The 71,900-nt window shown below is 39.1% G+C and overlaps 5 protein-coding genes and 1 long non-coding RNA gene across 6 annotated transcripts; 4 read left to right on the plus strand and 2 right to left on the minus strand.

Annotated features, from left to right (window-relative positions):
• Positions 1–1,671: 1,671 nt before the first annotated feature.
• LOC121779099 (zinc finger MYM-type protein 1-like) lies at positions 1,672–6,353 on the plus strand. Its single transcript, XM_042176441.1, has 4 exons — positions 1,672–2,203; positions 2,282–2,533; positions 5,626–5,776; positions 5,861–6,353. The coding sequence occupies exons 1-4, from the start codon at positions 1,672–1,674 to the stop codon at positions 6,351–6,353; spliced, it is 1,428 nt and encodes a 475-aa protein (XP_042032375.1).
• A 33-nt stretch (positions 6,354–6,386) lies between these two features.
• Positions 6,387–7,116, plus strand: LOC121779100. Its single transcript, XM_042176442.1, has 2 exons — positions 6,387–6,476; positions 6,556–7,116. The coding sequence occupies exons 1-2, from the start codon at positions 6,387–6,389 to the stop codon at positions 7,114–7,116; spliced, it is 651 nt and encodes a 216-aa protein (XP_042032376.1).
• A 127-nt stretch (positions 7,117–7,243) lies between these two features.
• Positions 7,244–10,361, plus strand: LOC121778227 (proteinaceous RNase P 1, chloroplastic/mitochondrial-like). Its single transcript, XM_042175540.1, has 6 exons — positions 7,244–8,696; positions 8,798–8,887; positions 9,007–9,188; positions 9,675–9,795; positions 9,924–9,995; positions 10,087–10,361. Exons 1-6 carry the CDS (start codon positions 7,542–7,544, stop codon positions 10,186–10,188), a joined length of 1,722 nt encoding a protein of 573 aa, XP_042031474.1. The 5' UTR covers positions 7,244–7,541; the 3' UTR covers positions 10,189–10,361.
• Positions 10,329–11,866, minus strand: LOC121778228 (thioredoxin F2, chloroplastic-like). Its single transcript, XM_042175541.1, has 3 exons — positions 11,524–11,866; positions 10,649–10,748; positions 10,329–10,548 (listed from the first exon to the last, which is right to left on the minus strand). The coding sequence occupies exons 1-3, from the start codon at positions 11,814–11,816 to the stop codon at positions 10,414–10,416; spliced, it is 528 nt and encodes a 175-aa protein (XP_042031475.1). The 5' UTR covers positions 11,817–11,866; the 3' UTR covers positions 10,329–10,413.
• A 21,788-nt stretch (positions 11,867–33,654) lies between these two features.
• Positions 33,655–36,632, plus strand: LOC121780048 (biotin carboxyl carrier protein of acetyl-CoA carboxylase 1, chloroplastic-like). The gene is made up of 7 exons (XM_042177572.1): positions 33,655–33,945; positions 34,535–34,585; positions 34,662–34,825; positions 34,907–35,222; positions 35,473–35,544; positions 36,177–36,242; positions 36,327–36,632. The coding sequence occupies exons 1-7, from the start codon at positions 33,778–33,780 to the stop codon at positions 36,348–36,350; spliced, it is 861 nt and encodes a 286-aa protein (XP_042033506.1). The 5' UTR covers positions 33,655–33,777; the 3' UTR covers positions 36,351–36,632.
• Positions 36,633–51,475: 14,843 nt separating this feature from the next.
• LOC121778731 lies at positions 51,476–55,185 on the minus strand. Its single transcript, XR_006045713.1, has 3 exons — positions 55,128–55,185; positions 54,385–54,574; positions 51,476–53,896 (listed from the first exon to the last, which is right to left on the minus strand). It is a non-coding gene; the product is annotated as an uncharacterized LOC121778731 (long non-coding RNA).
• Positions 55,186–71,900: the final 16,715 nt, after the last annotated feature.

Here is a 71,900-nt window from a genome sequence, read left to right on the forward strand (position 1 = left end):
CTCCTACGATGTCCCAACAGTGCTGGAAGAAAAGAGACGAGAAGCCATCCGGTCCCGAGGCGCTATCCCCACTGATGCCAAAGACCGCCGCCCTCACCTCATCGTAGCCGGGGACTGCACAGAGGCCCTCGCGGTCTACGTCCTCTGGGAGACCGCGCAAGAGATCAAGGTCCGGCTGCTCCAAGTGCTCAACGTCTGACGTGAGAAGCCGCTGGAAGTAGTCAACCGCCGACTGTCTGATGTCCTCCTCCGACGTGAGAGTCTGTCCTCCTGCCTGAATGGCGTGAATCCGGGACTTCACCCGCTTCTGTTGCACCCACCCGTGGAAGAATTTGGAATTCCTTTCGCCTTCTGCCGCCCACCGAATGGCAGCCTTCTGCTTCCAGAAATCCTCCTCCATCCTAGTGCGGAGTACGTAGAGAGCTGTGCAACGGCTAAGCTCACTCCTATGGGCTCCCGTGGGGTCCCCGTCGTAAGCCGCCTGGGCAGCGGCAACCGCCTCCTCTGCCTCCCTCAACTTGTCAAAGATGTTCCCAAAGACCTCCCTGTTCCATCCCTTGAGAAAACCCTTAACTCTGCTGAGTTTGAACTGAAGATTAAGCATGCCGAAGAAGCCCGTCTCCGCCGTCCACACTCTGGCAATCTCATCCCTGAAAGTGTGATGCCGAACCCACATGTTCTGAAACCTAAACGAAGGCCTCGGAATCTGAGTCGTGAGCTGGCACCGCACTAGCAAAGGGGCATGATCTGAGGAGATCCTAGGCAAATGAGTCACCCTAGTAGCCGCAAAGGCGGTCGTTATCCGCCCCCTCCATGCGACTAATTTTCCCTTATCTCGGATGTATATTTTCCATATCCGCCCCATCCGTTGTCTCCGACGTCGCCCCGTTGACCGAAAAAAAATAACCATTATCTCCCAAGCTCAATTGAAATAAAATTTTAAAACTCAACTCAAGCCCAATTAAAAAAGAACTAAAAGCCCAATAGTATCTACCTTTTCAATAAAATTAAACTCTAATAAATAAAAAATAATAATGAATAAACTTCAGCCCTAAAGAAATCCCCAAATTCCATACGCTCTGGCGGAGGGAGTGACGAGTCTGCTCCCAGCGAAGCTCTGATTTCCTCCCTGCCGTCCACCCTCCGGACTCCACAACCACAAGTCCACAACTCCACAAGTCCGCCCCTGCTGGCTGCTGCCTCTCCAATTTCCATCTCAAGAAGAAGCCCAACCATTCTCAAATTCCAGAAGCATAATTTCATAAATTTGAAGGTGTGTTGTGTTTTAAAATTCAAATTCATGTCTTTGAATTTGTAGATTTAGGCATTTAGCCATTGAGGAAAGATTAAATATTTTCCTTTTGGAATTGGGAAAAAAAATAGCTTAGAAGATTAAAGAGGCAGCAGCAACTCATAGTTGAAACTTGGAATAGGGAAAAAAAATACAACAACTGCATTTGAATTTTAAAGAGATTGGAAATTTGGAATGACTATAAAATTAGAAGTGCCGAAGTGGTTAGTGGTGTATATATAAAACATTGGGTGGGTTCCATGTGGCATGTGGTAAATGCTAATGACAAAGTGTGGTCCCATAGATAGTATAAAGTGAGTAAATGATAGTTACTTTGTTCTAATATTTTATAATTATACCTTTTTTTTGTTTCATTAGGTATGGAGAATTTTTTTAGAAAAAGACCAAGAATTTTGGATTCTTGTCTAGAACTAGAAGCACAGAATGCTGAAGAAAATTTGATGGAGAATGATGATATAAATGGAAGTGAAATCAAGGCTGATCCTGGTTTGCGAAAACCAATTGCAGAATATGGTGTGAATATCCGGGATCGTATTCGTAGAGAATATGTAGCAAAAGGCCCTTGTCAACCAAAGGGTAATATTTTTCAAAAAACGCATCAAGGAAAAGATAATAGGAGTTTTAGAGATGCTTGGTACAAAGATTATGATTGGCTAGAATATAGTGAAGCGAAACATGCCGCATATTGCTTTTACTGTTTTCTTTTCAAGCGTGGTTATGTGGCACCGGGAGATGAAGCCTTCACTAGTTGTGGTTTTTCTAATTGGAAAAAAGCACTAGAAAAATTCAAGGCGCATGTTGGGGATAAAAGTAGTGCACACAAAAAAGCAAGGATAGAATATGAAAATTTTGTCAATCAAAGGCAAAGTGTGACTTATGTTGTAAGTAGAGGTATGACAACCAAAAAAAAGGAATATCGAATTCGATTGACTGCAACTGTTGATGTAGTTCGTTTTCTTTTGATTCAAGGTTTTCCTTTTAGGGGACATGACAAGTCATCTACGTCTTTGAACAAAGGTAATTTTCTTGAGTTATTAGAATGGTATGGTTTGAGGAATGATGAAGTTGGTAAATTGATTTTGAAAAATGCCCCTGAAAATAACCAAATAACTTCTCCATCAGTCCAAAAAGATATGGCTAATGCTTGTGCGGTGGAAACCACACTTGATATATTGGGAGAACTTGGAGACAAACACTTTTCAATCCTAGTTGATGAGTCACGTGATTGCTCAACAAAGGAGCAAATGGCAATTGTCATAAGATTTGTGAACAAGGATGACCAAATTGTTAGAAAATATAATGAAAGATTATTGCGGAAAGTAAAAGACGGAGAGAACTTTAAAGACTACATTGTGAATGACTTGAATTCTATTCTCTCCATGGTTACACAACTATATATAGACTCTAATTCTAGCTAAACATGGAAAATATATTCTAATTATACTAATATCCTTTTTATTTGATTTTCCATAATCTTCATTGATTTTCTTCTTTATTCTTGCCATATCTTCATCACTTGCCTTATTGTTCTCCAATTAATTAATTTCCTTATTCCAACATTCCCCCTCAAGTTAAGTATCGAGTTTTTCGACACTTAACTTGCACGATCTTTAATTTGATAATAGTTTATACTCGTATTTAAGAGTTCTTCAATTCTCATTGATAGTTTATGCTCGTATCATAGAGCTTCTTCAATTCATCATTGATAGTTTAAACTCGTTTCAAGGAGTTCTTCAATTTTTTGTTGACGGTTTTAACTCGTGTCAAGGAGCTAATCTAAACAGTTTTAACTCGTGTCAAGGAGCCAATCTAGACAGTTTTAACTCGTGTCAAGAAGCAAATTTAGATCGTTTTAACTCGTGTCCGGGAGCTTGTCTAAACAGTTTTTACTCATATTTAGGAGCTATCTTAGATAGTTTTAGCTCGTATCCAGGAGCCATCTTAGATAGTTTAAACTCATATCTAGGAGCCATTTTAGACACTTTTGATTCTTGTCGAGGAGCTAATTCTGACAGTTTTGACTCTTGTCGAGGAGCTAATCTGACAGTTTTGACTCTTGTCGAGGAGCTTATCTGACAGTTTTTGCTCGTATCTAGGAGCCATTTTAGACCATTCTCGGTCCATTCCAAACTCAAACTATGAGTCCATTATTTTCATTTCTTTTCTTTCTTGAGCCTAATAACCACATGGCCCAAATTTACTTCTCTAAAAATGAAGACGTGAAACCATCAGTCTCCTTTATGTTTCTTCATGGGTTTTTTCCCCCGGTGACATACTCTCAAACCATGCCACCTCTTCGGAAGTAGCTTCTCCTCTATAGTTCGGCTTCTGCTCGTTTCTCCTTCACAAACCGTGAACTCCTTATCTTGACTACTGTTATTTTCTCTTCGGCTGCAGTCAGCCTTCTTCTCCGGGGATGGCGACTCCTCCTTCTGATGAGCCGCCTCCTTCTGGTTTCTCGATACTGTGGGTGGAACTCTCTGGCAGTGGTACTACTCTCCCCCTTTCCGGTGGTCGATCACGTATTCGCCTTCCTTCTCGTCTTCCCCAGTACCCATAATTTTAGTAGCAATTCTATTTGGCTCCTAATTCTTGTGGATCAACTGCACCAGATGCACTACTAATTTTAGTAGCAATTTTGTTTGGGTCAACCAGCCACGATGGCTGCTTTCTCGGTTGATTCTTCTTCTCCGCACCATTTCTGCCTGAAGCTATCTTCTCTTCTATGGCATAGGCACTACTCCAATCATCTCGAATAATTATTCGGTTGGGGATAACCTCTCCCCCTCTGCCGGATAATTCTTCGACTGCTTTACCTTTCCGGGGTTATCTTGCTACCAATCTTTCCTGGCTCCACCGACATATGGGCTGCTCCTTTGGGTCATCTTTGGCCTTCACTACCATTATAGATTTGGAGAGGAGTTGTTCGGCCGCATTCTTCCTCTCCCCCTCGGCCGGACAAACCGTGAACTTCTTCTTTCTTTTCTTAACTTGATCGAGGAGAGGTGTCGAGCATGCATTCTTCCTTCTCCAACAAGGCCGATTTGGCCTCTTTGGCCTCACCTTCTTTCCAACTCCAACTACATGCCTGTTCATCGGCATTCTCTCTCCTGAGCTTCAACTGTGGTCTTTAGTTCTCTTTGCATCTCTTTAGCTGACAGCTTCTCTTTCTCGACTCTCATCGCTTGTTCCTTTTTTTTCCTACGATGAAGTCACAAGCCGTAGTCCGTGGTGTCTCAACAGATGTCCTGGCTTAATTTGGGATATTGAATAAGCCAAACTCCCCAAATAAGAAATCTGCGAATAAAATCTAGCTTCAAACACTCTCGCAGTCGCAGAGTCCCTAAACTTCTGTTTGTAGACGGCGAGCAGCCTTGCAATCAAGAAACAAGTGCGTTTCTCCAGCTAGCCTTTCCTCAGCAGGCTGGAGGATTCAGCAAGGATCTCCTTTAGTTTCTGCGGTTATGCGCAGTATTGAACTGCAGTCGGCTCTTTTGACGAGCAGGTATCCGACTTGGGGAAGTTCAGAGTTGATTAATGCGACCAGCGCGGCGTAGATGTTGGACGACTCACGGGATTCGGACTGCGTTTTGATTACGGTCTGACGGAAGAGGCCTCTTCCGGTGATGAGGATGTTCTCGCTGAGGATTCAACCTGCCACGGACTCGAAGTTGGAAGCGTTGGCCTTTTCGACGGGGTTACCGATTCTTTTCTTCATGGAGAGCCACTCTGATTATGTGAGCGCTATGTTCTCGTCGAGAGTAACTGCAGACTGCATCGAATCCATGGATGGAGCTTCGTTGTCGCTCTCTGTCTCGCCCCCTCTTTCTTTCTGTAGAGTGGAGATGGTGAGGCGAAGGCTGATGGATTTTTTTTTTATATTTTTCTATAGAGGACTTGTTTAGGGTATTTTGGATTTTTTTTTTTTGCTATAGAGGCAACGATCGATCTTTAGTGATCGAACCTGCTCTGATACCATGTTAGAAAATATAATGCGGAAAATAAAAGATTATTGCGGAAAGTAAAAGACGGAGAGAACTTTAAAGACTACATTGTGAATGACTTGAATTCTATTCTCTCCATGGTTACACAACTATATATAGACTCTAATTCTAGCTAAACATGGAAAATATATTCTAATTATACTAATATCCTTTTTATTTGATTTTCCATAATCTTCATTGATTTCCTTCTTTATTCTTGTCATATCTTCATCACTTGCCTTATTGTTCTCCAATTAATTAATTTCCTTATTCCAACACAAATAATTGAAAGGTTTTTAGCTTTGGTTCATGTCAAAAAAACTACATCAGTTTGTTTGAAAGAGGCAATTGACTCCGTATTTGCTAAGTTTAAGTTATTTTTGTCAAGATTGAGAGGCCAAGGATACGATGGAGCATCAAACATGCGAGGTGAATGCAATGGATTGAAAGCACTAATTTTAAAGGAAAATCCATCAGCTTGGTATGTCCATTGTTTTGCCCACCAACTTCAATTGGTATGTGTGGCCGTGTGCAAGACAAATCAATATGTTTGTGATTTTTTCAGTTATCTTATCTCGATTGTCACAACATGTGGTTCTTCTTGCAAAATGGCTGATATGATTCGACAAATTGAGCACGATAGACTAGTTGAAATGATAGAGAATGGGGAAATCGGTACTGGTAGAGGCCAAAATCAAGAAACTTCTTTGAAGAGACCAGGTGATACTCGATGGGGATCTCATTATGCCACCGTGATTCGTCTTGCAAATATGTGGCAGTCAGTAACCGAAGTACTTGAAAACGTACTTGTTGATGGAGAAGAATATGAAACAAGGGGCAAAGCTGTAGGTCTCGTACAGAAAATGGAGACTTTTGAATTTGTATTCATCCTTATGTTGATGAAACATTTGTTGGGGGTTATTCAACCATTGTCTTGTGCCTTGCAACAAAGAGATCAAGATATTTTTAAATGCGATTTTCTTGATAGAGAATGTGAAAAAAAACTTGAGATCATTTCAAGAATTTGGATGGGATACTTTCTTGCAAGAAGTAAATGATTTTGTGGGGCAAATGACATTTCAATAACAAACATGGATGATGATGCTCCAAAGCGTATTAGTAAGAGGAATGGTTCAAACATCAAGGACTACCATCATTATCGCGTTGAAATATTTTGTCAGGTAATTTGAAATTTAATATCTTATTCATTTACTAAATTAGAATCATCTTGATATTTAATCTTTCTTGTGCGTCAATTAGGTCGTCGACTTACTTACACAAGAGATGGAAAATCGTTTCTCTGAGGCATCCACAGACTTGCTAAGTTGTATGGCATGCCTCGATCCAAAAAATGATTTCGCTGCTTTTAATGTTCATAAGCTTGTTCATCTTGCTACTCTTTACCCAAAGGACTTCACATCGACTCAACATACTGAATTGTTTAAACAAATTGAAACTTTTGTTGATGTTGTGAGAAGAGATGCACGATTGAATGGTATTGAAGATTTGACTAGCCTATCTCAGAAGATTGTTGAAACCAAGAAAGATAAAGTTTTTCCGTTGGTTTATCGTCTGATTGTGTTGGTATTGATCTTACCTGTAGCGACTGCATCTGTTGAAAGAGTATTTTCAGCAATGAAATTTGTCAAGACTGACTTGCGGAATAGGATGAGAGATGAGTGGTTGAATGACAGTTTGGTAGTATACAATGAAAGATCCATCTTTGCTAGTGTTTCTAATGAAAGAATCTTGAAACGTTTTCAAGATATGGATACCCGTAGTAATCAGTTGTCTCGATTAACAGATGCTAGAGCTACTTGAATTGTAATAGACTTTCATTTTGCTAAAAAAACATATTGAAGTATTATATTTAATATTTTATTATTTATTATTTTATTATTTTATTCCGCCCCTCCGTTTTTAATCCTGGATCCGCCGCTGCTTGCAAATTTACAGTGGATGAACGAAACATCTTTTGACAATTGATTTATGGAGTATTTATAATTATCCATAGACAGTTCGGATTCTGGTCGCCGTCATTCATTTTCTCAGTCACCCGCTGCACTCTGGAGGTCGTCGGAAAAAGGCAATGAAAGTCGGCGCTTTTTTCCGGCGCCGTTTCTTGCTGAAGTTCACTGAGTAAATCCATCGAGCATTTGGCGGGCGTACCGCGCATCTGAGCCTTTGTAGCGCAATTGCACTTTCTTGAATTCGAGGGCGAATTTTGGTGAATTTTTTTAGCAGCGATGCTACTGCGTGTGGCGTCGGTCTCACCCAAAACCTCTCTTCTTCTTCTCTCCCACTTACGCAAGAGCTCCAATTCCCTTCTTCAGCATTCAAAATGCTTCAATTATTTACGGCAGCGGCATACTTCTTCACTGAAGACTAAAATTAACGCGAGAAACCAACCTAAAAACCCCATTTCGATGGAAAGAAAAGCAACACATTTTTCCTCCGATTCCGCTGAGGCTCTCCTCAGAAACAAATCGACGGATTTGAGTAACCGAATATCCAAAAAGGCGCGTAGAGAGGCCCCGGATATGGTTCTACGCGTGAAACTCGATCAATGCTCGAAAAACGGAGACTTGGCTGAGGCCCTTCGCCTCTACGAGGAGGCGAAGGCCAATGGCGTGGAGCTCAATCAGCATCATTACAATGTGTTGCTTTACTTGTGCTCATTAAATCCTGAGGAGGTTGGAGAGAATCTTGAGAGATTTGATAAAGGATTTGAGATTTTTAAGCAAATGGGAGCTGATAATGTGGCTCCAAATGAGGCAACATTCACAAACATCTCTAGGTTGGCTGCTTCAAAAGAGGATCCTGAATTGGCTTTTAGTTTAGTTAAAAAGATGAAGGACCATGGAAATGCCCCCAAATTGAGGTCATATGGGCCGGCGTTGTTTGGATTCTGCAAGAAGGGGATGGCAGATAAGGCTTATGAGGTGGATTCTCATATGTTGGAGAGTGGCGTAGCTGCTGAGGAGGCTGAGCTCTCTGCCCTCCTCAGGGTTAGCTCTGAAGCCGAGAGGGAGGGGAAGGTGTATGAAATGATGCATAGGTTGAGGGCGGCAGTAAGGCAGGTGTCTGAGGAGACTGCAGCTATGGTGGAGGACTGGTTTAGTTCAGGAAGGGCTGCTGAGGTTGGAGCTGGGAAATGGGATGTTGGGAGCGTGAAGAGAGGGGTTTTGGAGGGAGGGGGCGGATGGCACGGCCAAGGATGGTTGGGGAAGGGTGAGTGGAGAGTGGTGAGGACTAGGATGAATGAGGCTGGGGTATGCCAATCGTGCGGAGAGAAGCTGGTTTGCATTGATATTGATCCACAGGAGACGGAGAATTTTGCCAAGTCGCTTGCTAAATTAGCCGCTGAGAAGGAAGTTAAGAGCAACTTTGCACAATTTCAGGTGGTTTTCTGTTTTTGCTTTCGAGATCCCTTGCATTTATGTTATCTTGTTTATGTAGTTTTAAATATGAATACTTTGTGATGCTATAAGTGCTGATTCAGGAGTGGCTTCAACGGCACGGTCCATTTGATGCTGTGGTTGATGGTGCAAACTTGGGTCTTGCTAATCAACGCACATTCAATTTTGGTCAGGTAAATACTGCCTCTGTAGCTTTCCTCTCAATGAGAATGCAATAAACTGAGAAAAAGAAACTGGCTATGGGTATTGTTGAATCATACAATTACTCATGTTGGTGCGTTCCTGTTTGAAGATTAAGAGAGTTGTGCATCGGTTGCGCCAAATGAGTCCGTCAAAGAAATTACCCCTAGTTGTTCTACACCAAGCACGAGTCAGAGGTGGTCCTGCTCAGCAACCGAACAACAAGAAATTGTTGGAAAGCTGGAAAAACGCTGGTGCACTTTATGCAACACCTCAGGGTTCAAATGATGATTGGTACTTATCATATTTTTCTATATACAATAGCATTCATGTGTAGGTGTGTTCAATATTGAAATTATATTATGTTGGTATAAAGTGAATTGGTAATTTGTTATACGGTTATACCTAAGAAACACATACCTAATGACATCTTCTTCTACTAATCTTGCAATTATGTTGTCCTTCTGTGCACCGTTTGATGCTTTGGATCAACCATCTGTGGCTAGTTTAGTTTCTTCAGTTTCTATGAAGGGTCATGACACTTGCTGCCAACTGAATGTTTATTTGTGTCGAATAATTGTGCTCGTTGAACCTAGTCTTTGAGATTCATCAAGCATTTAATGCTGTTCGGTGTACACAGCTAGAGCAAATCCTATAGCTTCAATTTGTTCATGCTTTATTGTTACTTCAAAAAGATCAATAAAATGTAGTACAGTATATGTATCCTGCCGTTCTGGAAGCTATGCCGTTTTTTATACTAAATTTTCTTGCTTTCCTTAGGTATTGGCTGTATGCTGCTGTGAGTTCAAGGTGTTTGCTTGTGACAAATGATGAGATGAGAGATCACTTGTTCAACCTTTTAGGCAATAGCTTCTTCCCTAGATGGAAAGAAAAGCACCAGGTACTTTCTCTTCCATGCTTTTCTGGTTTATTTTTGTCAATAATTCTTTGTTACAAGTTGAGGTTCTGTTCTTGGTGATCTCAGATAATGCAAATTTGCACTGTTTTTATTTTCTAAATTATTATCAGGTCCGTTTAAGATATGCCACTGAAGACGGGCTTACATTGCACATGCCACCACCATATTCAATCGTTATCCAGGTTGGTTAGTTTAGTTCGGACTCATCTTTAATGAAAACATCCTCGTGTTACTATCTCGGGTTTCACTCAAATTCCTCAAACATGATATCAGGAGTCGGAACGAGGCCAATGGCACATACCAACTGTGACTGGAGATGATCTTGAGGCCCCTAGACAATGGATTTGTGCGACAAGGACAAGACCGGACGCATAGCTAGGTTCCATTGCCAACATCCTTAATTTTTTCAGCAATAAAACTACGCTCTGTCCTTTTAGATATACAAAGTTTTTCGATATTGTAATTGCGTATACATTGTGTTAGTATTTCTTATAGTTAATTTCACACTAAACTAATAGTAGCATAATGGCAGATTCATTTATGAATGAGCACAGTTGTCTTTGATCTATTAACATTATATTACAATCTAATGACAATAATCTAAATGGATCTTACAGCATCAATTGCAACGATTAAATTGTCAATTTTGGCTCCAGTTACTTCTTTAACGATCTTGCTATCCTTCAAAATCTTGAAGGTAGGAACCACCTTGATCCCTAGCTCTTTTGCAAGTGGCTGCAAATGAAATATATACACATGAGATCAAACGCCACACACCCACACATATATAGCGAAAGAGAATAATAAAAGTGTATAAAGTTGTTATTTCACAAACCCTGTTTTCATCGTTGCAGTCGAGCTTCAAGAACACAACATCGTTGTATTTTTCAGACAGCTCCTGATATCTTGGCGCGATTACCTTACAAGGTCCGCACCTGCACAAATCATATGTGAATTATTATTTAACAACTGCATACACAAAGTTCTTGCATTGAATTAAATGTTTCTCTCTGATATTTACATCAAGTTGATATCCACAACATCTTATGACACCAAAACCATGAACGCCCTCCCTCAAACACATTATGTGTAAAGTTCCCTTATAAAACTAGGTACTTTCTTGGTTGTTGATTTAATAGCTTAATAAAATTAAAAAAAAAATACTCCAGGCTAATCTGTTCTTGACTAAGATGGGTTGGAACTATGAATTTTAGCCAACGGTGTTTGACTCATTAAACTGGTAGGATTGGAGAAATTGTAGTGACTAGGATTAAAATATTCAATCACAAATCTTATGAAAAATGAAAAGTAATTGCCCACAAAAATGTGACAACTTTCCCTACTCAAGAATATGGTGGTGTGAGCTAGCTTATAGAAAACCATTAGTTTCACTTCATTGAATCCATTTCCTTTTTGTTCATCATTCATATCGAAGTTGAAGAATTAAAACCAGCAAATCTGCTAAAAAATTGCAGCACAAGGCCCCAACTCAACAATTTGCAATATAAAAAATACTACTCCGTCCACCAATAATACACATAGTTGAGTATAACAGAATTTTAATGTAAAGTAGTGAAATCCATATTATTAGTACTTATTTTGATTCTTAAAACTTTACCTATTTAGAATTGGTCTAATTTTAGTAGATGACCTAAAACGGTAAAATTGGTCTATTTTTTGTGATAAAAAATATGGATATGATAAGCTCACCACTGAGTGTACATATCAACAACAACAGTCTTATCACCGGCGGCTTTGACGATAGGCCAAAAGGTATCTTTAGTAACAGCCGTCACCTTCCCTACCTCCGCCACCACCTCAACCTCCGCTGGCTCCACAGCCGCGTCCAAGCTGCATCTCACCCCCACGCTCAAGCTCAGCCTCCTCTTCATCAGCTGGGGGCAATCTCCCCGTACAAATAGCTGCTTCGCCGCAACTCCATGCACCCATGAGTTCTGCACCATTGAAGTTCTAGGAACTGCACTGTATAATTGCAACGCCATTATAAGAAAAAGTGTGTGCAAAGGGGGAGAGACACAGAGTGATAAAGAGTGAGAATTGAAGAGAGGAATATATTTGGAGAGCAACGAAACTGGGCCGTTAATTTCTCGAATGACCAAACTGCCCTCAGGATCTTTTTATTTTTCCGAATATGCCCTAATTTTTGTGGCAATAATGTCTGCAGATTTAAATTCTTAAATCAGGAATTTGTGAGAGTAGATTTGCTGCCATAGAATTGGAGTCGAAAAATCAAAGATTTGATGTGGGAACCATTGCCATCTCGCCTTACCACTTGTGTTTTAGTTTACTCCCTAGCCCCCTCCTACTGAGAAATACCACCTCCGTCTCTTTAAAGTATGAATATTCGGTTCGCCACGAGTTATAATGTATAATTGGTAATGTAAGAGAAGAATAAAAAAATAGTGTAAGTAGTGTAAGCAGAGAAGACTTCACATTATTAATAGGGTATTGCAGTGATATAAGTTGTAAATAAAATAATGTGTATGGGTAATGTACTGAACTAATAAGGAAATAGTTCATACTTTTAAAGGGCGGAGGGAGTATTAAAAATGTGAATTGAAAAGGATTATAACTCTCATTTTTATATAATTTCATATATACACTTTTGGTTGGGCACGAGTTCTGCACAATTGGTAAAGTAAGAGAGAAGTAGAAAGAAAAAGTAATTAAAGTATTGTAATTGGAGAATGAGTTGTACTTCATTAGAGAGAAAAAACTTTCAAATTTAGAAAGTGTATATTCTTGTAGGATGGATTAAAAAGAAAATAATGCATATTCTTGTGGGACATATAGAGTAATAAATATGAGTAGAGATGCCCACGGTTCGAAAACCGGCGGTTCCGGTTCGGAACCGCCGGTTCCGGTTTTGGCGGAAGCGGAACCGGAACCGGACCGTGAGGCTATTTCACGGTTCCGGTTCCGGTTCGAAAACCGGGCGGTTCCGGTTCCGGTTCGGAACCGCCGGTTTTCCGGCGGTTTTGGCGGTTCCGGTTATTGAACCGGCGGTTTCGCCGGTTCAATAATTTTTTTTTTTTTTTTTTTTTTTTTTAAATTTGAAATTTGGCTTTATACAACAAATCGGAACAAGACAATGCATAATTCAAGCACAAATAAGACGAATAAGGAGAAAATGAAATAAATTTTATTGATTTTGAGTTGTAAGTTGTAACGGACAACGATACATTACAATTTACAATACATAAGTATACAATACAACAACATACAACAATGTAATATAATTTACAAGTGTCGTCGGGCGTCGGCTCGTCGCCTCGTCGGACTCGGAAGGTAAATTTAAAAAAAAATGAAATGGGGGGGAAAAAGGAAAAATTGAAAAGGGCTTGAGATCAACTTAAACTTTCAAAGTTAAACTTTTCAAATTTAAGTTGAGTTGCCTACGTATCCACAATTTTATTGAGGAATCAAAGCCCACGTAGTTCTCTTACCTTGGGATCAACCCTTTTTTCTTGCAAAATGTTGCCCATTTTCTAAGCAAACACATATCAACACGCTATATACACATTGCTACATTTCTAATAGGGGCAATTTGATCTTCCAAAGCAATCAATGCAGCAATGTGTATATAGCGTGCTGATATGTGTTTGCTTAGAAAATGGGCAACATTTTGCAAGAAAAAAAGGTTGATTCCAAGGTAAGATTTCATAGATCATTCAGGATGCGGCTAAGTTGTACTTGAAGATCATTAAAATATATTCCGCATTTGATATTTATCAAATGGGGAATATATTTTAATGATCTTCAAGTACAACATAGCCGCATCCTGAATGATCTATGAAATAGGGGGAAAAAAAAAAAATTGAAAAGGGCTTGAGCTCAACTTAAACTTTCGAAGTTAAACTTTTCAAATTTAAGTTGAGGTGCCTACGTATCCACAATTTTATTGAGGAATCAAAGCCCACGTAGTTCTCTTACCTTGCTTACCTTTTTGGTCGGCAGTGCTCGCCGTTCACCGCCCCCGTCGACTCATTGCTAATGTTGAGTGCTATCGCTTCTGACCTCGTCATCGCCATCGGAAGAAAATTCTTCACCATCACTCTCTACACGGAAGTCGAAATCCGGCTCTTGTGCTCTCATGTCCGCCTTTGCCCAATCGTCAAGTAACATAGTGGCTTCCATGTTCTTGGCGGAGAGATTGCTCCTTTTGTCGTCTAGGACACAACCGCCGACACTAAAAGCTTGTTCAACGGCGACGGTGGAAGCGGGAACGGCGAATATCTCCTTAGCCATGATGGAGAGTATCGGAAACTCTTTGTCATGTGTTCCCCACCAATTAAGGACGTCAATTTGTTGAGTAGGAGGACCTGCATCTTGAAAAATAGAGCGCGATTCCAAATATATATCTAATTCACTAGTCGCTCTAGTCCTATTGGTTGTAGTACCGTATAGATCTTGCAATTGTGATACTACGTCGGGATCGATCATGACATTGGAAAAATCCCCTCCACCAAAATCAAATGTAGAAGGACTAGGAGGAGCACGTACCTGGTGAGCGGTGTTATACCGCATTTCATATTCCGCGTAGAGAGAACGAAGTGCACTATCTAACCTATGTTTGATTTCATCAACATCCGGAATACTTAGTTCGAAGCATTCTCCTCTTGTCAAGCCCATTTCGCGGAGTTGAGAAAAATCCAAAGCGTGCAAACAACCATAGTACATGTCTAAAATTTTATAAACACCATGCAACTTCCACTTTGGATCCAAGCATTTTGCAATCAAAAACACATTTGGAATACGTGAAAAATATTTTAACCATTTTTCAACCATGTAAAACAAAATAGCCTTCAACTCAACGAATTGAGTATTTTTCACACAAGTTTTAAAACCAATTGCCACATACATGCAATGCTCCAAAACGCGCACAGAAGTAGGATAATAAACACCGGATAACTCAACAGTGGCATTTTTGAAAGCGCGGAATAATCGAAATAAATCCATGCTGTGGTCCCAACAAGCGGGTATCAAAATCAAATCAGAAGGAACATGAGGACAACTTCTAAAAAAATCACATAAATACTCAATGTGGTTCAAAGTCGACTCCAACATATCATATGTCGAGTTCCACCGAGTTGAAACATCCAAACGAAAGTTGGTGTACCTGCATTGCTTACCATGACAATATCTCTTCCAAGCTCTACCAATAGGAGCTTTGTTATGAATCAACTTCACAGCAGTTCTAATAGGATCAACATACTTTTGCCACAAATCGATGGCATCTTGAACACACAAATTCAAAATATGGGCAATACATCGCACATGGAAATATTTACCATCAATAACAGGAGAACATGCACTGATTAAATCATCTATGCTAGCAGTGTTAGCGCTAGCATTGTCAAAACCAATAGAAAAAATTTTATTGATCAATTGAAATTCATTCAAAACTTGAATGATCAATTGAGCAATTGCTTGTGCAGTGTGTGGTGCGGGAAATTCCCGAAATGCAATCAAACGTTTGTTTAAAGTCCAACTGTGATCAACGAAATGCACCGTGATGCCCATATACGAATTTTTACAAAAACAATCAGTCCACACATCAGAACAAATAGAAACTTTATGCCCTAAGTTAATAATAAACGTACCTAATTGCGCCTTCTTTTCCATGCATTGTCGAACAACGGCTCGCGTCATTGAAGTTCGACTCAATTTTCTTGCAGCGGCATTATATACTTGCCGCATACTCGACTCAAAAGCATCGTTATCAAAAGCATTGAATGGAAAATGTTTCATAACGGCAAATCTAGACATCACATTAAGAGCATTTTTGTGATCATATTTCAAAAGAGTATTGCTACACATACCTGATGTTTGGGATGAACCCGTCGTCCCACTTCCGACTCCATGTTGAAAGTTGAGTTGAGTTTGGGTTGGAGCGATACCAAACTCGACCGGATGCGCTTTCTCCAGGTGACGGGTAAATGTACCGTACCCTCCACCCTTTCGGAATGTGTATACGTTTTCGCAATAGTTGCAATACACATTATAAGTGTTTGGATCGTTACTATCTTGTACCCTCTTGAAATGTTTCACGAAGATGTTTGAGGTTAAAGACCTTTCAGCTGGTCTAGGAGGTTGAGGAGGTTGTCCACGTCCACGACCACCACGACCACGCCGACTCCTTGGTGGTGGTGGGGGTGGCATTTCTTGAACCTCTTCTACCTCCTCCCCCTCCTCCTCGTCGTCATCATCATCATCATCATCGTCTTCATCAACATTCACGGGGGTTGGACTTTGTTGGGAATAGGCACCGCGACCGGGAGCACCACTACCGGTACCAACATAAGCATCGCCTTGGTATTGAGAGCGAGAGAGAGCAATAGCATGTGCCACATCTTGCTCTTCTCGAGCCTACAAAATAATATTTGTATTGTAAATACAAAATAAAATTATGAACAATAATGAAATGTAATTCAAAATTAATGAAATTAGTAGATAATAAATATTAACCTGCCACTCATCCATGTTCATTTGAGAAATTTCATCAATAACGGATCTCCGAGATGGCCTCTTGGCCTTTCCCTTTCCCTTATCAACACGACCTTCTCGGGATGAAGACATATTGGAATGGTATGTAGAAATGTAGAAATATGGAATAATATATTTTTTTTTGTTTTAGTAATTGAGAAAGAAAGACAACTTATAGAACTACGGGAACAAGTATAACTGTATAAGTGTATAACAATGCGTAATAAGAGTAGCAATTGCGTAATTAAATGGAAGCACAATAGCACAAATGAGAAATTGGAGACAAAGAGAGAGAATTGAGAGATTGAAGAGAGAAACTCTTATTAACACAAGAGTGGGGTGAATGTAAATGAGGATAGAGGGGGGTATTTATAGAAAAAAATGAGGGGGAAAATGGAAGAATTCGAATTTGAAATTTAAAAAAAAAAAAAAAAAATTTGAATTTTCACAAAACCGGCGGTTTTGGCGGAAAACCGCCGGAACCGGCGGAACCGCCGGTTTCCGGGCCAAAACCGCCGGTTTCCGAAATAAAACCGCCGGTTCGGTCAACGAACCGTCTGCAAAAGCTGCTCCATTGTCGCCTCGTGATCCGCGCCGCCTCGAAAGTCACTAAACCGGCGGTTAACCGCCGGTTTTTTCCGGTTAACCGCCGGTTAACCGCCGAAAAACCGGCGGTTTCGACCGTTTTTCAGCGCCGGAACCGGCCCTCATCCACCTGCCTCGATTTCAGCGTCGGAACCGGCGGTTCCACGGTTAACCGCCGGTTCCGAACCGTCCCGAACCGCCGGTTCGGTGACGGTTCCGGTTCGAAATATCTTGAACCTGAACCGGACCGCGAACCGAATTGCGCCGGTTCCGGTTCGGGAATATTGCGCCGGTTCCGGTTCCGGTTCCGGAACCGCCGGTTCCGGTTCGGCGGTTAACCGCCGGAACCGGAACCGGTGGGCATGTCTAAATATGAGTAGAATCAATTAATGAAAACTGAGGCACACTTATCATTAGTAGTAAACTAAAATGGAACCTTTACTGACGGATGACCCAGAAATGATAAAAACAGGTCTCCTATTGTTGGATGAAGGGAGTATTATGAGACACGCTCTTGTGCACAGTGAACTTGAGTCAAACAAGACCTAGCTCTCAGTTTGACCCGACCCGAACCAACATATTTTCATTTTATTTAAATAATAAAAAGTACTGAACCCAAATCTCAAACAGATGTAGTTTCCGTTTGGAACATTTTTCACCAAATTATTATAGGTGGAGGAAGGTGGGAACAGTATAGGAAAAAGAGATGAGACGACGACGTAGAGTAGGAAAAGACGATGGGGATGGAGGTGTGGACGAGGCGGTGGTAGGGGACGAATGGGAGGAGGCGATAGTGTTAGGAGGGGGACGACATTGGTACAAGAGGAAAGCAGAGATAACGACAGTAAGGCCCTACTTGGTATGGTGGAATGGAATGACATTCCTACCTCCATTCTATTCCTTTGTTTGGTAATTTTTTTTCTTAGGAATCATCATTCCATTCCAAATGGGTATAGTCATTCCATCCATTTAGCAAAGGAACGGCCATTTCATTCCATTTCATTCTCCTTTATTCTTATTTTAAATTTTAGCAAAATTATATAAATATTATTTAATATTATATTAAAATTTAATATAATCTCAATTTTATAATAAAAATAAAAATTTTAATATTTGAAAATAAAATCCACACACACCCCCACACTAACACATGCGCGCGCGCACACACACCACCACCACCACCCCACACACCCACCCACACGTAGGGATGTCAGTGTAGCCCGCAACCCGTGGGCTGTCCCGAATAGCCCGCCAAATTTATAGAGTTAGGACTGGAAATTTCTAGCCCGATAAAATTAAAACCCGATTAACCCGCAACTCGTTAGGGTCATACCCGAAAACCCGATAAAATTTCTATTATTCTATTTTTTCACTCTTAATTCGACATTTCATTGATTAATTTTATAATATAGATAACTAAAAAATATCTTCCAATTTTATATTAAATATACAAATTACATATTGAATTTTTATTAATATAATAATTGATAAATAAATTATAAACTTCAAATTCACTAAAAAAATATTTAAATTTCTAATATATGCATTAAAATTTCACGAAATATCTCGAATATTAGTATTTGATCATGTTTATGATTGAGTTTAAGCATATATCCCAAATTTATCGTAATTAAATATTCTACATTTTATGAATATAACTAATTTTCATCATTATTTATTGGATTGATCGCATGTTAATCTTATCGGTAGCAACTCGATTAACTTGTTTGGCTAGCCCGAAACCTGAGCTTTTAGGTTTATGGTTGAACTTTTATAACCCGAAAGAAATCACAACCCAGCTAACCTGCACCCGATTGACCCGTAACCTGAATAGGGTTGGCCCGAAACCCGACGGGCCGACCCGATTGACATCCCTACACACACGCATACTAACACATATGCACACACACACCACCACCATAGTACACACACACTAACACCACCATAGTACACACACACGAACGCACACTAACACATATGCACAAACACACTACCACCACACCACATATGCACACACACAACACCACATACACACACACACCGCCACACGTACACACACAACACCACATATACGCACACAAGAAAAATATTAGGCAAAAATATTTTTGATTAAATATATTTTTTGGTATAATCAATATATTAATTATTCATATTTCATTCCATTCCGTTTCTATATTATTTGTAGTTATCAAACATAGGAATGAAATCAATCAAGGAATAACAATTCTATTCTCTTTATGTTCCTTATGCTTATCAAACACAAGAATGGAATGGAATGGAATGGAATTGTCATTCCATTCCCATCTTCATTCCATTCCCATCTCCATTTTCATTCGCTCCTCATTCCATTCCATTATACCAAGAATCAAAAGAGATGAGGAGGGATAAGAGAACTTGAGAAGAAGATGTGTACTCGCACACACAAGTGTTTGTTAGTTATTTTATTTTTGGGAAGCATTATTGAACAAACTTGTCAAATATGACTAATCCGGATCCTAAACATAATATATTTATTCGAATGTTGCCAAGAATTGACAGAACTGCTAAATTTTTACAATATTATAGTTCCATTCACAATGTGTATTGCGATGATACCAACCCAAATTTTAGTCAATATCAACCGTTAAGGGCAACGAAACATTAGGGGTTTTAAGGTTCAATATACAAATTTCAGATGTATTTTAACTTTTTTTAATAAAAAAGATTAAAGTCTAATTTTGGTCCCTTACATTTGCTCTAAAATTCTTTTTGGTCTCATACATTAAGTTTATGACCTTTTGGTTCATAACATATTGTTTTGGTCCAAAATAACCATTTTCTGTTAAAATTAACAGTCAAAATGTTTGATCAATTTAATAACTTAATTATAATCTAGGACAAAAGTCCAATTTTAGTCTCGTACATTTTCCATAAAATTCTTTTCAGTCCCATACATTAAGTTTGTGATCTTGTTTTGGACCAAAATGTATCAAAACAATATGTTAGGATCAAAAGGTCACTAACTTAATTTATGAGACCAAAAAGAACTTTAGGACAAATGTAAGGGACCAAAATTGAACTTTAGTCAATAATGTAAGTGTTTATTAATAATGTCCTAAGAGCATCCACAATGGCTCAAAACTCATTCGGACGATCAGTCGTCCGCCCTCGTTCGGCCACTGCAGGCCGACGGACGAGCGTGCGGGCAAAGGATCACATTTGCCTCGTCCGACCTATTGTACGCCCACTGCAGGGGCCAGAACGATAGGTCCAGACAATAAAAAGTCAATTTTTAAATATTAAAAAAAAATCAATTTTTAGTAAAAAAAATAATTTTTAAATTTAAATTAAAAAACTATAATTTCATAACAATCCATACTAAAAGATGGATCCGATTAGTAAAAGACTATATTTTGTAGAATATAATCCTTCATTTTAGATACACAAGTTTTGCATAGCTTAAGTAAACCTTTTATAGACAGGTTTTTCAACTCTAACTTTCATTGTGACTTCAATGTGGGATAAATGGTTGTTTTATAGATAGGTTCTTAACTCCATGTTTCTTTGTGATTTCGATGTGGGACATTTAGTTTACACTTAAAAGAGAGTTTTTGATGCTTTATGTATAAGTTTGTTTGATTTCAATACAAAATCTATGTTTAGTCTAGTGGTGAATGTGTCTTGAAAAATTATGGAGTTTGTAGGTTCAAACCCCAATTTCAAAATTTAATTTTTAATTTTAACTTTTATTATACTTTCTCATTTTATTCGATTCTTTTTTATATTTTTTTTCTATAAACATGTTTATGTTTATTTGATAATATAAATTTAAGATAAAAAATAGACTAATTTATAACGTTAATGTTCTGAAGCTAAAATATAATATTAAAGACTCAAAGCTATCAAATTAATATTATGAACCAATCAAAAAATGATCACATACACCAAAAATAAACGTTAATCATAATATTAATAGCAAAGTTTGTGGAAACTGAAAATATGATCCTACGTACCCATATACCAATTTTAACTGCGACAACAAATACCGAGATTTAGTACTCCGATATTATTTGCTTCTTTCAGTTTCTATTTAGTAATAGTACTTTTTAAGATAGAAATATAGATCTACTATATTCCGACTTAAATTTGTTTCTCATATTTTAGAATTGTGCTTGGGCAAAAAATTGTGCTTGCTGCACAGTATATTGTTATTTTCCTCAAGTATATTTCCAGAATAAAAAAATTGAGTGATTGTATAAAATAGTTTTCTATGTAATCCATATCATGTGGAGACAATTAGAACTTCAGATTTGCAGTAGGGCCAAACATATAAGGTGCTTCACTTTCTCTCATTTAGTCAAGTTGCCTCTTTTATTTGGCGCTATGTGATCTTGTAATTTAATTCTATTTATAATATTACTCCCTCCGTTCCGGATAATTCGTCTCACTTTGACCGGGCACGAGTTTTAAGAAATGTAATGAAAAGTGAGTTGAAAAAGTTAGTGGAATGTGAGTCATACTTTTATATAATAGTTTTATAATAAAATGTGAGTACGAATGAGTTAGTGGAAAATGTTAAAAAGTGAAATGTGACAAATTATGTGGGACGGACTGAAATGGAAAAATGAGACAAATTATTCGGGACGGAGGGAGTATTATCTTGTGATTCAAATGTATTTGTGTTATATATTCCTAAACAAAATTTATGTTAAATATACAACTACTATTATTTAAATATAAATATTAAATAAGATATACTATTATGTATCACCATTGATATATACATATATCACCGTTGAAGATTACGATTCCCTATGTCCAAAAAAATAGTCTAATTTATAGACAACTAGAATTTTAATAAGAAATTAGTAAAGTAAGAGGAAGTAAAAAAAGTAAGTAAAGTAAGAGAACTATGAGTAATGGTAAGTAAAATATGGGAGGGATGAGCAAAAGAGGATAAAGTGTAAGAGATAAACTTTCTATTTTTAGAAATGAGACTATTTTGTTTGGATTTTATTTTTTTTTTGGATTTCCAATTTCATTTTATAGGAAAATTCAATTTGATTTAGATAAAAAATTGAAACGAAAACTGGATGCTCACCCCCTAGAGAGGCAATGACTTTGGTCTCTTCGAACCACTACTAGAATCCTCAAAACCCCCACATCAGGGTTGGCATGGAGAATTGTCTAAACCTTCTCAAACTTGAACATTTTTTAGTTCATAACCGAAGAAAGTCTCATTCGCCTGTTTGGCGAATATGATGACAACTATGGTCGTTCGGCCACATCTAATAATTAGTAGTAGTGCTGACAAATATAGAGCTTGTGTAGAAGATTAACATCATTTTATACTTTGTGTCGTAGCAGTGGGGTGCCCTAAGGGACGCCCTAAAGCCCGCCCTATGCACCGCCACGTCAGCATTTTATCCTCCTACCATTCCAGCTGCAGTGGGGCGCCCTATAAGCCGCCCTAAAGGCCGCCCTATAAGTTTCACTATTGTTTTGTTAATTAATTTAAATGTTTTCAAATATGTCAATGCAAAATAATTAAAAACGGCAAATCTTACATTGATTAAAAAAAAAGTTTTACACGAGTTAGAAATGAAAAAAAAATTGACTACTCTACAAAAGTCCCAACTTGCGGCGCAGCTCATCGATCATCCCTTGGAGGTATTCGGCTTTGGCCGGGTCCTGACATTGCATGAGGGCGTTGTGCATGTCCAACTATGTCCTCCGGTTGGCGGCCGTTGCCAACTCCGCGTAGGCAAGTGCCGCCAGGGTCAGGGTCGGGGTCGGGATCGGGATCGGTGATGGGGGGTGGCCGCGGCTTACGAGGAGGATGTCGCCTTCGCCTTCCCCTTTCCCTTGTTCTTCGCAGCCTTGACGCCAATTGGACATCGGGAAGACATCGGTGTGCCGGAACTCTCCTCCTCCTCGTACATCATTCGGTTGAGGTCCACCGGATATGCGCTGCTTTCGCTGCTTGTGTAAGCACCGGCTTCGGTGGTCCTCGTCCTCTTTGGCGCAGCCGATGGCAGAATCCCGCCATGGAACTTCTGTTTATCCTTCAAGAGCGCCCAGATGTTGAAATGCTTGAAGTCGTCGTACATTGACTGGTACGACAACAACGCTCTATCGTGCACATTGCTCAAGCTCTCGCCGCTTCCCTGCTCCCACGAGCACTTCTCGTACTCCACCGAGAACAGGTTGACTTGCTTATTCACCTGATCCCAGTGCTTACGGAGCTGCTCCCTATGGCACTTGTACGCGCTCGGCGGCTTCGCCTCATTGTAGCACTCGACGATGCGCTTCGAGTACGCAAACTGCTTTTGGTTGTTCGCGAATACTGGGTCCTCCGAAATATCCACCCAACACCTCGCCAAGACGAGGGTTTCATTCGGTTGGTAGTTCGTCCTTCCGGGGGTGTACTCTTCATTCGTTTCCAGAGGTGGCACCTTGTACGCCTGGTGCCGGTTCCGCTTCTTTCTGGCGGGGGCGGGGGCGGCGCGACGGGAAGGGGCGACGGGGCAAGTTGGAGACGGCTCCATGTCAGACAGACCGTACGAATACGTACTGAATTCAGGATCGTACTGCGTGTTAGAGTCGAACGACCGATATTCGTCAGGGTCTGTACCCAGCCAACGTGCGCCACCCCCAAACATCGGACTATTCAGACTTGGGTATTCACCGGAATCCATTTTATAGTATAATTTGAGTGTGGAAAAGTGAATGGAAAGGTTACTAATGAAGGTGGGGTAGGGGGTATTTATATAAATAAATTTTTCAGAATTAAAAAATAAAAATAAAAATAAAAACGCGTTGCATCGTCCGCGTCGCCCACAGTAGGCGGACGATTCATCCGCGGACGATCTATAGGGAGCGGACAATGCATCGGGCATCGTCCGCGCACCCACAGTGGGCAGACGATGGTGCGCCCGAAGCATCAGGCGGCCTATCATCCGCCCCATTGTTTTTGGCGGATCGGGTCCTCCGAGACGATGACGAAGATGAGCGCCAACATCTTCGTCTCCTAAATCAAGTACTTTTTGCTACATCCCTCTGCAGTAGTGGAAACCATCTTTTTCCCCTTTCTTTTTGCTACAGTGACCAAAGGTTCCATGTCATACTTCGTTGTCTTCTACATTCACCCTGACTCTTGAAGGGGCTATCATTTTACCCCATCAACAAATAAGACAAAATATTATGTCTCAACGTTCTAACTCCCTGGTCTAGTAAGATCCCAATTCCTTTAACGGACATAATTGTTGGCATGTAATTGTGTATTTGGGTCGAGATTGATTTAAGATAATAGGCCTTGAATAATGAAGTCAAATATGTTTGAGATGAAATTGAAAATAAATATTTATGTATTTACTATAAGTGTAAATTAAAATTAAAAATCAATAAATTCACATCCCACCCCAACCCACTTTCAGTGTGGTCTAGCGGACTGCAATGCAGCCACTGATTGCTCTAGACTACCACCAAGGAGCGGTCTAGATCTCCATCGCGACTCTACATCCGGTTCTATCCCCCACCCACTTACACGGGGACTGGAGCGTAGCACCACTTTGCGTTCAATCACATTTGAGTTATCAATAATGAATGTTGAATCTAAAAAATTGACTAGTACACTTAACTCAATCGAGTTTTTATTGAAGCCTTCCGTAGTGTATCAAGAGAATTCTAATACTCCATCGTCCGTAGAGGTCCCCAAACCGAACTGAACCGGCCCGGAACCGTCACCGGCGGTTCCGAACCGGAACCGGAACCGTCGGCGACGGTTCGAACCGTGATCGGAACCGCCGGTTCCACCGGGCCGGTTCAGGTTTCAATTTCATGCGAACCGTAACCGGTGGTTTTGAACCGTCGGTTTCGTCGAAACCGCCGGTTCTGAACCGGCGGTTCGATGGTTCCCGACAACTTTTCAAGCCTATTTCCGACCTATCCCTAGCCTTTTCAGAAACTGGATCAGAAACCGCCGATTTTCGTCAGAAACCGTTGACGAAACCGGTTTTAAAAATTTTGAAATTTTGATTTTTTTTTTATTTAATCACATTTTTCCCCTGTAAATACCCCCCTCCTCTTCATTTCTACTCACCCCATTCTTGTGTTAACAAGTCTTTCTCTTCTCAATCTCAATTTCTCTATTCTCCATCTTCATTCTCTCTAATTGCTCAAGTTGTTTACATTATTTGCGCTCATAATTTACTCACGTTGTTCACGTTATCATATTAACACAATCACACTATTCTCTATTCTCCACTTTCAATTTCCATAAATATCATGTCTGCATCTCGTCATGGTGGTGATCGGGGCAAGGGAATTGCCCAAGATCAAAGTGATACTCGTCGTCGACGTGCCCCTACTAGAGCACAAGTTGCGGAGGAGGTGGGAAGGCGAGCCGCTCTTCGAGCGCAAGTAAGTTCTAATATGTTTTTGTTTTTTGTTAATTCATTTTTATTAAATTCATAATTTCATTTTTTAACATCTATGTGTCTATGTGTTTTATTTTTGTGTTAGTATTTTTACTTAATTGTATAATTTTCGTAGGAGGAAGAAGATCGAAATGCAGCCTTTTTACTTGCCCTCGCCGACGACCAACAAGGGGGCCATTCACATTTGGCTTCGCATTTCGAATACGATGTGAATTTATCATCGAACGAAGGAGATGATGGATCGCATCAATTCCCCTCTTCTAGCGCCGACCAAGTTGGCGAAAATGATGAGGAGGCCGATGCTCCTCCTCCTTAAAGAAGAAGATGCCTCTAAAGTTGAAATCCGATATTTTCACCAAACATTACAAGAAGGTCCCGGTGGAAATTCCAAATCCTAATGATCCGACCATTACCGTCGAGACAAGTGAGTTCAAAACATATTGTAACTATTGCGAGAAAGTCTATCTATTTGGAACCGGTGGCGGATATGGTACTCTCCATCGCCATTTGAAGGTAAAACATCCCGTGAAATATGAGCATACTAAGTCCTAAAGCTAAATAAACTTCCCGGCCGGCTCATCATCTCAAACAGATACGCCTCTATTTTAATATGATCCAAAAAATGTTACCGATGCTATGGTAAGATGGGTGGCAATGAAGCATTTGCCGTTTAATTTTTTTATGACAAAAAATATGAAGTTACTATGCAAACCGCATTTAATGTTGCTACAAAAAGAATTCCCCCCTCAACTGCTCAAAGATCTAACAACCGACAGTTTTTTGATAAAAAAAAGAGAAGTTGTAAAATTTTTATCTAACTTGGGACACAAAGTTAATATTTGCTCTGATATGTGGACGGATTCTTTCTAGAGAAATTCTTATATGTGAATTTCATGTCATTTTATAGATAATAGTTGGAGTATAAATAAACGTTTAATTGGTTTTAGACAATTTCCTTCACCACACACCGCACAAGCAATTGCATCTTTAATTATTCAAGTTTTCAATGATTATGATTTATGCAATAACATATTTTCGGTTGGTTTTGATAACGCAACCGCTAACACTGCAAGTATACCCGAATTAATTGCGGCTTGCTCCCAGGGTGATAAGTGGTAAGTATTTTCACCAACGATGTATATGTTATATTTTAAATTTATGTGTACAAGATGATTTGTCTTTATAGCAAAGACATATTCAACCTATTACAATAGCTGTATCCTTGATCCACTGGAAGCCTCATATTGGCAAGGCGTGGAAGAAGTATTGCCATTCGAAGAAAGTAAGGTACACAACTTTTACTTTAGATGTGTCTACTAGATGGAACTCTACATATGATATATTGCATTCTACATTAGATCATATAGAATATTTGGTTGATTTTTATAGAACTTTCCCTGTATATGATTTATATCTAACCTCTTCTTGTTGGGATCAAAGCATGAGTTTATTTAAATTATTCAAAGGTTTTAGAAATGCCACCGTTGAGTTATCGGGTGTGTATTATTGCACACCCGTTCGTGTTTTAGAACATTCCATGCATATATCACTTGGTTTTAAAACTGCAATGAAAAAATTCAGCAAATAATCATGAATTAATGTGTGTTTTATATTATATGGTTGAAAAATGGCTTAAGTATTTCAATGAGATCCCAACGGTTTTTTTGCTTGCAAAAGTTTTGTATCCAAAATGGAGACTAGTTGGTACTTTAAAAATTTTAGAATTTTATTGTTAGGGTTTTGTATACTAGAAATCACCTTTCGAGTGATTAGATACTGTAAAACTCTACTTGTTATTTCCCAATGAATAAAACAGATTATTTTTGTCATAATGTTGTTATGTTTTACATTTAATGGTTGTTTATTGCATATTTAAATGTATAGTAGACCGGTTGTGGGCGTCGTCCACTTTAAGGTAACACGGTCAGTTCTGAACAAAGAAAAAAAAGAATTTCACAACCCAGATAGGCCTAGACTACCTATCGTGAAAGGTTGCAATGTCAGTCCGATTATTTCTAAGCCTTATTGAAATAAGATAATGTTGGTGTGGTATAGCACTGAATGGATCTAACAGCAAGACGAGTCTTTATGCTATCTACTGAAAGACGAGGTCTTGATAATAATTTCTTAATCAATGTACGTTAGCATTGAGCATATGATATTGAGTATCTACTACTTTGACTTACCAAAGGTGCGGGTTTTTCGTAACCCAACGATCCAGGTATATTGGGTAGTGGTGATCATTATCTAGCGGTGCTAGGATTGCTATTACGTTGAATCGTGCGCGAGGAGAGTCTCGTTTGATAACATCCACAAGAGGAGCTCGAAACAAGGTTTTATTGTTCGGAACCTAGCTAGTTGGAGTTTGATTACTCTATGAATAATAAATAAGAGTTTCATGCTAAGTCCACTCTTGGAGATTAAACATGTTGATTAATTAAGTCCATAGCAGACATTAATTAATTAATGGATGTTTCTATCTTAAGCACGGGAAATGAATTGAACGCAAATAAAGGAAACTCGAATTACTTGTAATTTCGGATTTGGAAAGGCAGTGCAATATTACTTCTGTAGTGGCTGCTTGTAATATTCCAATATAAGCTTATATTAAATTGTGGGTTTAATTTAATTAGTAAAAAGCTAATTGGGTGAGGCCTGATCCAATTCTTCCTTAGATCCCTGACTGGGCCCAATTTGTAACTTAATATAAATAGGAGAATAAAGGAGACAGAAAATACTTTGACTTTTTTCTACATAAAAATTTCGTCCCCCTCTAGAGAGAGAGTTCGAAATTTGTGCCTCCTCCGTGAGCAGTTTCTGTCTTCTATTATTCGAGTCCTAGTACGTTGGTGAGATTTGCCCACACAAATATCAGCGTATAGTCCGGGACACCAGTCAGAAGATCCGAGGTCTTGTATTGAAGATCTTCACGTGGAGACGGAGCAAGCCATCATCGATTCATGATTGAATCAACGAGGTAAATTGGCTAATTCCGTAGTAAGCATGTTTTAGGGATTTTATATGCTAAAGCATGTTTTAATTCAAGTTATGAGCATGATACATGTGATAATTGCGCGAATAGAATTTGTCTGAATAATCTGCTAAATAGATCAAATTCATGTGATCGGAAATTCCTCCACGCTTCTTGATCCACTGGAAGCCTCATATTGGCAAGGCGTGGAAGAAGTATTGCCATTCGAAGAAAGTAAGGTACACAACTTTTACTTTAGATGTGTCTACTAGATGGAACTCTACATATGATATGTTGTATTCTACATTAGATCATATAGAATATTTGGTTGATTTTTATAGAACTTTCCATGTAGATGATTTATATCTAACCTCTTCTTGTTGGGATCAAAGCATGAGTTTATTTAAATTATTCAATGATTTTAGAAATGCCACCGTTGAGTTATCGGGTGTGTATTATTGCACATCCGTTCGTGTTTTAGAACATTGTATGTATATATCACTTGGTTTTAAAACTGCAATGAAAAATTCCGCAAATAATCCTGAATTAATGTGTGTTTTATATTATATGGTTGAAAAATGGCTTAAGTATTTCAATGAGATCCCAACGGTTTTTTTGCTTGCAAAAGTTTTGGATCCAAAATGGAGACTAGTTGGTACTTTAAAAATTTTAGAATTTTATTAAAACAATTTGGCTTCAATTGATCTTGAACCACTCCGAGCTTTGCAATCGAATGAAGACGATGACAACAGCTACATAAACCTAGCCCAAACATTCCAAATAAACCTCCCCCACCTCCCAACCCTGCAAAGAAGTTTTGAGTTCGACTTGAGGGCTTTCTTTCACGATTACAAAGCCAAGTACAACAGTACCCACCAAGTGAGACCTAGACCCCCCCCCCCCCCCCCCCGTCCAACACATAACTTTGGCTTCTTCCAAGTTGATGACCCCGACGCCCAATCCCAATTGGCGGACCTATACGGCTACAGCAGCGGAGGAAGGACGGCAAATTTGGCAAGTGAGTTAGATTTATATTTTGACTCACACTTTTCCTTCAATGATGAAGAAGGAGGTCTCATTCCCCAACAAATCGACGTCCTAGATTGGTGGGGATCACACTAGAAAGATTTTCCCATCCTTGCATCAATTGCCAAGGAGATCTTTTCGGTTCCGGCTTTCATTGTCGCCGTCGAGTCCGCCTTTAGTGTTGGAGGCAACGTCTTGGATGACAGAAGAAGTAGACTCACCGGGCAAAACATGGAAGCCACCATGTTACTTGATTATTGGTGCTCCGCCGAAATTAGAGACCAAGAACCGGATTGGGACAATCAAGTAGTACAACCAGACCAAGACTACTTCCCCGACGAATAAGAGTAGGCTAATTCCTCCGATCAAGCCAAATATGTAAGAAAGGTAAGAGAACTACGTGGACTTTGATTCCAAAATGCAATTGAGCATTGAGGATACATAGGCATCTCAACTTAAATTTTAAATTTAAGTTGAGCTCAAGTCCTTTTCTTTTATTTCTTTTTTCTCCAATTTGTTTCGAATATGTAATTTGTAAATTGTAATCAAGACTTTAAATCTTTTGTAATTTATAATTTTTAAGTTGTAATTTGTAAATTTTAAGTTGTAATTTGTAAATTTGAAATTGTAATTTGTAATTTTAAAGTTGTAATTTGTATCAATAAAATTGCATTTGTACATCACATTATTCTAATTTTATTTATGCAAGTATATTTACATTTTTTACTTTAATTACAATGTTAACAAAGAAAAATAAAAAAATTCCATGAACCGCCGAACCGGCCGAACCGCCCCGGAACCGGATAGGAACCGGCGGTTCCGACGGTTGAGATGAACCACCGGTTCACGGTTCAGGAACCGGAACCGTCAAACCTAGGATGGGCCGGTTCTGGTTCAAGATTTTCTTGAATCGGAACCGGCGGTTCCGAACCGTGAACCAACGGTTCCCGAACCGTGGTGACGTCTAATCATCCCTTTCTAGATGTCCGCCTTCTATATTTGAAAATAAATTCATCTGTCATCTCTCCTCATTAAAGTATTCAACTAAATTTTTATCTCTTCTTACTCCACCTAAGAGCATCCCCATCAGTGCTCTTGCCAACGAGCACGGATGTGGGCCCGGACCCACTTTTACTCCCTGCTCTTAGGCAAGAGCACAACACCCACATACGTGCTCTTCCGCAACAAGCTCAAGGGTTCCACCATTCTATTATTCAATTTAAATAAAAATATTTCCACAAAATTAAAATGCATTAAAAATATCCAGAATACTATTACAAATTACAAAAAAAATTAAAAATTACATAATTAATATCCTAAAAATTAAAAAGTACATAATTAAATTCATAAAATTAAAAAAAAAACCCACTACTCGTGGCCGAATTTCGCCCAAATATGTTTGATTAGGTCTTCTTGTAGCTCAATGTGGGCTCGGGTATCGCGCATTGTGTTCCTTGTTTCGATCCTCTCGCCCACCGTAGTATGCACACCTCGGTGTGCGAGAGACCTCGCGGTTGAGCTTCCGGCTTCATCCTCGTCGTAAAAGCTAGCCGCCATCGGTCCTTCGTCAGCTATAATCATGTTGTGCAAAATAATACACGTGTACATGATGCCGGTGATATTTTTCACGTATCACAGGCGAGACGAGGCCTTCACAATGTTGAATCGGGCTTGAAGGACCCCAAAAGCTCTTTCGACATCTTTCCAAGCGGACTCTTGAAGCTGCGCAAAAAGAACCCGTCTCGGGTCTTGCGGGTTGCTGAGCGTCTTCACGAAAGTCGACCACCTTGGGTAGATACCATTGGCGAGATAGTAACCTATGTGGTATGCATTTCTGTTGACGGTGAAGTCGATCGCCGGTGCTACACCATTCAAAACATCATTGTAGAGTGGTGAAGAATAGAGCACGTTCAAGTCGTTGTTGGATCCGGCAATACCAAAATATGCATGCCAAATCCATAGGCGGTAGTCGACGACCGCTTCAAGGATAAGTGTTGGGCCGCCGCCTTTGTGGCCGCTTAAGTGTTGCCCCCTCCAAGCAGTCGGGCAATTCTTCCCCTCCAATGCATGCAGTCAATGCTGCCAAGCATACCGGGAAAACCATGGATTGTTTCGTGAAGACGAAGCAACCGTTGTCAATCATCGGTGGTGGGTGCCCGAAGGAATTCCTCACCGAAAGCTAAACGAACGCCGTCGCAAAATTTTTTAAGGTAAAATATTCCAGTTGACTCACCGACATGCAAATACTCGTCGAAGAGGTCAGCCGTTTGCCCAGTAGCAAGTTGTCGGATGGCACACGTAGACTTTTGCAGCGCCGAGAGACTTTGCCGACCGTTTGTGTCTGTACTTGTTTGAAAGTATTCAACACGGGCAGGTAATGTGTTGACAATATGCATAAACAAGCGTTTTGACATGTGAAAATGGCGCCGAAAGTAATCTTTCAGAAACCGCGGCTGGTCGGAAAAATAGTCGGCAACGAGCCTTTCGTTGGCTCCCTCCCGGCCATGATGGATGTAGCGGCGAGTTGATCTAGTTGGTTGAGGAGGAGGGGCGGGGGTATTCGCGGTGACATATGCTTCATAGGCGGCACGATATTGTTCATAGTATTCTTGTTCTTCGCGCTCCGCTTCCGCAATGAGATTGGTGAAATCCATTTGAGAGGGTTTGAGTGAGAGAGGAAGATGTAGATAAGTTGTATGAAAAAATATGAATGAGAGATGAATGAGAGATGATTTGATGTGAAAAAATGGATGATAAATGTGTGTATTCATAGATGATTTTGGGAATAAAAAATAAAAAAAATCAAACCAGAAAAATGGTAAAAAAACGGCCATATTTTTAGGAATATGAAAATAATTTATTTTAGATTTTTGGTATTATTTTCAATATTTTTTAAAAAATAAATTTTCAACGGAAATGCCGTTGGCCAATCAGAACGCGCCACGCCAGCTGCTCGCTGGCACGGACGTGCTCGATGCATCGAGCAGCGCCACGTCAGTGGCAAGAGCGCAGCGGCGAGCAAGCGGTGTCGCGCCGCTGGCACGGACGGACGGACACCCGTCCACTCACCGCTGCGGATGCTCTAACAACTCATCCTAAAATCTTGTACCACCCAAGAGTGTGGACATCTTGAGTGGGATGGATGAAGTATTTGTTTTGAAACATAGTCTCATTTTGTCATTTTTATTTCGAGTTCTTCGTGGTGTGGGCTTTAAATTTAAATAAATTTATTCAATGAAAAAAAGTTTGGATCCCACTGTTAAGTAATACTATTTCAATTATTTTTCTCTTTTTCTCTCGTACTTTACTAATTTCACTTTAATATTCGTGTTGCCACTAAAATCCATGTGTATAGGGGACCTATAAAGTTAAAACAAGATGACGATGAACAATAAATCAATATTAAAACCACATTTTACAAAAATAGAAAAAAAAGCATACTAATAACTTCTAATAGGTCCTAAACCGATTCTAAGAGTTAATTAATCACAGTAGGGGTGCGTTAGGAAGACACCACTCTTTAAAGTGACAACTTGACAACAATGTAGTATGAAATCTGTGATACATAGGTAAACAATCTGCTATACATAGACAAGCAACTCAGCATAAGGTTCCAATCAACAACAATACGAAATCAGAGCACTATGGTGACACCATAGTTAAAATGACAACCTAAGCATGCAATCTGCGGTACATAGGCAAACAATCTGTAATACATAGCCAAACACCTCAGCATATGGTTACAAACAATCTGTGATATATAGGCAAATAAACTGCCACGTGACAGACTAAGATTGAATCTACTCCTATCTGAGAATCCTTATTGATGGAAAGTTATCATTTTAATTTGAATTATCATTTTAGTATAACTCAATCAAAAGTATTTAAACTTCTAAAAGATCCTAAACCCTATTTTAATTTGGAGTATCATTTTAGTACTCCCTCCGTCCCGAGCTACTCGCTCATTTCCTTTTCGGCTCGGAGATTAAGGAATGAGTGTATAGGAAAGTCAAAAATGACGGCTGTAGGTGAAATTTTTTACTAAAAATGGAAAGAGTGCAAGTAACTTGGGACGCCCAAAAAGGAAATAAGTGCGAGTAGTGCGGGACGGAGGGAGTATAACTCAATTAAAAGTATATAAACTTCTAAAAGATCCTAAACCCTATTTAAGCACATATCACATACAATCAGTGCCACACGTGGCGGTAGCTGAAGTCCAGCTCCACAATTACATGGTACTTCATCTAAAGCGAAGCGTACAACAAGACTGCAAAAACGCAGGAGAGCGGGGGCCGTGGCATAACTCTAAAACGACACCGTTTTATATATCACAAATACCGTACAGCTGTTATCTTCCACTTTGGTTTCATCGACCGCAACTTCTTCTCTCTATCGCGGATCCCCCATTTTAATCTCTCTCTCTCATAAACACAGACAGTGTTGCTGTTTGCTGTTTCAATGGCGACATCGTTTGGAGTATCGACCGCATCGGCGGCGGCCTCCGTGACGGACAATGCGGGAAAATCCTCCGCCTGTTTACCGCTCTGCAATCGCCATCTCTTCCTTCGCTCCAATTCCGTCTCTTTTCGTCTCACTCCGAGGCCCAAGCTCCGCTTCTCATCCAAGGTTTCTACCAGTTTTTGTTTTTATTTTTCCATTTTTAATTTTACAGTGTTCTTAATTCATTTTCGTAATCATTTCTGAGATCGCTCAGTGTACAATCTGGGGCTTTGTAGTATTTCTGAGATGCTGTGTTTGGTGTCAATCAACTGAATTATTTTGTTTCCAAGATTGTTGGAGCTGGTGAGGTTGCTAGGGAAATAGATGGACTAAATTAGATGTTGATTGATTGATGGATGGGGTTTAGGGAAGGATGTGCAAAAGGATAATTATGTCAGCAAATTAAATTTGGTAATTTCCTAAAACTTAAATTGTTCGAGTAGATACTGAAGGTGTGGCCAAAGGGACCAAACTCTCCATGATTTTCAATGGTCGTTTAATGGTTACTGATGTTGATTTTTAAATATATGTGTCAATAACTTTAAGAGGAAGATGAAGTAAGAGCAATGTGGATGGCTTATGTGGAATGATAGTATTGTAGTGAAAAGAGATCAATTTGTTTTCCTCATTTAGACGTTCCTTATTAAGCCATCTCTCCTGTCTATTTCTCATTCTTGAGGAAGACTAAGTTATGGACTCGAGCAAATTTTTTCAGGGTTTGCAGTCTGGCTGGAACTGTTCTATTGTAAAGTCTCAATTGAATAAGGTGAAGTCTTTGTCAAGCATATGTTAAAAAAGCAATTTTTTTTAAGGAACTTTTTGAGATTTTTTGGCATTTTAAGGTTTCTGTGGGTGGATCTTTGAAAGCTGCAGCCTCCACTTCTTCACAATCAGAGGTTTCAGCTGGAGCCAAAGATGTCAATGTATCTGAAGAACCTAAACAGACTGCTTTGGCATCTGAAGAATCCATAAGCAAATTCATCAGTCAAGTTTCCAGTCTTGTCAAGTATGCATTATCTGTTATTTAGTCCCTTGATGAGTGCCTGTTCTACTTTCAAATGAAATGACAATATCATCCTTCGTGCAGGTTGGTTGACTCTAAAGATATTGTGGAACTACAGTTGAAACAACTTGACTGCGAGGTTTTGATACGTAAGAAGGAGGCCTTACCTCCACCTCCTTCTCCTCCAATGGCATATTATCAGTCACAACCACAGCCTGCAGCACTGTCTCTTGTTTCAGCACCTTCTCCAGTGCCAGCTGCTGCAGCTTCTACTCCATCGTCTCCAGCACCTTCACCGCCTAAAGCTCAGCCTCCTAAATCATCGCATCCACCTCTAAAAAGTCCAATGGCAGGAACCTTCTACAGAAGTCCAGCACCTGGTGAACCTCCATTTGTCAAGGTAATTGATGTATGGCACTATAAAATATAAAGAAGCACCCACATAAATGTCAGTTGAATTGATATGCTTTGTTATGAGGACCAATTCTCTTTGGCCAGATCCATCAGTCCTTCGTATTAGCTTCAACGTGTTTCGACCATAACCCATATGCAGTAGATGCTTTCTGATAAGACTTGTAGGAAGCACATTGGTTTCATTTCCTAAAGTTCTCCACGTACATGTTTTCATTAAATTCTACCTCTCCTCGCAGGTTGGGGATAAAGTAAAGAAGGGACAGGTTGTATGCATCATTGAGGCCATGAAGTTGATGAATGAAATAGAAGTAAGCATTTCCTGATGCATTTATTTAGATAATGCTACCAGCACCTTATTAATTCATATCTTCAGTTTGGCTTCTAATCATTTTCTAGCAGAAAAAGGACTCAAAGTGCTTGGACCTTTTAGCCTTTTGTTTCCTTTTGTTCAAGAATCATTATTCATTACAAAGTGAATATGAGACATCTAGTCTTCCCACAAGATTCACTTCTCACACTGCTGCTGGATCTTTGATAAAGCATGTCTTATGCCATCCTTTGTTGATCTTTGCATATTTAGTTGAGGATCTCTAAAGTATCCCTATAAAGTTGCTAGAAAATCAGGTTTTTCGGTGCCCAGGAAAAGGTAGATGAAAACATGTTAAGGCATTTCTTCCATAAGACTTTTATTAGAAGCTTAAGTGATGGTATGCTATATCTAGATTATTACTCAAATCGTGAACTACCTTTTCTCTTCTCACTCAATTTCCTCTAAATCACATCAACTCCTTTTTTCTCCAATTCTAAATAATGTGATTGTGAGTTCCGAACCTTTGGTTTTTGGCATGTGTAGCATTCATCTTGGTCGCAGTCCGATCAACTTGATATTCAACTCCTACTAGATATCCCATCTCACTAATGCTTGAACCACTCATTGCAGGCCGATCAGTCTGGAACGGTAGTTGATGTTGTTGCAGAAGATGGCAAGCCAGTCAGTGTCGACACAGTGAGTTTCACCCTTCTCAACTTTCTCTATTCTCTGTCTCTCTACACTCGATCCTTACTTGATCTTATTCCTTGTCAACAACAGCCTTTGTTCGTGATCGAACCTTAGAGCCGATACAGCCAAAACCGCTGCACGGGCCAAGCAAGAGTATTTCACTTTAAAAAAGTGGAGAGGATCGGGATTAATTTAATTTTGCTTGATTTGTTTTTTGCATGAGACTAGCTAGCTAGAACAACTCGTTTATTCATCAGGTTTAGAAGTATGTGTGCACCCTTTGTTTTACATTTACAGACTCTGCTGTTGGCTGTTGTGGAGTATGTGTCTTTGTGCTTTCTGGTACAAATCTTACCAACTCTCTAATGTAACTTGAGCATTTTTGCCTTTTTACCACTTTATGCATTTTCATAAACGAATGCAATCACAAGCTCGTGTGATGGATGGTATTATTGGTACATGCATTTCATAACATAAATTACGTAAATAGCCAAATTATCAATAATTGATGAATAAACCAGCAAATATTATCCGACTCTGTTGGTGGCATTAGGAAAAGAGCAAAATTCATTCTAGAAGAACTTGCGTCCTAGTATCATTAATCAATCATGTCGTCGTGGACTAGGGGTGTGATGTGCTCGGATTCTAGAAGAGCAATATTATCCTATTTTGATATGAAATGGCGTGATTATATCCTTTTATCTCTATTATATTTTGGTCTTATGACTATTATGTGTGAGATATCCAAGAAAATGACTTAAATAGGTGAAAAAGAGTGAAAAGGGGAGCCCGAAAGAAGTTCCTGACCAGTCGGCCATTCTAGCGACTCGCTGGATTTGAACCCAACGACTGGCTGGAAGTGACTTCTTGGCCTCCTTTTGATTCTAGCGACTAGCTGGGTGCTAAACCAGCGGCTCGTTGGAATTGCATTGCAATACGGAACGATCCCAATGACTTGTCGAGTGCTAATCCAACGACTCGCTGAGATTTGTAACCTTTCATGTCACTCCCCTAGGTATAAAAAGTCCTAGGGCACGATTCTCAACACACACTCACAGCTTCCCAGACGAGTTATGAACGAATTTATGAGCATTTTGAGCGGGGTACAAGAGTAGGAAGTGTGGAATTCATCCCACGGATCAAAGACAACGATTTCACTCCATCATCTCACCTCGAAAGTATCTTAGATAGCTTTTCATATGTTTTCAATGAACTCTTAAGTGTTTTGCTCTGGATTTGCGTTGAACATGAGTAGCTACTAAGCTTTCAATAGGATTCTATGGTGTGGACAATGTGTTCTATAGATTGATTGTTCGATTATTCTTATGTCATCGCTCAATTGATTGATTTGATAGCTCTGTCTTATTAACATTTATTTGATTGATGAACTTAAGAATGATTTGCATATTTCTACATCAAACAAGAGTTGGGTAGTTTTGTGGGAAAGAAAGCGAGTAACACTTCAATGTGTACAGTAGTCGAGAGACGTAGAATTTGAGGGTGAGAATTAATCGATAGTGAGAGCTTTTGGAGTTGGATAATCTAGACTTTAAAGGAGATCTACTTGGGTTTAGATTTGTCCATCGTTAATTCATTGTGCTTTTATCATTTTCAAATATTTTGTTTGATTAGATACTAAACTCAAAACCAAATTTATTCGTCTAAATGGTGAATAATCTTGGTTCTGAGGTATATAGGTAAGCTTATTAGCCCTTATGAGATATGATACTCTTTACTTGCCCATACTTAGACTATACACTTGCAGGAATTGCTTATTAGTAAAAATAAAGGAAAGTCAAGTCGTCGACGAGCGTATGCTAGAACCATCAGGTTGTAAACAAATTTTAATCACTTCATATTTTAAAATAGTACTCCCTCCGTCCCATAAAGATGTCAAACTTGTGGGACGGCACGAGATTTTTGGAGCTTTTGTTTTGTGTGCTGGGTAGAAATAGAAAATATAATATTTATATTATTGTGAGAGAGAATTTTTTCTAAAAATGGAAATGCAACATATTTAGTGGGACAAACTAAAAAGGAAAGTGAAATATCTTTTATGGGACGGGGGAGTATATATTTTGGCAGTTCTGCTGCATATTTTTCGGGAACTTCATATTTTATTTAACAAGTGAACTCATTTTGATCACATCATATTTTTTTTTGGCAGTTTGGGGCGTGAACTCAAAAATAGAACACAATTATTCATTTAATAATTATTTATTTCTTCAGATCAAAAAATAAAGAGACAAATTTATTATGTTCCATGACCGTGGTTGTTGATTCAGATTTCAAAGGCTTTTTCTGGAAATTTTGTACTCCACTACATTGCACTTATCGTCAGTCACCATTAATTAAGGGTAACTGGCACAAAATATTCACTCCACTATTACTACCTCCATCCAATAAAATAGACTAATTTTATCATTTTTAGGTGTCCATCAAAATTAGATCAATCTTAAATATAGAAAGTTTTAAACAAATACTAACCATACACATCATTCTAAATGTAGAGCTCATAATCCATTAACACTGCTTCCACCACATTTTTCCCATCTCTTTCTTACTTTAGCAATTGCACATTAAAACAAGCATCATTCTTATTATTAATCAAGATGAAAAATTCAGGCAAGTATAAAAATTTCAGTCTACTACTATGACCTTTAGACATAATTTATGCTAATTTACAAACATATTAATGTGTGTTAATATTATTATCTACTTTTATATGGTAGTTTGATCAATACGGAAGACTCATTGAAGATCTTGAGAGTTGACATACATGTAGGGCTGTAAACTGATTAGTTAGAGCATAAATAACGCGGCTGGCCGGGCCGCAGTTCGCGAGTCCCGGCCCGTCCCGCGCGTTAGACGGAGGCAAGCCGCGGCTCAGGCCGGTCCCGGGGCTGCATTCCCGGCCTGGAGCCCGTCCCGCGGCCCGGCCTGGGACGGCGTTAATCGCGCGCCGTGCCGCACCGGCGAGTCCTGGCCCAGCGTTACACGGGTCTCGGGCCGGGCCGCAACGCCAATATATTTTATTTATTTTTTTTTTATTTTGTGTCTATAAATACGAGCATTCCATTTGTGCATCAATCTTACGTGCATTCCATTTCAATCTCTATTATACACTTTGAATCGGCATCAATGGATTGGTTCAACATCGATGAACGTGAGATGGAGGAGTTCGTTAACTCGAACAATTGGTACATACCGGGGTCGCAACCATCGCAGCCGACGCCTAGTTCGGGAGTCGGTAGCAACGTCGACATAACCTCGCCGGCCAACACGGAAAAGTTCGAATTCAGTGCGATGGAGCCCGCTCAAGAGCGGGGCAAGGAGAAGGTCGGCGAGGAGGATGGGCCGAAGAAGTACACTCCGCATGAGACAATGTGGCTTGCGAGGAACTACATCGACGTGGCCGAGGATCCTATCATCGGCAACCAGCAGACTGGCAAGGCTTTCTGGGAGCGGATTGCTCAGAAGTATAACGCTGGCCGTCCTAAAGGGTCGATCGAGCGTAGCTACGTGAAGCTGCTCAAGCATTGGGGCCGAGTCCAGGCGGATATGAGCAAGTGGAACGAAAAGTGGGCCAACGTAGTTCGGATGTGGCCGAGCGGGCACAGCGAGGCGGACCTCGTCGAGAAGGCGAAGGATGCGTTCTTCACTAACGGGAAGAAGGCCTTCAAGTACTACGAGGTTTGGAAGCTTGTCGAGAAGAGCCCGAAGTTCACCAGCGGTGCCGAGCCGGCGGCAACTGGGGCGGCGAAGAGAACCAAAGTTTCCACCTCCGGAAACTACTCTTCGAGCGAAGGAGGTCCGGCAATCGACCTCAACGTGATGGACGACGGCGTCTTTGTCTCCTCTCCTAGCATTCAGAGCCGCCCGATGGGAACAAAGACGGCCAAGAGGAAAGCAAAGGAAAGGCAACTGCGAGCAACTCCGCTATGGCGCCAACCAATCCGTCTCTGGATAAGATGTCCGACACTTTGGCGGAGATGAATATTACATGGCGGATGAGCCAGCTGACGGAGTTGACATCGAGGGATACATCGAAGATGTCGGACGAGGAGCTCGAGTTGCACCGTGAGATGATCGCCTACCTTCGCGCCCAAATGAAGAAGTAGTAGTCGTGGCCCAGGTTTCTTGTATTTAAATTTGCTTCGTCTAGTAATGTAATGTTAATTTCTAATGAACAATGCATTTTCTCAGTTTTAATTGTTCAACGAATTGCGTTTACGAGTTAAATATGTTGAAGTTGTGAATACTGTCATTTATTAGTTGCGGCCCGAGTTGCGGCCTGCAGGGTTAGAGGCTTTTGGGGTCGGGCCGCAACTGTAGAGGAATGATGACGTGGATGGGACTTGGGGCCGGAACTAGGGACGGGGTTATTCATACTCTTAGGTCTCCTAGATCTATGCTTGCTATTGAATATGCAATTCTTACTTTTAAATTTTAATGCACTAGCTAGCTATTAACTAGCATATGGAGGTTGATTCCACAAATATCAATGGATTGTAACACGTTTGTATGGATATTCTGACATGTGGTTTGGCTGCTGCCACACATTAAAGTGGATTGAGTTTCATCTATTACAAACTGGACTAAAACTGATCAATTGATATGGAAAACATATACATATAACTAAATACTCACTCATTCATAAAAAATACACAAGCTTTACGATTTTAGGCTATCTACCATTAGACTAATTCTAAAAATGGAAAGTTTTAAACCAATACTAACCATAAACATCATTTTAAATGTTGATCCTACAATTCACTAACACTACTTCCACCACATTTTCCATTCATATATCTTATTTTACCAATTATGTATTGATAAGTCGCATTCTAAGCCTTGGTTACTTGTCAGTATGATGAGCTTAATCGCATATTTTGTGCAAGAATACCGACAAAGTATGCAGGATAGGGTATAAGTCAGAAAGAAAGGTGTGGAAGTGCTTCAGGTGAAAAGAACACTGGAATGGTGCAATATTGGTCAGGATGCACGCCGCAGGGCTCAAGATGTAGAAGGAAGGACTGCTAGGATAAGACCAACTATTCAAAGGAGCAAAAGCGACATTTCACATCCAGAGGCAACCTTGGGAATCAGGGCAAGCCACTCTATCAAAACTCGTGCCATTTACAATTTTGTCTATTTTTTTATGGACGGAGGGAGTAGAAAACAGAGCTTTAGATTAGCCAGTTAGCCCGGAGAAGTACGAAACTTTTATAATGGGATGTGTAGGGATCAGATCACTCGGGATTCACTAATTACTGGGAACTCTTTGAATTAGGTCAACACTGAGATGTCTAATCTCAGTAAGGAACAAGCCACGTACAAAGACCAATTCAAGATTACAAGTAATCTATGAAACTAACTAACCATCTATTACAGATGGTGTTTCTAATATAAGCCCTAACTAATCACAGATCAATAACCAGATCTGGAATCTAAGCTTCCACCAATTGAAATCATGCACACTAGATACAGATGTTAGTAAACCAACACAAGATCCTCTCGGATCTAAACAAGAGCAATAGACAACCAGTAACCAAGGAAGAACAAGTAGGAATATGGCTCAGGTCACAACAGTGACTACACCAGGCCAAGGACCTCCCCACACGCTTCAACCACAAGTTACAAGATGGGAAACCGTCGAACCCTAGGTCAGAAAACCCTAGCTACACCGACTGCAACCAAACCGCCTATTCCGCTCACAACCAACAGAAACTCACAGAACTCACAAGCTCTTCACAGGTTCTCACTACTTCATGACCAAACTCCGTCAGATTCCAACCCTAGGTTAGAATTGGCCAAACACTCTGATGGAAACCGAGAAAGTCTCCAAACTCAAGATCTACACCGATAGATCCTACTAGAACAAGGATTAATTGGAGAAAACTGAAGATCCGAGGAGTTCACCGGCGAAATCGCCTGAGAAGTATATAGAGAGAACGAAGAGAGAAGGCAGAGAGAAAGTCTCAGGAATGAGAGAAAGAGAATGATCTAGAATGTGTGAAGGAAGTGAGACGACACTCACTTAACACACAAACCCTGGATCCAACGACTCCAGTTCAGGATCTGGGTGATACATCCACGTGGCAGCCATCAGTGCAGCTCTGGTAAGTAATGGACCTCAAACATTGGGCCCTTGCATTTAATCAATCAGGGTCAGCCCAACCGAATAAATACACAAGTCCAACAACAAATAGTCCACAAATATTCAACATTCTCCACCTTGGACTACTTTGGGAGCACATAGGGAGAGCCTAAGTCTACTGTTGCTTCATCACAGCCTACAAGGCTATCTCAAGACACCAAAGAGTTTGAAGCTCATTACTCAAGAGAAAATCCAGGTTGTCTAACAAGACACTAGATGGCAAGCTAATTAGTCTTGTAGCACTTTTGTTGCCTTGTGATTTCAATAAGCCAAAGCCTCAAGAATCAACAAGGTCTTCCCCCAGGACATGCACATGCTAGCCATAATCAAAATGTAAAATTCTAATGCAAGTGAGCAATTTATCAACAGGCAAACACTTAGTACTCATGTCAGCAGGATTTTTATCAGTATGCACCTTATGCAACAAAACCTCACATTTTTCAACAATATCTCTAATAAAATGGAACCTAACATTTATATGCTTGGTCCTATCATGAAACACATGGTCTTTGCATAATTGAATAGCAGACTGACTATCAGAATACACAACAGGAGTATTTTTCAAAAATTTAAGTTTAGAGAGAACCCCCTTTAACCAAATAGCCTCCTTCATAGCCTCTGTGATGGCTATATATTCTGACTCAGTAGTGGAGAGGGCAACTATATGTTGCAGTTGTGATTTCCAACTTTTACAAGACCTACACATAGTAAACACATAGAAAGTAGTGGACTTTCTCTTGTCCTTGTCATTAGCATAATTGAAATCCACAAAGCCACATAGTTCAACACCATCATCACACTTAGAAATACACAGACCATACTTTGTAGTATGTTTCAGATATCTAAGAAGCCATTTCAGAGCCTCCCAGTGCACAGGTCCAGGATTAGACATGTATCTACTCAAGCAAGACACATCATAAGCAATATCAGGCCTAGTACTAACCATTAAGTACATAACAAAATCTATAGCATTGGCATAAGACACCTTTTTCATAGCAGCAATATCAACATCAGACTTTGGACATAAATCTTTACTCAACAGAAAATGAGCAGCTAAAGGCACAAAAACAGTTTTAGCAGCAGACATGTTAAACTTTTGCAATATCTTAAGCACATAGGGTTCTTGGTGAAGCACAAGGACAGACTCCCTTATGTTCCTAAAGATATTGATTCCCAAAATCTTTTGAGTATCACCAAGATCCTTCATATCAAAGTCATCACACAGAGCAGCTTGCACATGCTTGATAGATTTAAGGCAAGGTCCCATAATTAGCATATCATCAACATATAGCAACAAGAACACATGAACCTTATCAAGGTTTTTCACATATAGGCAAGCATCAAAGGTACTTCTAATAAACCCGAGTTTTTGCATACAAGAATTAAACTGGATATTGCATTGTCTAGGGGATTGCTTTAAACCATATAAAGCCTTTTTCAGCAAGCAAACATGATTCAGGTACTTAGGATCCACAAACCACTCATGTTGTTTCATATAGATAGGCTTATCTAAGTCACCATGCAAGAAAACAGTTTTGACATCCATTTATTTCAACTCCCAATCAAAGTGAGCACATAGAACAAACATAAGTCTAACAATAGTAAATTTCACAACATGAACAAATATTTCAGTATAATCTACCCCTCTTGTTGAGTAAACCCTTTGGCCACAAGTCTGGCCTTGTACATGAGGCCATCTACCTCATTTTTCAATTTATACAACCACCTGCAATCAACAACAGAGGCACCAACAGGCAGAGGGACAAGTAACCAGGTATAATTCACTTTAAGAGATAGCATTTCATCTTCAATGGCTTTGTGCCACAGATTCCAAAACTTAGATTTGAGAGCATGCTTATAAGACTGAGGTTCATCCCCATCAGATTCATGCACATTAAAAACAAAAACAAATAAATTTACAAGACCTAAGTACCTAACATGAGGATTAGGATTCCTTCTGCCTCTATCTCTGGACAAGAGGTAATCCTTCAAATCTGGAGCAGGGCTAGGTTCATGTTGAGGCTCAACAACTTGGTCATCATGAAGAATCACATTTTGGGGCTCAGGCTAAGGTTCAGGCTCAGGGGCTATAGGATTTGTATTCCAGAAGTGCTCCACCTCACTGGAGCATCATTAGATGAGTCCACCTCAGTGAGAGTGTCAGTGGACTCCACCTCACTATGAGGCTCACTGTCCACACTAGTTGGAGAGGGATCAGGGGCAGTTTAAGATAGGGGAACTCATCCTCATTGAAGACCACATCCCTACTTATTGTGACCCTAAACCCTGGTTCACTCCTATTCCAAATCCTATAACCCTTTACACCCTCAGGATATCCAAGAAACACCCCTTTCTTGGGTCTGGGATCCAACTTTTCAATTTTGGTATGAATAAAGGCACTATAGCCAAAGACTCTTAAATGGGATAAAGAAATTTTTCTACCTATGAATATAGACTCAGGGAATTTACCCTTTAAAGGGGATGAGGGTGACCTATTCATAAGGTAGGCTGAAGTCAAAAGGGCTTCACCCCAAAATATTTTAGACAAAAGACACCTAACTTTTTCCAAAAAGGTTATGTTCTTCCTTTCAGCAACTCCATTTTGCTGAGGGGTATAAGGAGTAGTCTTGTGTCTTTTAATTCCAAATTGTGAACACATGGAATCCATTTGGGAATTACAAAACTCAAGATCATTATCTGTTCTGATCATCTTAATAGGTTTTCCAGTTTGATTTTCAACAAGATTTTTCCATGTAAGAAATTTTTCAAAGACTTCAGACTTATTTTTCATAAAAAACACCAAACTTTTCTGGAAAAATCATCAATAACAGACAGAAAGTACACAGACACTGAATGAGTAGAAACAGAGGCTGGACCCCACACATCCATGTGTAGGTACTCAATAACACTATGATTGATATTTTCAGTCACATGCTATTTTGAAAATCATTTTCAGACAACAACTCATTTTTCTTCAAAATATTTAGACCTTTCTCACTCATATGACCTAGTCTATTATGTCACAACATGGTTTTTCAACCCTGGCCACATTAGCAAGATTATTCACACAGGCCACAGACTGAGCAGAACACACATAGAGGTTACACATTTTCTCAGCTTTAAACAAGCATATAACACCTTTACCCTCAAGCCCATCTTGCTTTAAACAGGTACAAGAAAACAGGTTGTAACATAAATCAGGCACATATCTCACATCCTTCAAGTTAAGCACATAGTCATTGCTGAATTTCAAACACACAGTTCCAATGCCAAGAATCTGACACTTCTTGTCGTTAGCAATAGACACAAAAGTATTTTCCACATGTTTGAACTCAGAAAACATAGATTTGAAGGGATGTATGATAGGTGCATCCAGAATCAATTAGCCAATCATTTTTGGAAAAAGAACAACCAAGCCAAGAGAGGAGTTAACAGACAGAATATCATCAGTCATGAAGCAGACACCTTCAAAATCATTATTCTTAGCCAGGTTAGCAATTGAATCCAGTTGATTATTATTATTATTATTTTTATGCTTTTTAGGATTATGACACTCCCTTTTATAGTGACCAACCTCACCATAGTTAAAACATTTTTATTAGCCTTAGGATTTTTGCTTCTAGACCTGGACCTACTCTTGCCCTTCTTTTTGCCTTTGCCATTGCCATTAGAGTTACCGTCCTCATTATCCACTCTTGTTTTAGATCTGCCCCTAACATTTAAAGCCTTGGACTCAGCAGATTTAAAAGCCTAATTTTCTTTAATTTCAATTTCCATAGATTTTAAAGAACTAATGATCAAATCAAGAGGAGCACTATCCCTGCCATACTTTATAGAAGCTTTAACATCATTATTGGAATCAGGGATAGCATTCATTAGAGCAATGCTAGTATACTCATCAATGGTTTTGTCACTAGACCTTTTAATATCTTGAACAAGTTTTTGAAAAACATCAATGTTATCATCAATGTCCTTTGAAAGATGAAGCTTGAACTTAAAAAGTTTTTCCAACAAATACATCCTTAAAGACATTGAGGTTTCAGTATACAAAGTATCAAGTTTTGTCCATAACTCAGAAGTAGACTCAATGGCCCCAACCTTTCTGATCACAGAATCAGAGAGGTTGAGGATTATAGTAGATCTGGCCAATTCATTCATTTCTGCAACCTTATCTTCAGATTCAGTATCAGGGATAGTTCCTTCTACTGACTTAAAAACTTTTTGCTGAATCAAAATACATTTTATTTTCTATTTCCAGATAACAAAATCATTTTTCCCATTGAAGGGAACAATTCCAACTGGCTGAGACATTTTGAGAAAGATTTTAACACACACAAAAGAACCAACAACACAGAAGGCACAACAAGCAACCTTGCTAGCACAAAAAGTGGACTTAAACACAGAACAATCAGAGAGTCCACTTAAATAGTTATGTAGGGATTTTTCATGCTAGAAACACAGATGCACACTTACTGCAAGGCACACACACATGAGACAATTCATAGTGATTCCAGACACAGGAATCAAGTCCAAAAGAGTTCCTCCCTATCTGTCACATGTACCCCGGCAAGAGGATTTCTCAGTTCACAATCACCCAATGTATGGGGGCGTAGGGGGTCACTCAAGGTGGTTGAGGCACAGGGTGGATAGGTAATTCACTCAAGACACATAAACTAAGTTATAGAATACACACTTTGAACACAAACAAGCACACAGAAAGTGGCAATGGAAGCAAGAAAGCTATAAAGCACCAAGAAGCATGCAGAAGACAAGAGCACAAAATCCTAAGCCACGACCAGTGGCAACTACCAGCAACAACTGTCCACCCCTAAAAACTAGAAAGCAAGAAAAGTTTTAGGGTTCAAGCCAATATACCAGAGCGGATACCCTTCGTTAAGGAGTATTCGTCTTACCTTAGGGCCTATACCGGAGGCTGAGCTTTACTCTGAAGAGCCCTCCTCCTTTTAATTTGCGACCCGGCGTGCCCAAGTGATCCCCTTGTAGCTTTGATACCACTGTAGGGATCAGATCACTCGGGATTCACTAATTACCGGGACAAGCCACGTACAAAGACCAATTGAAGATTACAAGTAATCTATGAAACTAACTAACTATCTATTATAGATGGTGTTTCTAATCTAAGCCCTAACTAATCACAGATCAATAACCAGATCTGGAATCCAAGCTTGCACCGATTGAACTGCACACTAGATAGAGATGTTAATAAACCAACACAAGATCCTCTCGGATCTAAACAAGAGCAATAGACAACCAGTAACCAAGGAAGAACAAGTAGGAATATGGCTCAGGTCACAACAATGACTACACCAGGCCAAGGACCTCCCCACACGCTTCAACCACAAGTCACAAGATGGGAAACCGTCGAGCCCTAGGTCAGAAAATCCTAGCTACACCGACTGCCACCAAACTGCCTATTCCGCTCACAACCAACAGAAACTCACAGAACTCACAAGCTCTTCACAGGTTCTCACTACTTCAACACCAAACTCTGTCAGATTCCAACCCTAGGTTAGAATCGGCCAAACACTCTGATGGAAACCGAGAAAGTCTCCAAACTCAAGATCTACATCGATAGATCCTACTAGAATCGGAGAAAACTGAAGATCCGAGAAGTTCACCAGCGAAATTGCCCGAGAAGTGTAGAGAGAGAATGAAGAGAGAAGGTAGAGAGAAAGTCTCAGGAATGAGAGAGAGAGAAGGATCTAGAATGTGTGAAGGAAGTGAGGCGACACTCACTTAACACACAAACCCTGGATCCAACGACTACATTGGGCATGTGCATTTAATCAATCAGGGCTAGCCCAACCGAATAAATACATAAGTCCAACAACAAATAGTCCACAAATATTCAACAGGATGCAAACAAGAATTTGACCATAGACATGTTAATCCAATACAAATCAAGTGATCACATAAATAATTTTAGTGGACTTAAGACCACATTCCCTAATAAATCTAAAGGGGTTAAAAATGGTGACAAGTACGAAAAAGCTGTAAAACCAAATCAGATCAGACTCCTAAATGATTTTCCACTGTTTTCTCTCCGAGTAACAACTAGGAACAGGTAATGTGAACACCATGGATGGGATGGAATAGAGCAAAAGAACTTAAGTTAACATGTATGTCGAAAATAATGTAACAGGCTCAACTGGAAACTACGTACACTGACTGCATGATCATCAACAAAGCAACAAAACTAGATCTAAACATTTTCACCAATTAAAACGAGCTCAGAACATGCATATAACTTAGAATACTCTAGATCTACTATTGCAAATGTAAATTGTTGTAAATATCCAATAAACAAGAAATAATATGACAAACATAAGTTTCCATAAAAATGCCAAAATCTAACGATATCCAAAACATCAAAGCATAAACGACATCCAATTCAAGTAGCAACCGAATAACCATGTTTCAAACAACTTAAAACACCTTAGAGTGCTTGAAAGTAAATGAACTAAAACAGAATGTAAATGATTGTTTCTTCGCTCCTAAGAGCGGTAGGACCAAGCTTAAACTAAGTTGAAACAATGGCAACCGGTGGAGTCAAATAGTTGTATAAAGTTTAGTGGAGTTAAAACCAAGAGACTAGGATATTGTGTGTATGTTACTCTTCATGTAGAGTTCCCTTTAAGTTAGGACGGCATGGGCTTCAATCCCTAGGGTATCCTCCCACAAACTTGACATTTGTACCCTTGTCAATGCTAGCACAATCATGATGTGTCTTCTTGGCTAGTTGAGGCGACAATTATGCATATATACCCCCTTTTCGCTTAAATGCACTACTTTGGACTAGTTGGCACTCAAATTGATAAAATGACATTCCTGCACACTAAATTGAACAGTTCGTGCATTATCCCCCCATAAATAGATGAAATGTGCCTAAAAACATGTCTTATCACTCATCTTCAAATATATTGAGTAAATTGAAGTTTCATAGATTTTAGATGTTTCTAAAATTAAGAAGAGAAAAACATCTGAAATTTGGAATCACTTTAAGGATGAAAATCTGATAAAAATGGAAAGATAATTGTCAAGTGCAATCATTGTGGTCAACCATACATTCATATGAAGGTACGAAACATGGAACTTCAACTTTTAGTGGTTATTTGAAAGTATGTAAAAAGAAACCAATGTTTGGAAATGTGAATGTTATGTTTCTTGATGGAAAGTTAAAGGCTAAGAGTAAAGTAATAAACCTAAAAATATGTCAGGGAGTGGATGACTAAGATAACGGTTGCAAATGATTTTCCATTGAATTGAGTTGAATTTGAAAATGTGAAAGGTTATCATCTGTATTTGAACTCGGACGTAAAATTTATCTCAAGAAATACAATATCTTTGTTGTGATGAATATATGTATGAATTTGAAAAGGGGAAATTAAGGATTAGATTGAATAATGTTCCAGGTATATTGTGCTTGACTTTTAATGTCCGGTCTGCTTGCACTAATTCAGGCTACATTTGTTAGACTATACATTATGCCGATGATATAGAGAATTTTGAATAGCAAAGTACTTGCATTTTGTTCTAGGTCTCCTCCACATTTTGGACCCAACTTAGCTTAAAAGATTTAACATATAATAGTAGATTGGAAGATAAATAAGAAGGTTATAACATGGATAATGCATCTGCCAATAGTTCTATGGTACAAATTTTGAAGACGAGACTTCATTTGCAAAACTCATTATTGTTCAAGAAGAATAATATCATGTCAAATGTTGCATATCTTGAATCTTATTGTTAAAAAAGAATTGACAATTGCTAATGATGTTTTAGAAAAGATTAGAGGAAGTATCAAATTTGTAAAAGCATCAGAAATGATAAAGTTTTAAGGAATGTGCTTAGAAAATTGGCGTTGAATTTACTTCTTAACTCTGTTTGGATGTGCCTACTCGTTGTAATTTACGTATTTGATGCTTTGTAGTGGAAGTGAATATCTAAATGTTTTTAATATACTAAGATTTGACTTATAAGCATCTTTCAACGGAGAAAGAGTGGAAAAGAGGATAAGTAATGTGTAAATTCGTAAAGCCATTTTATAATATCACTACTTTAATTTCTAGTTCCTCATAACCTACTTCCAATCTCTATTTTATGGAAATTTGAAAGATTATATGTTTATTGGATAAAAATTTCAAAAGTCAAGATGATGTGGTCAACATCTACGTCCTTCATGATGAAATTAAAATTTGAGACATATTAAAAAAAGTACATTGAAATTCACCCTAGGAGAACATTGTTTGATACGAGAATGAAGTTGAAACTTTCAAAGTAATTTTATTCAAGAATTGATCACTTTTCAAGTAGGAAAAAATTCTTAAGCTAAAATGAAAGTTTATACCCTATATGATAGGAAAATTGGTGTTGGAGTATGTTTGTTTAAAGTTCAGTAAGCTATTTAGTGGAAGTTATAGTTCTTTGATAACTTGAATTCATGAATAAAGAAGGAGATGAGAAATGAGAAGAGCATTAATGTTGTATAGATATATATAAGACGAACTTGATGCAATTTTTTGAAAAAAGAAAAACTCATCTTCTTCTAAATTCAAGAATCTTCTGATTTTTTTTCTTCTTACTTGTTCTTTGTCCATAAATTAAGTTCTCTAACTTCGAGAACTAAAACTTCCACTCCTATCTTGAGGAACTTTAAATAAAGATACCCCAACACTACATTTTCTTATACTCATCATATAAAATATTCAATTTTATACTTAGCCAACCAATTTTATCCTTATTTGAAAGTTGATCAAGTATTGAATAAAATACTGGAATACAAAAGTTTCAATTTAATCATTGGATCAAACACGATCTCATAAAGAGAATTTCACTATATACTTTCCAATATTTCTCAAATTTTAATTTCGTCAGAAGAGACATGGACTTCTCAACTTCATCTTGCCTTTTAGATTTCTTACTGACAAATATGCAAACTTCCAAATTTTCATAAAATACAAATTCGTAGTAAGATAGAATGAACCAGAAATCAATGCAGTAATAGCATAAAATGACTTTAATAATTTATACATCACTTCTTTTCTTTATCACTCTTTCTTTGTCGGATAATGCTTATAAGTCAAAGATTTAAATCCAAGCATATAAAAAACATATCGATATTAAATTCCGCTATAAAGAATCAAATATGTGGAATTCCAACTAGCAGGCACACCCAAGCAAAGTGAAGAAGTAAATTCAACTTTTTTCTCACTTCTTTCTCGTTCTCGCTCTTCCTTTAACATTGCTTATACATGTTTCTCACTTCCGCCCGCAGGGGCGTAGCGCAGTTGGCAACGGAGGGGCAGATCTTGCTGCAATGTTTCTCACTTCCTCTAGTCTTTTCTAAAATACCACTAACAACTTTCAACCACTTTTGAACTATAAGATTCAAGATATGTGCATAACATCTAACATGGAAATTCGCCATTGCATTACTAGCAGACGCATTTTCCAAAGTCAAAAATCTTTTGAGTTAATTCAGGTCTAAGGCATATAACAAAATGATAAATACTTTGTTATTCAATTTCCAATTACTGTCAACATAACATGTTGAAAAGAAGGGATTTTGCACGCGTGTCGTAGGCACGTGTTCTTCCTATTCAACAATACTTTACGTTCCCACTTCCCAAAATACTATTAATTAGTATGTGGTAAGTCGGATGTCGATCCCACGAGAAACGGTCGTATCCGTTATGTATTTCAACACTTAAGAGTTTGGCGATGCCGCCACGCTTTAATTTAGGAGGGAAAGAAAATTTAACTACAGAAATTCAACCATACTTACGAACATGGTGGGAACTAAGTAGAAAATAAAGTAAAAATAAGCAACCAATGAACTTGAGACAAAGCAAATAAATTGACACGTAGATTGGGCAAGTAAGTAAACTGGGCAAGTAAGCAAACTGAGCAACTTAGCAGCAAAATCAGAACAGTGGCGAAAACTTTGTAAAATAACACTTTCGGGAATAAAAGGAACAAGGGGAAAGAAACAAACTTTTGTCACGAAAATTACTAAGTAAAAGAAGCAAAAAGAACTAAGTAAAAGCTGCTAAATCAATTCTAAGTGTTCACGCCTAAATGAAAGCTAGAGAAGCTATTTTTACTAGGAAAGATACATTTAAAAAGTAAAACCTAAAGCCTACCTAACTAGCTACTTTGGAGACTTCCTAGGGTGGCTAAGCTGACATGAAAAGCATGGGAGAGAGAGTTTAAAGCTGATTTTGGAGGCTCCATGTCAAAGAGTGAAAAGACATTGTACTAGTTGCCTCCTTCAAGCTATTAACCTATGGTAGGTCAAAAGTAGTTGGCAATTAAACTAAACTAAGAGTAAAAGGATTAGCACTTTGAAATCAGATTTTTGGGTTCCTAAATACACTAAGGCACGAAAATATGAGTAAAGAAAAGACTAAATGGTTGCTACACACTTAACTATGCAAGAGAAACACCAAATCAACAAGTTAGCTACCTAAATATGCCTTGAAAACACCAAATGAAAAGCTGAAAACTTTAACACTTAAACAAGATCAAATAAGCTTCAAGAACACTTAAACATGGTGAAGAAAAGCTAGAAAAACGAAATCAACAAGATCATACAAAGGCATGCAAAAAGAAATCCGACTAGACGACGAAAATCACACAACAACCGACTACTTGCACATACTTTTACTTCTCCTTTTTTGGAAAGTTTTTCAACCATGAACAACCCCTAAAATGACTCCTAACATGCTTAGATAACTTAAATAAACAGGGAAATATACCACAAGAAAGTAGCTTAACACAAACCTAAAATAGCAAACTTGAAAATAAGGTTTTTGAACTAAACAAGCAAGAACATCAACAACCAAACATAAATGCTAAACACTTAGAGAATTAAAGACCCAAAAGCTCTTTAATATTAGCCCAACAACCTTAACTAGAGAGTTAAGATGTTGGAAAATAAGTACAACAAGGAACTAGATCATTCAAAGCATTAAAACACTATACAACTACAAGCTTCACCCCATGGTGAGCAAAAGTTGCAATGGCGGCCTATGGTTCGAAATTTGCTTCAAGGATGAGAGAAAACTAAGCTTAGAGAGAGAAAATAAAACTAACTAAAGCTAGCTAAAAAGTGGTGGTTCAAAAGTGGTTGAAAAGTTGTTCAAAAGATAAATTTTGTTGTTTTAGTTGCACTTCTTCCAACCAATCTGATGTGGAAATCTTATCCACTCCCCATGATGGTAGTTGGCTTCTTTTGCCTTCAAAAGTGTCGCTTGTTGGCATTGGTAGCACAAAGAATCGTCAACTTTGCTTTGAAATGCGACTTTGAAGAGCTGTCAACATTGCTCGGACACTGGCCAATCCATCAAACTGGGCAGTTTGTGTCTTGTGGATTCCTTCCTTCCCAAATTACTGAATTTGCATCCAATTTGCCTCTACTTTTGCATGTAATCCAGAATCCATTCCATTAGCATGCTAGTCGGACCATTCCATTCATTTCCTGCTAAAAAAACATCTTTTTCATGCAAATATTCAACTAATAAGTACGAAAAAGTGATCGTTTCCGAGTGACGAAAACTAGCCTATCACATGTTGTCATACAAATATAGCCTGAATTAGATCAAGCAGTACAAACATCAGAAGTCAAGCGCAACAATCCGAAATTAGTTTTCAATCTAATCCTTAAAAAAAATTCCCAGATTCATACATAGTATTCATCACATCAGAGACATGAATATTTCTTGTGATAAATTTTACATTCGAGTTCAAATACGCATGAACCTGTCAAATTTTCATATTCAATCTAATTCAATGGAAAATCATGTGCAATGGTATCTTACTTATCCACTCTCGACATATTTTTTGGTCTATTACTTTACTTCTATCCTTTAACTTTCCATCATGATCAAGCACTCACATTTCCAAACATTGATATCTTCTCACATACATTCGAATGACGACTAAAAGTTGAAGTTCAATGTTACGTACCTTCATATAAATACGATTGACCATAATAATTGCACTTGACAATTATCATTCTATCTTTATTGGGTTTTTTCTCCATAAAGTGATTCCAAATTTCCAGATATTTTTAACTTCTCAGTTTTAGAATCCCCTAGAATTTATAAATCTTCATCACTTTTCTCAAACTATGAGAAGAGTCTTTCATATTGATCAACTACACATAAAAGCACAAGACAAGATCAATACAAAATCAATATAAAAACCGAGGACAAAATCTACTGCACGAAATTAGTACGAAATTAATTTTAGCATTGTTTTAAACCTTTAATGGAATATTAATGTTTTAAATCTATTATTTTTTAGAATCAAGAAATAAATGAAGGTGTCCCGCATGTTAACATACAATATATACATTTTAATCGGATATTATATTAGCATTGTTTTAATCGGATATATAAATGAAACTGTCCCATTACAACAAAACTTTTAATTTTAGCATTGTTTTAAACTTTTAATTGTGAGCATGCAAGAACCTGTGCCACTATAGTTATTCACAAAGATTTTTTAAAAAACATTCATAATCAATAGTTCTAAATTATTATGTACAAACACAAATATAAAATCAACGAAACTTAAATTGTTACACATTTGAAGATTGCCAAAAACCCTAAAACTGAACCTAAAACTTATATAGTCACTAAGCCAACGAAAATTAAACTCTTAAACACATGAAGATTGGAAACAAATCAAAATTGAACCAAACTTACAAGTTATAGATGAGATTTACCGGCGTGTGTAATCGGATAGAGACGTTGAGTGGAGGAGACTACTGGCGGCGTCTTGAGTAATCTGATGGACAAGTCTGAAGAAATCTATCTTAAATACTTACTAAACACAATGAAACGAAGCATTAAATTAAGTAAACTCTAACATTTATTATTATTTATTATTATTATTATTATTATTATTATTATTATTATTATTATTCCCTCCATCCCCTAAAAAAACCTCTTTCCTTTTGGTCCGTCTCCTAAAAATAGAAATTTTCTATTCAAGGAAATTTCTTTTTTTTTTGTAATGAGATGAGACTCATTTTGCACTAAAACACTTATTTTTATTTCTCTCTTAAATTTTCAATTTTGCATTAAAATTCGTGTCATTTCAAAAGTTTTTATTTTTAGAGGATGTGATGAGTATTATTGTTATTAATTTTTAAATTTAAACTTCAACCCCACGGGGCTGACCCATAACCCGACCGAGGTAGCCCGCCTAACCTGACGACCCAAATGGGTGATCAGCTTGAATGGCCTGATTAGAATGTCTATCTCGGTCTATGTTAACCTTCTCTCTTCTTCCAAGGCTTTTATGATCTTTTGTCCTGAACAAATATTTATGAAGTTGACTATCCAACATCACTGAAGCAGAGTTGAAGGAGATTATAACAACAAATCTATGCTAACCTTGTCTCTCTCTTCCTGATAATTATGATACATTTGAAATGACACAATGTAACACATCCCAGTTGAAGTATGATCGAAATAAACAAACACATCCCACTTACCAAATTAATAAGGTTAGGGCTGGAAATTTCTAGCCTGATAAAATTAAAACCCGATTAGCCCGCACCCGATTAACCAGCAACCCGTTAAGGCCAGCCCCGAAGACACGATGGGCTAGCCTGAAAACCCAAAAAATATCTATTATCCTATTTTTTACTCTTAATTCGACACTTCATTGATTAATTCTATAATATAGATAACTAAAAAAATATTTTTCAATTTTATGTTAAATATACAAATTACATATTGAATTTTTATTAATATAATCATTGATAAATAAATTATAAACTTCAAATTCACTAAAAAAATATTTAAATTTCTAAAATATGCATTAAAATTTCACGAAATATCTCAAATATTAGTATTTGATCATGTTTATGTTTGAGTTTAAGCATATATCTCAAATTTATCATAATTAAATATATCATTTTATGAATATAACTAATTTTCATCATTATTTATTGTATTGATCGCATGTTAATCTTATTGGTAGCAACCCGATTAACCCGCTGGGCAAGCCCGAAACTCGACCTTTTAGGGTTAGGGTTGAACTTTTATAACCCGAAAGAAACCACCGATTAACCCGCACCCGATTGACCTGTAACCCGACGGGCCGACCCGATTGACATCTCTACTTCTAACGTATATTTTTATGTTCTTCCCAATATTCTAACATATATTTTTTAAAATATTCTAGTATATTTTTTTATTACATTTTTTTGGCATAATGTATAATTTTTTTAATCATTTCAATTTTTTTCTAATGCACTATTATTTGAATTTTCTAATGTAGTTTAATTCTTTTCTACTGTAGTAGTACTACATTTTTTAACATATTATATAAATCTAAGAATCTTCATTCCAATTAATAGTGAAATAGTGAAAGTTATTCAAATAATAACACTAAAGCTATCCACTTTCAATATACAACGAACTAATAGTGTCATTAAAAAGTTAACCCACTTTTTTATATAAAGAATTGTGGAATTATGGACCACCTTTTGGGCTTGGAATTAATTCGGCTGGGCCGTTTTAATTGATGGCCCGTTCTAAGTGTAATGAGTCCAACTCTTCTTGGCCCATTACTTATGGAGCGATTACCCGATGGCTGCCACGTGTTATCTTCACCCGGATTATGGCGCTGAGCCGTTGGATTGTGAGGTGTGTTTTCTCTGAGTCTTTAATCGACTCTCAACTCTTCACTCACTCATTCAATTCACTATTCTCTCTCTCTCTTCTCGAGCTTTCGCTCGGCCTTCTCTCTAAGAAACTCTCTCTCTCTCTGAAACTCTGGCCGATTTTCTTCTCTGATGGCTTCGATCTCTTCTTTTTGGTGAGGATCGAGTGTTATCTCTCAACCTCTGCGTTGATCTGGAGATTTGAGTGAGTTCAAACGGTTGAGTTTGTCCCTGTGTGATTTCTGGGAGGTTTATCGGTTGGTTTCTTAGATCCGTGAGATCCGAGGGTTCTTGAGGCCTTGTGGCTGTGATTGAGTCAGATCTGTGGCGTGAGGTGGCTGTAAGTGGTAGCAGTCGGGTAACCCTAGCTCGGGGTTTAGATTGGTTCCACGGTGCTCCCTTGTGACTTGTTGGATAGGACGGAGGAGGTCCTTGGCCCTGGTGTAGTCGTGGTTGCGACCTGAGCCATTTCTCTGTTCCTTGTGTTCTGTTTTTGTGTTTACAGTTTTAGATCCATTCTGGATCTGTTCCTTATATTACTAACTGATTTCTTGAGTGTGCAGGTGAATTGTGGTGAGAAGCCTGGTACTATTGCAAGAGGTTAAGTCTTGTAATAGATTAGGGTTTAGTCTACCAATTCTTGTACTCCCTGAATTGTTCTTGTTTGTAATATTTGGTGTTGTACTTGGCTTGTACCTTCTGAGATTAGCCATCTCAGTCTCTGTCATATAAAAAGAGGTCTCGGTAATTAGTGAACCCCGAGTAATCTGATCCCTACAGTGGTATCAGAGCCACTGGGGGATTACTTGGGCACGCCGGGTCGCTAAAAATTAAGGAGGTGGGCTCGTCAGAGTAAAGCTCGGCCTCCGGTATAGGGCCCAGAGGTAAGACGGTTACACCTTAACGAAGCGTAACCGCTCTGGTAAATTGGCTGAAATCCTTAAAACTTTTACTGCTTTCTAGTCTAGGATTGGGCAGTTGTTTCTGGTAGATACCACTGGCCGTGGTCTAGGCTTATGTGCTCCTGTGTTTCTGATTTGCTTCTTGATGCATTCCTGCTTAACTTGCTTCCGTTGATTACAGTCTGTTGTGTGTATTCTCCTGTCTTGTGTTCTAAGTTGGTCTCTAAGAGCCCAAAATCTGTGTCTTGAGTGAATTACCTATCCACCCTGCACTGGTAACCGCCTTGAGTGACCCCCTGCGCCCCCATACATTGGGTGATTGCGAACTGGGAAATCCTCTTGCCGGGGTGTACGTGACAGATAGGGATGAACTCAGTTTTGACATTTTCTGTGGGGTTTCTGGAACTACTTGGAACTGTGTTGGAGTGCTACTTGCCTGTGTGTTGTGTGCCTGGTTTGCATTTGTGTTTTCTGCATGAGAAATACCTGTATATCTGTTTTAAGTGGTCTCTCTAAGTCCTGTGTTCTTAAGTCCAGCTTCTGTGACAGTAAGGTTGTTTGTTGTGCTTTCTGGATTGCTGGTACTATTTTCTGTGTGAAAGTTTTCTTAAAAATGACTCAACCAGTTGGTATTGTACCCTTTAATGGGAAAAATGATTTTACTATCTGGAAACAGAAAATAAAATGTATTTTAATTCAGCAAAAAGTTTTCAAAGCTGTGGAGGGAACTATTCCCGACACTGAACCTGCTGAAAAAATTTCTGAAATGAATGAATTGGCCAGATCAACCATTATTTTAAACCTTTCTGATTCTGTGATTAGAAAAGTTGGGTCTATTGAATCTGCTTCTGAGCTATGGCAGAAACTTGATACTTTGTATATTGAAACCTCAATGTCCTCCAGAATGTATTTACTTGAAAAACTTTTCAAATTCAAACTTGATCTTTCTAAGGACATTGATGATAACATTGATATTTTCCAGAAACTTGTTCAGGACATTAAAAGGTCTGGTGACAAGACTATTGATGAATATACTAGTATTGCTTTGATGAATGCTATCCCTGACTCTTATAATGATGTTAAAGCTGCTATAAAGTATGGTAGGGATAGTGCTCCTCTGGACCTAATCATCAGTTCTTTAAAATCTAAGGAAATTGAAATTAAGGAACATAATGCCTTTAAATCTGCTCAGTCTAAAGCCTTGCATGTTAGGGGTAGATCCCAAACCAGAGGGGGTAATGATAACAATAAATCTAATGATCAAGGAAAGAAGAAGGAAAGGGAAGGTCTAGATCTAACAGTAGGAATCCTAAGGCTAATAGAAAGTGTTTTAACTGTGGTGAGGTAGGCCACTACAAGAAAGAGTGCCCCAACCCTAAGAAGCAGAAACATGGTAATAATAATCTGGATTCTATTGCTAACCTAGCTAAGAATAATGATCCTGAAGGAGTGTGCTTCATGACTCATGATATTCTGTCTGTAAATTCTTCTCTGGGTTGCTCTTTTACTGAAAATGATTGGCTGATTGATTCTGGATGCACCTATCACATATCTCCTTTTAAATCTGTGTTTTCTGATTTTAAACCTGTAGAAAATACTTTTGTTTCTTTGACAAATGACAAGAAGTGTCAAATTCTTGGCATTGGTACAGTGTGTTTAAAATTCAACAATGGCTATGTGCTAAACTTGAACAATGTGAGATATGTGCCTGATATGTGTTACAATTTGCTTTCCTGCACTTGCTTGGAGCTTGATGGGCTAGAGGGTAAGTGGGGGCAGGGAGTTATGAAGATCTGTAAGGGTGCTATGTGCTTGTTTAAAGCTGTGAAAAATGTAATCTCTATGTGTGTTCTGCTCAACCTTTGGCCCGTGAGAATAATGTCTCAAGCCTGGCTCGGGTTAATAAAGCCATGTTGTGGCATAATAGACTTGGTCATATGAGTGAAAAAGGTCTAAATATTTTGAAGAAAAATGAGTTGCTTTCTGAAAATGATTTTCAAAATAGTCTTCCTTTTTGTGACACTTGTGTCTTGGGCAAACAACATAGGGTGTCTTTCCCAACACCTGTCACTGAAAATATCAGTCACAGTGTGTTAGAATACCTACACATGGATGTGTGGGGTCCAGCCTTTGTGTCAACTCATTCTGGGTCAGTCTATTTTCTGTCCATAATTGATGATTTTTCAAGGAAAGTTTGGTGTTTCTTAATGAAAAACAAGTCTGAGGTCAGTGATAAGTTTTCTGCATGGAAAAATCTTATTGAAAATCAAACTGGAAAGTCTATCAAAGTGATTAGGACAGACAATGGTCTTGAGTTTTGTAATTCTCAAATGGACTCCATGTGTACTCAGTTTGGAATTAAAAGACACAAGACTACCCTCTATACCCCTCAGCAAAATGGAGTTGCTGAGAGGATAAATAGAACCCTCCTAGAAAAGGTTAGGTGTCTCTTGTCTAAGAGTGGTATGTCCAATAAATTTTGGGGTGAAGCCCTACTGACCTCAGCCTACCTTGTAAATAGGTCTCCTTCAGTCCCCCTAAAGGGAAAGTGTCCTGAGTCTGTTTTCACTGGTAGAAAAATTTCTCTGTCTCATCTTAGGGTGTTTGGCTGTAGTGCCTTTGTTCATACCAAGACTGACAAGTTAGAACCTAGGTCCAAGAAAGGAGTCTTCCTAGGTTACCCTGAGGGAGTCAAGGGTTATAGAATTTGGAACAGAAGTGAGCCTGGCTTCAGGGTCATTATAAGCAGAGATGTCATCTTCAATGAAGATGAGTTCCCCCGTGTTAGACCTGCCCCTGATACCACTCCTCTAAGTGTGGACAATGAGCCTCCTAGTGAGGTGGAGTCCACTGATAACCTCACTGAGGTGGAGGTATCTGAGGATACTCCAAGTGAGGTGGAGCAATTTTGGGTTCCAAATCCTATCACCACTGACCCTGCACCTGAGCCTGACCCTCAACCTGAACCTGAGCCTCAACCTGAGTCTGAACCAGCTTTACTTGATGACCAAGTTGTTAACCCTGGTCCAAACTTGAGTGATTATCTCCTGTCTAGAGATAGAGTCAGGAGGCACATTAGTCAACCTGAAAGGTATACTGGTTTGGTTAACCTGATTTCTTTGGCTTTTAATGTGCATGAATCTGATGGTGAGGAGCCTCAGTCTTATAAACAGGCTCTTAAATCTAAATTTTGGAATGAATGGCAAAAAGCCATGGAAGATGAGATGTTGTCTTTGAAAGTCAATTGTACCTGGTTACTTGTTCCTCTACCTGTTGGTGCTTCTGTTGTTGACTGCAGATGGTTGTATAAAATTAAAAATGAGGTAGAAGGTCTTAGGTACAAGGCCAGACTTGTGGCCAAAGGGTTTACTCAATAAGAGGGCGTAGATTATACTGAGATATTTGCTCCTGTTGTTAAATTTACAACTGTTAGACTTATGCTTGCTTTGTGTGCTCATTTTGACTGGGAACTTAAACAAATGGATGTTAAAACTGCTTTCCTGCATGGTGACTTAGATAAGCCTATCTATATGAAACAACCTGAGGGATTTGTAGATCCTAAGTATCCCAATCATGTTTGCCTGTTAAAAAAGGCCTTATATGGTTTAAAGCAATCCCCTAGACAGTGAAACATCAAATTTAATTCTTGTATGCAAAATCTTGGGTTCATGAGAAGTACCTTTGATGCTTGCCTATATGTGAAAAATCTTGATAAAGTTCCTGTGTTTCTGTTGCTATATGTGGATGATATGCTGATTATGGGACCCTGCCTTAAATCTATTAAGTATGTGCAATCTGCTTTATGTGATAACTTTGACATGAAGGATCTTGGGGATGCACAAAAGATCTTGGGTATTAATATCCATAGGAACAGAAAGGATTCTGTGCTTTTGCTTCACCAAGAACCATATGTGTTTAAAATCTTGCATAAGTTTAACATGTCTGCTGCTAAGTCAGCCTCTGTGCCCTTAGCTACTCATTTTCTGTTGAGTAAAGATTTATGTCCAAAGTCTGAAGCTGATATCCATGCTATGAAAAAGGTTCCTTATGCTAATGCTATAGGTTCTGTGATGTACTTAATGGTTAGTACTAGGCCTGACATTGCTTATGCTGTTTCTTGCTTGAGTAGATACATGTCAAACCCTGGACCTGTGCACTGGGAGGCCCTGAAATGGCTTTTGAGATATCTGAAACATACTTCTAAGTATGGTCTGTGTTTTATGAACAGTGATGATGGTGTAAATCTATGTGGTTTTGTTGATTCCAATTATGCAAATGATAGGGACAAAAGAAAGTCCACTACTTCTTATGTGTTTACTGTTTGTGGTTCTTGTATAAGCTGGAAGTCTCAATTGCAGCACATAGTAGCCCTCTCCACTACTGAGTCAGAATATATAGCCATCACAGAGGCTATGAAGGAAGCAATTTGGTTAAAGGGAGTTCTTTCTGAACTTAAATTCTTAAAATCTATTCCTGCTTTATATTCTGATAGTCAGTCTGCTATTCAACTATGCAAAAACCCTGTTTTTCATGATAGAACTAAGCATATAGATGTTAGGTTCCATTTCATTAGGGATGTTGTTGAGAAACAAGAAATATTGTTGCATAAGGTGCATACTGATAAGAACCCTGCTGACATGGGAACAAAGTGTTTACCTGCTGATAAACTGTTTAGTTGCATTAAAAGATTGCATTTTGATTGTGGTTAGCATGTACATGTGCATGTCCCGGGGGAAGACCTTGTTGGTCCTCTAGACCTTGGTCTACTGGAATCCCAAGGCAAAGTTAAAGACCTACTTGACTAATGAGCTTTGTCTCTTTGGTGTCTTGTTAGGCAACCTGGTTAGTTCTTGACTAATGAGCTCTGCCGCTTTGGTGTCTTGTTCTAACCTTGTAGGCTGTGATGAAGCAACACGATGACCAAGGCTCTCCTCTGTTTACCAAAGGTAGTCCAAGGTGGAGTATGTGGAATTATGGACCACCTTTTAGGCTTGGAATTAATTCGGCTGGGCCGTTTTAATTGATGGCCCGTTCTAAGTGTAATGAGTCCAACTCTTCTTGGCCCATTACTTATGGAGCGATTACCCGATGGCTGCCACGTGTCATCTTCACCCGGATTATGGCGCTGAGCCGTTGGATTGTGAGGTGTGTTTTCTCTGAGTCTTTAATCGACTCTCAACTCTTCACTCACTCATTCGATTCACTATTCTCTCTCTCTCTTCTAGAGCTTTCGCTCTGCCTTCTCTCTAAGAAACTCTCTCTCTCTCTGAAACTCTGGCCGATTTTCTTCTCCGATGGCTTCGATCTCTTCTTTTTGGTGAGGATCGAGTGTTATCTCTCAACCTCTGCGTTGATCTGGAGATTTGAGTGAGTTCAAACGGTTGAGTTTGTCCCTGTGTGATTTCTGGGAGGTTTATCGGTTGGTTTCTTAGATCCGTGAGATCCGAGGGTTCTTGAGGCCTTGTGGCTGTGATTGAGTCAGATCTGTGGCGTGAGGTGGCTGTAAGTGGTAGCAGTCGGGTAACCCTAGCTCGGGGTTTAGATTGGTTCCACGGTGCTCCGTTGTGACTTGTTGGATAGGACGGAGGAGGTCCTTGGCCCTGGTGTAGTCGTGGTTGCGACCTGAGCCATTTCTCTGTTCCTTGTGTTCTGTTTTTGTGTTTACAGTTTTAGATCCATTCTGGATCTGTTCCTTATATTACTAACTGATTTCTTGAGTGTGCAGGTGAATTGTGGTGAGAAGCCTGGTACTATTGCAGTCTTGTAATAGATTAGGGTTTAGTCTACCAATTCTTGTACTCCCTGAATTGTTCTTGTTTGTAATATTTGGTGTTGTACTTGGCTTGTACCTTCTGAGATTAGCCATCTCAGTCTCTGTCATATAAAAAGAGGTCCCGGTAATTAGTGAACCCCGAGTAATCTGATCCCTACAAGAATTTTTCTGATTAAAAATTTGATTGGAAAGAGGATCAACCGGATTTGAAGTTCCAAGTCGATATCTTATTTACGTACCCCAAATGCAAAATCCTGGATTCGTCACTGCTAGAAGATGAATTGCATAAGTCTACCAGGGTTATTTCCGATACACAAACTGCAACAGCTGCTATAGCATCCTATTTGGCAAGTCTCTTCAGAGTCCTTTCAATTTTATGATCACACTCAACAATAAGTCTGTATATGTATACAATAGAGCGAGGTGCCTAATTGTCATTGTACAATTCTACAATGTTGATATGCCCTCTTGTCCAACTCCGTCGGGGTGTTGCTGGAAATACACGTCACGAACAACCAGTGCATCTGCTACGCGCAGAAACAACATGCGGTGCATTAGAAACCGTCGTTGGAACATTTGGTTACTTCAATAGACGGAGAGCATCAGTCTCACGGTCTCGTCGAATGTACAACCTCCTTGATCACTAGGTGGACCATCGACCTCCCTTTGTCGAGCAATTGTATCTTCAATCTCCATGTGGATTATCATTATACTCCCTCCGTCCCAACTAAATTGAGTCAAAACTTTTGGGCACGGAGATTAACAAAATTGCTTGAAAAGTACTTCAGAAAGAGGAATAAAGTAGGAAAGATAAAGAAAGAGGAAAGTAAGTGATGTGATAAAGTAAGAGTGATTGGATGTTTTGTTTTTTGTTAGAAAATGAAACGACTCAACTTAGTTGGGACATCCCAAAAAGGAGTACGACTCAACTTAGTTGGGACAGAGGGAGTATAGTTCTACGTTTTGGTGTTTTGACGCATTTATTGAGTTTTCATAGAAAAAAGAAGAGTATAAAGATGTATCTATATATATTTTAATAAAAAGGTAAAGAAGAGGTTACGTAATGAAGATACAAAGATTGGAGTCAAACCAGGCAGGGGAGTGATGAAGTTCAGCGGTCCACAGAGTTGCACGAATGTCACCAGTGAGTTAGAGGTAATATCAAAAGCCGCTGGGTGGTCCGTTGAGTATGACACATGGTGAAGCCATCGAGCCGTTGCGTTTATCTTATTTTATCCAAAATTTGAAGTTATCATATATCCTCTTGATCTTATCTTCAGACTAGTCTTATCCTGATTTGAAAATGTTGATTTCCGTCCATATAAATACCATAATTCTTAATCAGCTCCAAACACAATTCATAGTTCAAATTAGTTATCTATGATCATGTGTCAAGGAACAAAGAAGAAGGCTGAAGAACTTGAGAATGAATCAACGGATTTTGTCTAGTAGTTTATTTATGCTATTGTTTTTATATATGGTTTTTGTCTACTTCTCTATGGCTAACTAAACTATAGAATTTTAGAATTTGATATTAATTATTTATTTCTAATACCTAGACATCCTCGTTTTATTTTATCTATTATTGTGCGATATGCATCTAATTTTCAGACAAACTATTGAATCATAAAAAAGGTAAACTGAATAGATAACTCAATAGATCAATAATATCCAAAGATACTAGACTAAGAGTGTCTCTATGGCGGCCGCCGTGTCGCATCCGCAGCGGTCTATTGTAAGCCGTCTAGGCGCCGCGGCGGAGGTGGAACAGTCGGGTATACGGCGGAGCCAGGTGGGAGGGCGGCAGTCACATGGCTGTGCTGCGGTTATTGCGAGCCGTGCAACTGCCGCAGCGGCCGCCTTGTTAATATTTTTTATTTTTAAATTTTTATCTATAAAATATCTATTCCCAATTATTTTTTTTCATTCCATTCCATTCTATTTATTTTTGTCCAATTAATTTTGTTCTAGTCCAATTAAAATATATCAATAATTATAAAAAATGTGAGGCGTGGTTGTGAAGTGGCTGGACATGTTTTATGTAGCTGAGGCATGGCTATGATAACTAAGCGGACAAGTTTTTTTTTTGTGGCTGAAGCTTGATTGTTCCACTTTTGTGGACGCTCTAATTACTAATGGGGAGATCCTGAGACTGATTTGAAGATATGCTTTAATAGGCGAGCTATAAGATATGATGCTTTAATAGGCGAGCTATAAGATATGATGCTTTAATAGGCGCCAGTGTAATCAACAATGTAGATTGTCCAATGGGTAATTAAGAATAAATAAATGATCGTCTTAGTAATTCCACCAGTCGCGAAAGGATATCAGAAATAGTAGTAGATCCAACTAGAGTTGGTGAAATCTATATTCTAGAATTCTTTTTTTTTGTTGGTGAAATAAAATTGTACTACTCCCTCCGCCTCTGAAAATTTGTCATTTATTTTTATTTTCGTCCGTCCCTAAAAACTTGTCACCTTTCACTTTTACTATTTTTGGTAGTGGATCACACATTCCACTAACTCATTCTCACTCCCATTTTATTTTAAAACTAATATATAAAAGTAGGACCCACATGCCACTAACTTTTTCAACTCACTTTCTATTACATTTTTTAAAACTCGTGTCGGGTCAAATGGTGACAAATTTTTAAGGGAAGGTGGGAGTAGTATTTAGTTTAATCGATAGTCCGTGTAATTCGCTACCCATGCATGTTTGCCTTTAGTTATACTACGATAATAGCATTGGCTCACTTGCAGTCTATTTGTAGTGTTAATAAACTCTGTATCAATCTGCTTGACGGACCGCTAGGTTCGAAAGTGCGAACCCGACGGTCCACTCTCTTCATAATGTCTTACGTAGTTTTCGTAGAATGAAACGTTCTCTAGTGTAATCATTTTTAGCCTTTTATCCTTCAAACTCAGCAAACTCATTAAAACTACCAATAGATATAATTTAGTAGGGTAGCAAATTTAGTTCTCGGGTTTCAGGCGTACATGATTCTGGCCCGATACCCGAAATTTTAGGTTCGGGTACAGGTTCCGGTAATTGGTGTAAGGATATATTTTGGTTTTAGGTAACCAAACGGGTATTCGGGTACCTGAATAGTATCCGATTATTGATTTGTGCATTTGTGCTTATAGTTATAAATAATTTTTTTCGTAGGGCCATAGGGTAAATTTATTTTATTACTCTTATTTTCAACAATGCCTTTGTGTCTCTCTTTTAACTTTAAGTTTCCTTTGCCCACACTCAGATTCGCCGCAGCTACACCACACCACAAAAGTTTCTTTATTTTGAAATTAAGTAGTGTCTAATGTCTATTAGTATGCACGTATAGTTGTAGCATCAATGGGGTTAAACGGTAGCCAAATCCTTTTCTTTGCCATTTTTTCATTTCGATCACATATGTCATAGTAGTATATACTTCATTTGTCCCACGTTATTTGATGCATTTCTTTTTCTCAGTTGTTTTAGAAAAATGAATAGTTAAAGTAGAAAAAAAATATAAGAGAGAAAATGTAGAGAAGGATGTAGAGAAAAGTCTTCTCTATACTATTCTCTCATTTATATTATTCTCTTTTCACTTTTAGAGTATATTTTTTCAAAATGAATGAAAAAAAAACAGAAATCCAGAAATACAAAACTGAAGTAACGTGGAAAGGAGGGAACCACTAATTAAATTGTGTGTAAACGCATGATATCATCTTAAAATAAAAAAGAAGTGAGCATTGAACAACTTAGTTGACCATGCAACCAAATTGAAACGTATAAATACAAAGAAGAAGAATTTTTTGAGAAAAAAAGTAATAATGTGAAGTGTGGTAAGATCCAAGGCTTACCTTGTACAGACACGAATGCGGCATGCAAAAACTAGATTTTCATCTCTTTAAATGACCCAACTGTCTCTTTGCTCTTTGGGATAAGCTTGCTTCACTTCACCAATATATGTATCAATCCAATTTTTTTTTCTTATTACAGTGTCAATTTGATTCCCACGTTTCGCTTCCGGTGGACACGAAGATGAAGGAAAAGGAAAAGGAGGGTGAATTTTATTCCCACGTTTCGCTTCCGGTGGATTTGATCGAAAAGTTGGAAAACGGCGGCGTTTGGGAATGGGAAGAGGGGTGGTGGAGATGCCCCAACTGGAAGTTTAACGAGGAGGAGATGTGGTGGATCGCTCTTCTCCCTCTTCCTTCTTTCAACTACAACAACAAGATACTCTCACAAATTTTTTAAGATATATGTTATCTATACTAGTTTTACCACCCGTGCTATGCACGGGCCATGAAACTTTTAATAAATTCTAAGATAAAAGAACCCAAAAAAGTAGATGATTAACATTTGTATAATTATACGTGCAAGCAGAGAATTTTGTGTTTGTAAAAAAACACATAGTAAAATATCCAGACAAATGCATAAGTGTCTCTTTATACATACCACAAAATTATTATGAATTTGAAAAGCAGATATGAGGGGAACAAATAAAATATAATACAGAATAAAGAAGAGATAATGATACTTATATACATACATTATACGTAAGACAATAGTAAAATAAGTTTAGTAAAAAACGCAATGTCATAGCAACATACTTATACTTACACATACATTAAAAATCCAAAAGTTCATAAGTTTTGAAGAACTTCTTTATAAACAATGTTAACAGTAGAATCACCATTGCCTTCACCTTGTTCATCTTTACATGTAAAAAATCATGGATTAAATATGCCCGGTCAATGGATTTTGACCAAATAATAAATGTGACGAGACATTTAATTTTGTGAAATTAAATGACATAGCGTCGATCTACATTTTACGTAGGTAAATGTAGTATATTCACTTTCTCAAATCCGATTTCCGGTGAGTGAGAAATAGTGGATTAAAGTTGGGCATAATTAGCTTTTAATTAAAGCTTGGAGATGGAGCTTAGGGAATAATTAACTAGTGTTAATTATCCCACATTGGAGGATTAACACATCTTTAATGTGTATAAATTAAGTGACTTTATGTTACTTAATAATTATAGTGGACCAAGATGGGTGAAAGAGCCCACACGCGCGCACACGCGCGCGCCGCCGCCGCCCGCCCGCCCGAGCCCGAGCCCGTGCCCGTGCCCGTGCACGTGCTCGTGCTCGTGCTCGTGCTCGTGCTCGTGGTCGCGGGCGCGGGCCTCGGGCCTCGGGCCCGGGCCCGATCTCGATCTCGATCTTGGACTTGGACTTGGACTTGGACTTGGATCTTGGATCTTGGCAATTGGTCTTTGGGTGGTCTTTGGGCTTGGTGCTTGGCCCAAACTATTCTTTTTGGACCACCGCCGAGTCAGCAATCCAAGTGGCTTGACACGTCGTCAAGCGAGGCACAGTCACGGTTGCCACGTGAGAAATCCACACGCTCCACACACGGATGGCACACTCCTGCCACACGTCTGTAACCGACGTCGGTTACGAATTGCCATGATGACAGCCATCATGGCTGTTGACCCCCTGCAGTGGACTGAGCCTATAAATAGGCCAGCCATTCCATGCATCACTACACAATTCAAAAAGCATTCTGCATCATAAGCTCTCTCCCTCTCCCTGCATAGTTTTTTCTGTCGAAGCTCTGCCCTCTCCTCCATCCAGTTCGCCGGAGCTCTGTTGATTGCGGTGCTGCATCAATAGAGACGTAGCCGTTTTACCTTTGGGGACGACACGCCAAACCGAAGAGCACTACCGGGGCGTATCTCGTCTTGCGGGAAGAGGCCTCCTCGACTCGGCTAATCACACTGGTTTAGTAGTTTCGATTATACGTTGTATTTTTAAGTTCAGTTCTTCCTTTCCTTTCTTTTGGGTTGTATTACGCCCGGTAGTTATCTTTGTAATCCGAGAAACCAACAATCGCAAGACGAGATAACTTGCGTTTGAAGGAATTTGGACTTCTAAACTGAACTAAAACTTTCGAAATATTAAACACCTTTGCTGGAGATGTCTACCGACTCCAACACCGCCGCTGCCACCACCGCCGCCGCCATTCCCTCCACCATGGCGACCACTGGACCGGTCAACACTTCATCGATTCCCTCGATGATGCCAACTTCTGGCTTCCCAGCCGCTTCATCCACCGTCCCTTGGGTTTGGGACAACCCCTTCGGGGCGTCCACTGGTTCCACCTTTGGTGGTTCGGTTGGTTCCACTTTTAGTGGTTCCTTCGGATCCTTTAATGGATCGAGTGTTGGTGCCTTCGGGCTCAATACTAGTGTTGGATCTTTCGGGATCAACACGAATGCTGGGGCCTTCGGGTCTCATGCGGGTGCTAGTCCCTTCGGGGCTGGTACGACCATGGCGGGCTCTATGCCCAACATGAATGGTGGGGGCTCTATGCCCAACCAAGTTGTTGGCTCCTTCGGGGGCAACGGAATTGGTTCCTTCCAAGGACCAACTGCGGCACCTTTGGCACCAAGAATGATGCCACCTGCCGAGAAGCCACCAAAGTTTGGAGGATCTGACTTCAAGCGGTGGTACCAGAAGATGTTGTTCTACTTGACAACATTGGGCGTCGCCAACTTCCTCACGGAGAACGAGCCGCCCGCGCCAAGCGACCAAGAGACCAGGCTCGAAGTCATGGCGGACTATGAAGCTTGGAGAAAAGGGGATTATCTATGTAAAAACTTTATTTTAAGTGCATTAGATGATAGCCTCTATAATGTATACTCCAATGTAACCACATCTAAACAAATGTGGGAAAGCCTAGAGAAGAAATATAGCATAGACAATGCTGCAGGGACTGAACAGGTTGTAGCATCCAAGTTTATGGACTACAAGATGGTCGACTCTCGACCCATCATGGAGCAAGTCCAAGAGCTCCAAATGATCATCCACTCCTTAGTGGCTGAAGGGATGACCTTGCCCGATAAGTTCCTAAGGTGCACGATCATTGACAAGCTCCCTCCAAGTTGGAAGGACTTCAAGAGTTATCTCAAGCACAAGCGAAAGCAGATGACCCTTGAAGACTTGATCGTGAAGTTGCGCATTGAGGCCGACGTGCGCAAAAGTGATCAAAAGGCTAAGGGCTTCACCCCAAATGAAGCCAAAGCCAACCTGTTGGAGCGGGGCGGTCCCTCCAACAAACGCCCTCGCCCAAACCGTCCAAACGACAAAGGGAAGGGAAAGCAGCCTTCAAAGAAGTTTGAAGGCGACTGCTACAAATGTGGCAAACCGGGCCACTTTGCCAAAGACTGCCGCAGCAAGAAGAAGAAGCCGGCAGCCCACGTCGTTGAGAAGGAGTTCAAGGACTGGGATGAGAACGACCTCATTGCAGTGGTCACTGAAGAGGTTAACCTTGTTGATAACAAGGGAGGCTGGTACATCGACACCGGCGCTACTGCTCATGTTTGCTCCGACAGGAGCAAGTTTGCCTCCTACACTGCTGTTGAAGGGAGGAAGATCAACATGGGGAATCAAGCATCGTCAGAAGTCCTCGGCGTTGGCAACGTGATTCTCATGATGACGTCTGGCCTAACTATCACTTTGAAGGATGTGCTGCATGTCCCGGACATCCGCAAGAACCTAGTGTCAGGATCAATACTAGTTAATAAAGGGTTTAAACTTGTATTTGAGTCCGATAGGTTTGTCTTGTATAAGTTTGGAAAATCCATCGGAAAAGGTTATGTAACCGATGGGCTTTTCAAGCTTAGTGTAGCAACTCGAAGTGTTGCGAAGCCATTGGCCAATAAGAATAAAGCATCTACTTCCTCTTATTTGATTGAGTCTTCAAATTTGTGGCATTGTAGATTGGGACATGTAAATTCAAAAGCCATTAAAAGATTAGTAAATTTAGATTTACTAAAGGCTAATGAATTGGATATCCAAGATAAATGTGAAATTTGTCTTGAAGCAAAAATGACTAAGTTGCCGTTTCACTCGGTTGAACGAAGCACAAAACCCCTTGAATTAATTCACACGGATGTATGTGATTTAAAGATGTTGCAAACTAGAGGTGGTAAAAAGTACTTTATCACTTTCATAGATGATTGCACAAGATATTGCTACATTTATCTTTTAAGAAGCAAAGATGAAGCAATAGAGGCGTTCAAAAATTATAAGAACGAAGTTGAGAATCAACTTGGTTGTAAAATCAAAATGATTCG

This window comes from Salvia splendens, chromosome 19, assembly GCF_004379255.2.
Source record: "Salvia splendens isolate huo1 chromosome 19, SspV2, whole genome shotgun sequence".
Classification (NCBI taxonomy): domain Eukaryota; kingdom Viridiplantae; phylum Streptophyta; class Magnoliopsida; order Lamiales; family Lamiaceae; genus Salvia; species Salvia splendens.

Coding starts and splice junctions, on each gene's coding strand:
- LOC121779100 (XM_042176442.1), top strand. CDS start 6,387: ATGGATGATGATGCTCCAAAGCGTATTAGTAAGAGGAATGGTTCAAAC. Junction 6,477..6,555: donor GCGTTGAAATATTTTGTCAG/GTAATTTGAAAT, acceptor TGCGTCAATTAG/GTCGTCGACTTACTTACACA.
- LOC121779099 (XM_042176441.1), top strand. CDS start 1,672: ATGGAGAATTTTTTTAGAAAAAGACCAAGAATTTTGGATTCTTGTCTA. Junction 2,204..2,281: donor GACTTATGTTGTAAGTAGAG/GTATGACAACCA, acceptor TTTTGATTCAAG/GTTTTCCTTTTAGGGGACAT. Junction 5,777..5,860: donor AAGGAAAATCCATCAGCTTG/GTATGTCCATTG, acceptor TGATTTTTTCAG/TTATCTTATCTCGATTGTCA.
- LOC121778228 (XM_042175541.1), bottom strand. CDS start 11,816: ATGGCGTTGCAATTATACAGTGCAGTTCCTAGAACTTCAATGGTGCAG. Junction 10,749..11,523: donor GTTGATATGTACACTCAGTG/GTGAGCTTATCA, acceptor TGATTTGTGCAG/GTGCGGACCTTGTAAGGTAA. Junction 10,549..10,648: donor ACTGCAACGATGAAAACAGG/GTTTGTGAAATA, acceptor TTTCATTTGCAG/CCACTTGCAAAAGAGCTAGG.
- LOC121780048 (XM_042177572.1), top strand. CDS start 33,778: ATGGCGACATCGTTTGGAGTATCGACCGCATCGGCGGCGGCCTCCGTG. Junction 34,586..34,661: donor TAAAGTCTCAATTGAATAAG/GTGAAGTCTTTG, acceptor TGGCATTTTAAG/GTTTCTGTGGGTGGATCTTT. Junction 34,826..34,906: donor CAAGTTTCCAGTCTTGTCAA/GTATGCATTATC, acceptor TCCTTCGTGCAG/GTTGGTTGACTCTAAAGATA.
- LOC121778227 (XM_042175540.1), top strand. CDS start 7,542: ATGCTACTGCGTGTGGCGTCGGTCTCACCCAAAACCTCTCTTCTTCTT. Junction 9,189..9,674: donor CAGGGTTCAAATGATGATTG/GTACTTATCATA, acceptor TGCTTTCCTTAG/GTATTGGCTGTATGCTGCTG. Junction 9,796..9,923: donor GATGGAAAGAAAAGCACCAG/GTACTTTCTCTT, acceptor AATTATTATCAG/GTCCGTTTAAGATATGCCAC.